The sequence below is a fragment of the Hemiscyllium ocellatum genome, chromosome 16 (assembly GCF_020745735.1).
Source record: "Hemiscyllium ocellatum isolate sHemOce1 chromosome 16, sHemOce1.pat.X.cur, whole genome shotgun sequence".
In the NCBI taxonomy this organism is placed as follows: Eukaryota; Metazoa; Chordata; class Chondrichthyes; order Orectolobiformes; family Hemiscylliidae; genus Hemiscyllium; species Hemiscyllium ocellatum.
The window spans coordinates 78,752,542-78,812,028 of record NC_083416.1 but is presented as its reverse complement, the minus strand read 5'-3'; the positions used below and the strand labels follow the sequence as shown (position 1 = coordinate 78,812,028).

Below are 59,487 nucleotides of genomic sequence, written 5' to 3'. Positions count from 1 at the left end.
TAACAGCAATCCAGGTTTGTTCAATACATCACATCAACTGCATGACACTTTGAACTTGTCCTATAAATTCTATGTCTAATGATCCTGCCCCACTAACTAGCTGTCGAAGGAGCAGTGCTCTGAAAGCTAGTGCTTCCGAATAAACCTGTTGGACTATAACCTCCCACAGTCCAAAAATGTGCAGGTCAGGTGAATTGGCCATGCTAAATTGCCCGCAGTGTTAGGTGAAGGGGTAAATGTAGGGGGGTGGGTTGCTCTTTGGAGGGTCAGTGTAAGCATTCTAAAAAAAACCTGGGGTGGTGTGATTTTTAATTTTGCCCGCCCATATCTCTTGGCCCCGCCTACATATCTTGGCCACGCCCTCGTCACGCCCGCATGGCAGACACTCGCCGCTCGCAGGGAGCCAGTCCCGCCTCTTTATCTCACGTGATCCATCCCAGCCATGGCATTGGTTAGGAATCCCGCGTGTGGGCAACATTTATCGTCATATGGGATGTTGCAAAGTGCAACTCAATGTGGAAGTGGATCAGGAAGAATATGTGTTTATACAATGTTTAACACTTCCCATGTTAATTTATCTTGCATGTCATGGTCTTTTTTTGCCTTTAAATTGAGTTTATAAAAATGAATTAAAAATTAGTGATGTTTTATTGCATCCAATTGCAATATTGTAACACAGTCCCTGTTAACTCTCTGGGACATGGGTCCCAGATTCAGTTGAAGCTGTAATCTCCCTCTTCGACACACACACACACACACATACAATACATCTTGTTGCATTCACAGGAATGTTGCCGGTGCTTTGTTCTATTGTGAGCATTCAGGAGTGAGTGACGGCATAATGCGAATGATTCGCTCTGAGTTTGTGCTCTGAGTCCAGCTTTACCACCAGGCGAATAGTGGGCGACAGAAATGACTTCAAGAAACCATCGGAGTCAGAATGGAATGGCATCTTCGGCAAGGTAGCCGATAAGGGTATTGTATACAGACGCACCATAAATTGGGGGAAACCGGCTCTCATCCCATAAATCCCAGAATGTCACAACATTGCTGTAACTGTAATGGGGGCATATCTATCAGTATTTAAAAGGTTACTGCATATATAATTTCTTCAATCGAAATTACCAAGAGCTAAAGTTACACCCATTTTGCAGTGTCCTGTTCTTAAATCATAACCTTGCATGGCTATCACTTACTAATTAATATTGGATTATAACATGTCAAAATGAATTTTGCTGTGTATTCATTTATTTAGACTGACATTTATCCCTCAATCAACATAATGAAAATACATCATATCATTTCATATGGCTGCTCATAAGAGTTCACTAAACTCAAATTAGCTGCTGCATATCCTACATTACATGTCAAACATGTTAGTAGCTGTGCAAGTACTCTGGATAATCCTAAAGTTGTGGAATATGAGGTTTACATATAAGATTAATCATTTGACACTGTAAGGATCACTGCACCTATTACCATCTCTCAAATACTCTTGTCTCTCTAACTTTTACGAACTTCTTTATTCCTGGTATCCCATGATTTGTAACAAAGCTATCAGCCACTTGATTCACTTTCCAATACCGCTCCCTAAATATTCTCTCTATCTCTAAAAATCTTCTTTTATCCCACTGTTCAACCAAGCTTTTCATCAGTTTTATTGATTTCAGTATTGGATTCATTGGTAACTTTGCCTGCAACTTTTTGAAGAACTTTCTTTATATTAATATTTTAAAATTCTCATCTTTGTGTTCATAGTCCATCACAGTACTGGACCTCCCAACTGCTTTAACCTTATTCAGTGCTTTGTAAAGTCTGCAATCCCTCCAATGCTGGCCTCATGCCTCACACGGAGCTCCCTTGGCTTCACTGCTGGTAGTCTTGCCTGCAGCTGTGTAGGCCTTAGGTTCTGCATTTTTTTAAAAAATCAACCTGTTCAGAAATGTTATAGCTCACGTCTGGAGCAGGCAAAACTTGATCTTGGGCCTCCTTGCTCAGAGGTAATTCCATCTGTAATATTCTTATTGATTTTGAATAGGATGATGATGAAAGTGTAAATTATCTCTGAATAGTAGGAGATGACATGTAAATGGCTCTGAATGGCAAGGAAATGAGCCATGTTAATGGCTCTCAATAATAGGAGATGATAATGTAACTTCTTACAATCTATCAGTAAGTCAGAGGCACCCCACCCTAGCCTCGGGACATCCAATTTCCTGCAGGTCAGCAGAGCAAGTTAACTCTTTAATATCACCCTCCTTCGACTGACTGAACTGGTCCTCACCCTGAACAACTTCTCTTTCCAAGCCTCCCACTTCCTCCAAACCAAAGGTGTAGCCATGGGCACCCGCATGGGCCCCAGCCAAGCCTGCCTCTTCCGCAGCTACACTGTCCATCTTCCGCAGTCCATCTTTCCGCACCCCCCACCAACCCAACCTCCACTCCCGGCACCTTCCCCTGCAACCGCAAGAAATGCAAAACTTGCGCCCACACCTCCCCCCTTACTTCTCTCCAAGGCCCCAAGGGATCCTTCCATATCCACCACAAATTCACCTGCACCTCCACACACATCATTTACTGCACCCGATGTGGCCTCCTCTATATTGGGGAGACAGGCCACCAACTTGTGGAACGTTTCAGAGAACACCTCTGGGACACCCGGACCAACCAACCCAACCACCCCATGGCTCAACACTTCAACTCCCCCTCCCACTCCTTGGACTCCTCCATCGCCAGACCATAGCAACACGACGGCTGGAGGAAGAGCGCCTCATCTTCCGCCTAGGAACCCTCTAACCACAAGGGATGAACTCAGATTTCTCCAGTTTCCTCATTTCCTCTCCCCCCCCCCCCCACCTTGTCTCAGTCAAATCCCTCGAACTCAGCACTACCTTCCTAACCTGCAATCTTCTTCCTGACCTCTCCGCCCCTATCCCCACTCCGGCCTATCACCCTCACCTTGACCTCCTTCCATCTATCGCATTTCCAACGCCCCTCCCCCAAGTCCCTCCTCCCTACCTTTTACCTTAGCCTGCTGGACACACTTTCCTCATTCCTGAAGAAGGGCACATGCCCGAAATGTCGATTCTCCTGTTCCTTGGATGCTGCCTGACCTGCTGCACCTTTTCAGCAACACATTTTCAGCTCTGATCTCCAGCATCTGCAGTCATCACTTTCTCTTTAATATCACAAAACTACATTTGAATTGGACATTTCTTTCATGCAAAGAGCAATTCCTGATACCCTGTCAAAGGGAGCTGGATTAAATTGCCCATAAGGAATTGAATTCTGGTTTGAATGAATGCAAAACCTATGAAATAAGTTGTTTCATATTTTGCATCCACAATTAAATTAAAAGGCTAAAGTTGGTTCACCTTATCGAATTATTGCTTTATTGTAATTACTTTATTTATAAAATGGCACATAGTATTTCCACAATATTAGGATACATATTCATTCCCCAATCCACCAAGAATTCTTTATACATCAGTAAAATAGCAGCAAAATCCATTAGCATTGTTCTGGATGAAATGGAAGAAATAACCTCAAGTTGTTATATTCTAATCTTTTAAAGCTCTTCAGTGATTCCACCTCTTCCTACAATACATGGAGTCAGGTGTTTAATTCAGGAAGTTATCAGCTGTATAGATTTATGGCAAAGATATGTCAAACATTTGTGTCATATATCTTTGCAATTTTTAAATGTTTTACTATTAGGGAAAATGAAAGCCTTGCCTCTGAAGAGGGATCTTGTCCGACTGTATCAGACTCAGAGGAGAATAAAGTCTTGCTAGAACAGAAGGCAAAGGTATGATTGTTTTACATCTCTGAGTCACAGCACTAATTAACAAAAATCATCTAAATTTTGTTATTTTCTTTTTCAGGATATAAGCAACACGTTTCCAAAGGTAGGAATAGGTTTATGAATTGTACTATTGAATTATCTAATGAAAATATTTTGTGTGAAGTTTAAGTTCTGGATAATCTCGTGTAAATATTAATTGTGAATGGAGTTTGTGCACTGGGAAATATTTTGCGTATCAAGTCCAATGAAAGAAAGATCCTCTCATTTATAAGATGTCTTTCATTATTTCAGGATATCTCAAAGTGCTTTAGAGTCAGAGAAGTCATTAGGAAGTGTAATCTCTCTTGGAGCAAATGTGGCAGCCGCGTGTACAATTTTGGGCCAGCTTCCCTAAACAGAAATGAAATAAATGTGCTGATCATCACTTTTAGATATTGGTGGAGGAGAACTGCTACTCCTACCAGAAGAACATGCATAAGGGAAGGCAGACAAACAGGGTTTTGGCTGAACATCTCTACTGCAAGAGTGCATTGTCGACAGTGCAGCACTTCCTCAGTACTGGAGCAGAATGCTAGCCTAGATAATATGCACATGAGTCTACAATGGCATAGTAACCCATACTTTCTCACTAATAAATTAGAGCGCAATCAAGGCTGACTGAAACATGTTTGTAAGACCAAACTATGGACTATGTCCAAACTTGGATTATTGGAAGGCTGTCTATGACCTTTCGGAGTATCAGAAACTCCACTGGCGCACACACTCTGCCTGACCATGGGGAGGTGCCAATGTGGATTAGTCACTATTAAAGCATTGAGGGAGGAAAGAAAATGGCCTCAGTGAGTGCCTGAGAATTGAGTGATGTTTTGCAGGATTTGAATGACAAGGCTTTTGCAAGGTTCCTGCGGGCTTTCCGATCTGTGGATCAGGCCTTCAATGCGATCCTCCGTTACTTGAAATGGAGGAAGGAGTTTGGCGTTGACTCAATTACTGTTGAGGACTCAGACATCAAGACTGAACTGAGAAGCGGGAAAGCAGTGTTGCTGGAGGAGAAAGACAATGCTGGCAGGCAGGTATCCTCACACTTTATTAACTGGATTCTTTCATTAATAGAAAACAGGGGAGAAAAATAACTCTGAAACAAAGAGCCAGAATCTAAAGAGTTAAACATAGAAAATAGGAGCAGTCGGCCATTGGCCCTTTGAGCTTGCTCCACCATTCAATATGACCATGACTGATCATCCAATTCAGTCCCCTATTCCTGATTTCTCCTCATCCCTTTAGCCCGAGGAGTTACTCAATGTTTGGGCCTCAACCCCTTTCTGTGGCAGAGAATTCCACAGGCTGCCCGTTGTCTGGGTGAGGAAAATCATCCTCATCTTAATCCTAAGTGGCCTACCCCACATTCTTAGACAGTGATCCTTGGTTCTGGACTTCCTAGACATTGGGAACATCCTTCCTGTCTGGTCCCATTTGAATTTTACAGGTTGATACAAGTTTTATAGGTTTCTATGAATCAGATGAGTAAATTTTGCTGTCTTCTCCACTCTTAAGTCATATTTTATATTGAAGTTTTAAAATATATAAATTTAGAGGAAGCAATAAATTGAAAGAAAACAACACTAATAAAGCAAAACCACTGAATGATCACGGTCTTTATAATCAATGAGATGTAAAATGTCAGAAGTCACATGATGCCAGGTTATAGAACATAGAACAATACAGCGCAGAACAGGCCCTTCGGCCCTTGATGTTGCGCCGACCTGTGAACTATTCTCAGCTCGTGCCCCTACTATCCCATCATCATCCATGTGCTTATCCAAGGATTGTTTAAATCTCCCTAATGTGGCTGAGTTGACTACATTAGCAGGTAGGGCATTCCACGCCCTTACCACTTTCTGAGTAAAGAACCTGCCTCTGATATCTGTCTTAAATTTATCACCCCTCAATTTGTAGTTATGTCCCCTTGTACAAGCTGACGTCATCATCCTAGGAAAGAGACTTTCACTATCCATCCTATCTGTATTGAGAAAGGATGTACTGGCACCAGAGGGAGTACAGAGGAGGTTCACCAGGTTGATTCCAGTGTTGAGGGTGTTAGCTTATGAGGAGGGACTGAGAAAACTGGGATTATATTCATTGGAATTTAGAAGAATGAGGGTGGATCTTATAGAAACATGTAAAATTATGAAGGGAGTAGACAGGATAGACATAGATTGGATATTTCTAGCCTCAAAATTAGGGTATAGCAGATTTAGGACTGAATTGAGAAGGAACTTCTTCACCAAGAGGGCTGTGAATCTACAGAATTTCCAGCCCAGTAAAGTCATTGGGGCTTCCTCAGTAAATGCTTTTAAAGCTAAGATAGATAACTTTTTGAACAGTAAAGCAATTAAGGGTTACGGTGAGGGGGGCGGGTAAGTGGAGCTGAGGCCATGAAAAGATCAGCCATGATCTTATTGAATGTCGGAGCAGGCTCGATGGGCCAGATGGCCTACTCCTGCTCCTAGTTCTCATGTTCTTATAGTCCCACAGGTTTACTTGACTATAACTTGGTGTCATATGACTTCTGACTTTGCCCACACCAGTCCAACATTGGCACCTCCACATAATGAGTTATAAAACAATTAAATAATAACCAGATAATAAGTTGTCTGTAAGTTTTTTGTTACTCCACAACATTAGTATACTGAAAAAAAGACACATTTTGTTGAAGCCTTTGCATCTTGTACTGTGAGGAAATGTGTAAGAACATAAAAGTAAAGGACAGACAACATGTATAGCATATGAGAGGAGAATGCTGATTGGTTGGTCAGTGGACCCTAATTAGTATTTTCTCTATGGCAACACCTCCGCGCATTTACAAAAGTTTTGACAAAACGGGTCTTTTTCCAGCAATACTGTTACTTTTTTGCAGTAAAAACCGAAAGTACTGCGAATGCTGTCGTTCAGAAATGAAAACTGTTTTGAGGAATGGTCACTTGACCTGAAATGTTAACTCTGATTTCTCTCCACCCATGCTGTTAGACTTGCTGAGCTTTTCCATCAATTTCAGTTTTAATGTTTTTTAACAATGCTGGTTGAGAGATAAATGTTGGCCCAGGACACTGTGGAGGACTTTATTGCTCTTCCTCCAGGAGTGACCAGGGATTCTTTCACATCAGTTTAAAAATGTGATTAGGATCTCAATGTGGAAAAGGGCAGCTCTGAACTCCAACACTCTGCGTTCTGGGAGAATCACACTAGATTGTGGGCTCAAGTCTCTGCAATGATGCTTTGAACCTATGGTTTTCTGACCCAGAGATGAAAGGCTCCCTGTTGACCCTAGACTAATGCCACAATTCCTAACTACGTACTGGCTCTGTAACAGCAGAAATGAATGTTAAAGTGGGTACCACAGTTGTCTGATTTTACTTATGAAGAATAGAGCCGAATCTTTAAAGTACTAGTTGCAGAGATACACCATCTACACACAAGGATGTAATATCCTCATGGCAGGAAACTGTGCAGGGTGTCTTTTAACAAGGGGGGACTTGAACTCAGAACTTCTGGCCAGGAGGTATGGACATTACCTGCTGCACCACAAGGTCCCCAAGAGTGGCAAGTGGATTCCTAGTGTATGTCAATCAACTGAATACGGTTAACCACCCAGTTATCACAGTTAAATTGAGGCAAGTAAAGTCATTGTGTAATTTTATTCCCTCAGGCCCATTTTATTGGTAACAGCCAAACTTCATCATGCGAAGGATCGGAACCTGCAAAGTCTTATGAAGTTCATTGTATATCTTTTGGTAAGTTTAGACTTCATGTCCAAAGAGAATTTTTGGAACATTTTAAATACTCCAGTTTAATAAGAATCCATTATTTTACCCCTCATAATAAGTGTTTATTGCCATCCAGCCTAATTCTTCCTTCCAGCTTTTAGACTGTAGCCCTATAGATTAAGAGCATGTCCGAATGTTATTTTGTTAATGTTAATATTTTAATGTTGCTTCTGTCCCAGTCTTTCACACAGTGAGATTTGGGTGAAACAATTTCTCCTGAATCCCCTTTAATCTTCATACCAATCGCTTTGAATCTATGCATCCCTGGTTATAGATCCTTCCTAGCCACACTATCTAGGTCCTTCATAATCTTAGACACATCAATTAAAACTCCCCTCAGCCTCCTCTGTTCCAAGGAAAACCAATCCAAGCCTATCCAATTTTTCTTGATCACTCAAATTCTAAGCCCAGCCACATTCTCAGAAATCTCAACTGTACCCTATCTAGTGTCACCATATCTTTTCAGTAATGTGATGACCAATAATCTACAGTAATTTATCCTCAGTTTAAGTAGAGTTTTATATAGTTCTGGGATAATTTCCTGCTCTTATACTCTAGGACTCGGCTAGTACAGACTTGTTTTGGCTGAAGGGTCTATGATTCTATGAAGACAGGAAGTACTCCCTTAACCATCTCATTTTCTGTCCTTTGGCCTTTGGAGATCTGTAGAAATGCATTTCAATGATATTCTACACTTTTGTTCTTCTTAGATCCCTACTTCAATGATATTCTACACTTTTGTTCTTCTTAGATCCCTACTATTTACAGTTGATTCCTTGCTTCCTTAGTTACATTTGCTCAAACTCACTGGACTGAAGCCCATTTGCCATTTTCTTGTAGTCTACTGCTGTCTTTTTCAATATCAATATCCCAGCCTATATCATCTGCAAAATACTTTGTCATGCTCCCTACAATTAAGTTAAAATCATTGATTCACACCAGGAACAGTAAGGAATCCAGTACTGACCACTGTGAAACACTCATTAACCATAACCATCTGATTCCTGCCACTGAGCCTATTTTGAATCCAGCTTGCTCTTGGTTTTCATGAGCTTTGTAATTATTGGCCACTCTGCCATGTGAAACCTTGTCAAAAGCCTTGCTAAAATTCATATTGACTGTATTAGATGTGCTGCCCTTAATGACCTTCCACGTCTCTTCCTCAATCAGCTTAATCAAGCAAAACCTTCCCTTAACAAAGCCATGTTGACTGCCCCGATTAATCTTCTGATAGAATTTTTTCCAATGACTTGCCCACCACTGAAGAAGTTTTGACTGGCTTGTCATTTCTCATTTTATTGCTTCCTCCTTTTTCAGACAACTGTGACCATTAGCTATCATCCAGCAGGAGGACTGTAGTAAGAGAGAAGTGGGAAATGACCGTCAGAGTCTCTTTCCTTAAGCAGCCCAGAATTCCATTTCATTTGGACCTGGAGGCGCTGAAGCTGTTAGTATTACTCCCTCACTATGTATATTCCATCCAATATCTTACAGGCGTCCTCCTTAGCTACAATGTCTGATTCATGCTTCCCTTATTGTGAAAACAGCTGCGTCTTCATTCAGAACCATGCTCACATCTCGTACCTCCACACACACATTATGTTTTTGGTTTGTAATAGACCCTACTCTTTCCTTAGTAAACCGCTTGCTCTTCATTATTTATAGCATATTTTGCTTTACCTTGATCTTAGAACATAGAACATTACACCCCAAGTACAGACCCTTCGGCCCTTGATGTTGCACTGACCTGTGAAACCAATCTAAAGTCCATCTAACCTACATTATTCTATTTTCATCTATATGTTTATCCAATGACCATACTTGCCAATATTCCTTGAACTTACTTGCCAATATTTTTTCATGCCCTCTCTTTTCTGTCCTAATTTCCTTCTTGATTTCATCCCTGCACTTTCTTAACTCCTCAAGGTGTCTTGTGATATTGTGCTCAAGTCATTTGATATGAATTTTCTCTAAAGTGCCTACTCCACTCTTGCTTATTCCCTGAAATCTGGCAAAGGAAGGGAAGAAGGGTCATTGGACTTAAAATATTATGTCTGTTTTCTCTCCATGGAAATTGCTGGATCTACTGAGTTTCTCTGGCAATGTCTCTATTTGATCTATCTCCTCTCGTATGCCTTGAACTGGTCTGACGCTGATTTACCTTCAAGTGACCAAATTGTTGCTGTTTCGCATTATAACATTGGTCTTTTATTCTTGGTCTTATCCTTTTCGGTAATGATTCTAAAACTAACTCAATTATGATCTCTGCCATAAAAATGCTCTCCCATCGATATTCTATCTATTTGCTTCAATTCATTCCATAAAACAAAGTACAGAACTGCCACATCTATAATTGAATTTGTTATTTACTGCTTAAAAAGTCTCTCAAATACAATGTAAGATTGTGTCCCCTATACCCTTTACAAAGAGATTATCTGAATTAATAGTAGGGTGTTGATATCCTCTAGTATTATTTTAGATCCTGAAATATTTGTTTTTCTATCTCTTTCTGACTGTTTGAGGGAGTTTGACCATACTGTATATTGTATGAATTTGTGTTCTTCCATTCAACCCATGTGACTTCATTCAATAAAAAAAACTGCAGATGCTGGAAATCTGAAACAAAAATAGAAATTGTGGGAGAAACTCAGGTCTAGCAGTATCTGTGGAGAGAAAAACTGGGTTAACATTTCAACTCCAGTGACCCTCTGATTGTACTGGATAGCTGAGAACAGGTAGTATTTATACTGATGATGGGGTGAGGTGGGAAATTGATACAGCACATGGAAATGGTGAGCAGAGAGAGGGAAATAAAGGATCAGCAAACAAAGAGATAGCTGATGATGAGCAGAGACCGAGAGAGAGAAGTGCTGGGTAAAGTACCTGTGAGAAGTGTAAGTGGTTGAAATGGGTTGGCTGTACTGAGTGCAATCCAGATAAAAATTGGGCCTAGGAATATGGGGCAAAGTAACAAATATGGAGGAGGGTGTTCACGTACTGGAATTGTGAAATTCAATGTTGAGCCCTGAAAGCTGGAAGGTGTCTAGGTGGAAGATGAGATGCTGATCCTGCGCTTGTGTTGAGCTTCGCTGGAACACTGCACCAGGCCTGAGACAATTGTCAGTATGGGAAGATGGTGATTTGTTGGAGTGGTGGGCAACTGGATACTCATGGTCATTTTTACAAATAGAACATAGGTGTCCAGCAAAGTGGTCACCTAGTTTGCCTTCTCTCCCCACTGTAGAGGAGACCACATTGTGAGCTGTGAATACAGAAGACTAGATTGAATGAAGTGTAGGTAAATTCCTGCTTCACCTGAAAGATGCCTCTGAGGTCTTAGGTAAACGGGCAGGTATGGTACATTCTGTGACTTTATGGGAAAGTGCCGTGGGAATGTGGAGAGGTGTTGGGAGGGGAGGAAGTTGGAGTGGGTGAATGGTCCCTAAGTTGTTGTTAAACAAACACAGAGAATGCTGGAGAACCTCAGCAAGTCTGCTGGCATCTGTGGAGAGAGAAACTGCTAATGTTTTCACATTAAGGCTCTCTTCAGAGCCCATCAGTCATTAATCATTCACTTTAGGGCATGAGTTGGGGCAATGGAGGCCAAGCCAACTCTTAGGCCTCACCCTCCCCGAGGTTAAAACAGTAATACTTAGAAATGTATAGGCTGGTCATACTGAAGTTGCATGTATTGGTTCTACTGTAGAACTGTTGTGAGGTACAGAAGATAAGTTGGACTAATATATGTCAGTCACAAGGTTTCCTGGTTTTCCATGTGGCCATCCCACAGTAAGATTGTGGAAAAGCTGAGCAGAGGAGGAGGAAGAGGACAGTGTGAAGGTTATCTGGGGAATTTTATGAACCCACCCACCTACAAATGTAAATTTCAGCGCAGAGATAAGATATGGTTGCCCATTGCCCAACACAATGATTACGACCTATCCTGTTCCTGCAATCTACTTATTTGTCTCTCAGTCCATTGAACATTGCAGTATAAATTGGATCAAGTTGCAAGACAAAGTTGTCTCAGACTCACTGAGATTTCGCTATTACCCACACTGGGGAAGGAGAGCTGGCCAGACCTCAGTCACTCAGCTGGGTCTGCCCTCCTTCTCTGAACTCCAAGTTCAGGGTCCGGCTTTTGCGATGATTGTCCCCAGGTTACACTGCTAATGTCTTCAAAACACTTCCTCTTATATGTTTTCTCTAGCAAGTTTGCCTCCCATCCAGGACACTTGTGACTTTAGGATCATCTAACCAAGGATGGTGTAGACAAGAAGGACCTGTTGTCCTCCCTTCTGACTCTAATTTAGCAGCCTTGATAACTATGAAGGTCAAGTAGCCTTTTCGCAACCCTTATCACCAGATTCCTGTTTAACTAGCAGAGCCTGGTTCTGCCAGTGACTACAGCTCTTGTGAAGTTGTCCACATTCTTCCATCATTCTCATAAATACATAGCTGTTCACCAATCTGCTACAGTGTAGGATGAAGATGCAGCCGTTCAGCTCCATCATACATACACAGATTGGTTTCTTGGATAAATTATTGGAGAACAGGCAGATGGAATTAGTATCTGGGCATTCAAGAAAGGAGTGATATGACTGACTATTAATGCAGAGAGTGATATGGTTGATTATTCATGCAGAGAGTTAATAAAATGGCTGTGTCTTTTAATATGTTCTGTACTCCACAGGAAACAGCAGGCAAACAGTGTGACGATGATATCTGTGATAACTTCTGCATTGTATTTGACATGAAAGACTTTTCAATGAACAGCATGGATTACCAATTTGTTAAGAACTTAATCTGGTTGCTCTCCAATTATTACCCAGAGCGACTAGGCATTTGGCTCATCGTTAACCCACCGGTGCTTTTCAGCGGCTGCTGGGTAATTATACGCAGTTGGTATGTTCAATTCTTCCAAATGAAACCATCTTTGGGCAGCTATTGTGTGGCTGGGAGGGATCGGAGATAAGAAGGTGATGATGGTGGCGGGGAGGGAGGCGGCGGTTGTATCTCACACCTGTGGAAACTAACCTAGCGGGAAATTAATACCCTTTACTAAAATGCCTGTGTTTCCAAAAATATAAGGAGGGTTTGGCCATTCAGTCCCTCATGTCTGCTGCATTGTATGACCATGGCTGCTTTCATCATGGCTTCAATTCCACTTTCCGTGTCTAACCCCTTTAATATATTCAGCAGCCTAGTCTCCACTGGAGACAGACCCAAACACTCTATTTTGCTTTTATTATGATGAAGTTAATATCCCCTTTGTTTCTATGTGTACATAGAACATGCTACAGCATTTCTATTGCACCCTTCACAATGTCAGAATGTTCCCAATCATTTTCCAGGCAATTAACTCCTTTTAAATTGTAGCCACTGCTGACTGACATATGAGGAAAGACTGGGTCGACTGGGCTTGTATTCATAAAATAGAGTCCCTACAGTATGGAAACAGGCCCTTCTGCCCAACAAGTTCACACTAACCCTCCGAAGAGTAACCCACCCAGACCCATTCCCCTATCCTATCACTCTACATTTACTAATGCACCTCACCAACACATCCCTATGGGCAATTTAGCATGGCCAATCCACCTAATCTGCACATTTCACGATTGTGGGAGGAAATCGAAACACCCGGAGGAAATCCATGAAGACACAGTGCGAATGTGCAAACTCCACACAGACAGTCGCCTGAGGCTGGAATCAAATGTGGGTCCCTGGCGCTGTGAGGCAGCAGTGCTAACCACTGAACCACCATGGAATTTAGAAGAATGAGGTTGGGGGGTGGGAAATGGTGATCTCATAGAAACATATAAAATCCTGATGGGACTGGACAGGCTGGATGCGGGAAGAATGTTCCTAATGTTGGGGAAGTCCAGGATTAGGGATTACAGTCTGAGAATAAGGGGTAAGGACTGAGATGAGGAAGAATTTCTTCACCCAGAGAGTTGTGAACCTGTGGAATTCTCTCCCACGGGAAGCTGTTGGGGCCTCTTCGTTAGATATATTCAAGACAGAATCAGTCTTTCTGGACAATGGCGCAATTTGTAGAAGAGCAGTTGAGTTCTCCTACATCAACATACAACTTTTCGAAAGACTGGTGTTTTGTTTCATTTTCTCTCTGTGGGATTGCACTATGCACAGTTGGTTGCTGCAATTACCTGCACAATAACTCTGTCAGCACTGTCACAGAGCTATCTCTTTGACTGTGATGCACCACTCTGGGGATCAGGCGTGATCCATGACTACATTCTTGGATCCTTTATAATGGAGTTACACGTCCGTCATTTGCAAGTATTTTTCTACTATCTATGACTGAGCTCTGGTTGGGCTTGCCCATGGGAATAGCAATTCGGTATGAAGGAAGAAAAACCACTAAAAGTAATGAGCTTGTCATGATCTCTGTACTATAGTTGAAAGAGTTAATGCTTAATCTATCTACACCATTGATGATGTAAGTGACCATATGACATCAAACTCCAGAGAGTGATGATAGAAGAATTGCAGACACAATTTTAAATTACAGAATTCTCCCCAGTGCCCTACCTGGCATTTAGACCTCAGTATTTTCTAATCACCCTGTTCAGAGATGTTATCATATACCTTTGGAGCAGGTGGGACTTGAACCTGGGTTTCCCTGCTCAGGGGTAGGGATACTACCACTGTGCTTCAAGATCCTTCCAAAATTTCTCCTTCAATATCAGTAATAATAATTCAGTCTATCTGATCAACATCACCAAGTAGTGGGTGCTTTCAGTGTACACATTGTCTGTTATGTATCCTATTGTGACCACATTTCAAAGGTGTTCATTTGTCTGGAAGGTGCTTTGGGACATGAAATTTTGATAAAAATGCAACTCTTTCTCAGAAGTGATTTAGTCCATCAGTTGGTAACTCTGTTATCCCTTAACTCAATCATAACTGGCACTCCCAGTATAGTATGAAGGGAGTGCTGCACTATCAGAGGAGTCATCTTTTGGATGTGATCAAGTTTCTTGGAATGGGGATTTCAAGTTAAAACATAGTGACTCTGGAGATGAAAGTGGTCCCCACTGAATCACTGCTGAAGTTTAGTCTTAAGCTGAATTGCAATGTGAGCATTTCTCAACTCCAATCTTCCAGGTTGGACGAAAACACTGCCAAGAAAGTAATCTTCATCACTAAACCAGAACAACTGGCTGAGTACATCCGCCTGGAGGTTTTACCCAGGAATCTGTTTCTGTGATCATGTAAAGACAGAGATTCTATTGTGTATAGGTTAGCAACGCTCAAAATAATGGTGTCAGAGAGTTGCAACCTCACTTACAAAACAAGTTTTTAAAAATTACTGTACATTTTAAAAATAAATTTTTTTTGCCTTTATTCACAGAATGACAATTATTATGGTATAGAAAGAGGCCATTCAGCTCAATATACCTGCACCAGTTCTATTACCTAGTACCAATCACCTGCCTTTTCCCCCATATCATCGTACATCATTACTATATATAAAAAACCCAATGCCCTCTTAAATGCCTCAGTCAAAACAGCCTCCTCCACACTTCCAGGCAGTTTAATTTGGCTCCTGGTGCTGGTAATATCAATTTCCCAGTACATCACAAAGAGCTAACCACATAAACAACCAGGTTAGAAGAGAGTAAATAAGTGCTTATTTTTGTTCTTAAAACTCAGATGTATAGTATCAAAAGATAACAAGTCCCGATTCCTAATCCCCATACAAACTGGAAAAATACAATAACAGGTTAGCAGAGGATTGACTGAAATATACAATTAGATTTCCTTTGCTGCTAAAGGTACAACTGTTTAATTTGAGTTATTCTGGACACAATAGTGCTGAGATGAAATCTTGCTTTAAAAATCTTTTTGCAGTGAGTATGTATCTGGTCAGTTACAACAAACAGGAGGTGATGGCCTAGTGGCATTATCACTAGACTATTAATGTGGAGACCCAGGAACCAGCCTTCAAATCCCACCATACCAGATGTTGGAATTTGAATTCAATAAAAACCTGGAATTAAAAGAGTGAGGATCACCAAGAATCCACTGTTGATTGTTGGGAAAAAAAATACTATCTGATTTGCTAATGTCCTTTAAGGAAGGATATAGCCATCTTTATCTGGTCTGGCCTACATGTGATTCCAGAACCACAACAATATGGTTGACTCTTAACCACCCTCTGAGCAATTGGGGTTGGGCAATGAATGCAGACCCAGCCAGTGACACCCAATTTAAAAAAAAAATGCAACTTTTGAGAGAGGAAGGTGGATAAGGCAGTTATCCTTTTGTCCCTTTATCTGTCTTGTACGATATTTCAGGATGATTCGAGAGAGGGAAAGAGCAGTGATGATTCTGCCAACAGCAGCTTGTGCTATCATTTCTACACTTGGCAATCAAGGTAGTTGCTGGCATTTGACTGACTTTCAAACTGCAACACTATGGCTCCATCAGGGTAATACTATTGACCAATCGGTGTCTCCCCTTCCAACTGACCTGGGCAAATTTGCATTCACTTGCAATGAAGGCGTTAATATTATTTTGTTAACTGTTTCCAACAAACATGAAGTCTATATCAGAAAACAAATATTTTTATTCTTGGAATAACCTAGATATTAACAAACAGGAAGATCTCCAAGGTTGTCTAGATACATCGCTTCATGCCACTGGAATGCTCTGCTCTGCCCTTTCAAAGGGCAGCTAAGGATGGCAACCAGTAAAGTTAATGTTTATCTGGTTTGGCCTACACAGGACTCCAGGCCCACTTCCCTTCTCTGAAAAGGCATCAGTGAACCAGATGAGTTTTAATGATAATGATAATTCCAGATTTTTATTGGATCCAAATTCCACCATCTGTTATGGAGAGATTTGAATCCGAATTTACAGAACGTTACCTGGGTCTCTCACCTCCTCTGAAATCCTGTATTTCTGGTTGGCAGAGCACAACAGCCATCACTGCACAAAGTATCAAATGCAGGTCCAACCAAAGGATACATTTTCAGAATTTTATATCAAACAAGATGAACTGTTGATATTCAAGTGACAATGCCTGGGACAAGTGCTGACCCTCATGGTTGGTGGTGCATGTGAAAACAGACTTGTAAACAAAGTCTTTTAAGTTTCCAAATCTTGGTTTTATTATGAAAGAGGCTTATCAAATAGGATTATTCTTCAATGTGAACACAAAACAAAAAAGATTTATACAGAAGCGATCTTTATACAAAGTCACCCGGTATAATCAATTCAGGAGTACGTACATGTACATTTTTTCACAGTATCAGTCGATGCCAAATATCACTATTGAAAGTCATTCACTTGGGATTTATGTCTCAATGCTTTTCTGTTCAATTTCACAACATACACACGCTTCATTCCTCTAATTAAAGGTTCTACATTCACTATTTATCAAGTAGCTATCGATGCCAATAAAATCCAATCCTTTCAGTATTGGAGAAAGAGGTCCATCCAATTATCACAGGTCATGACAAACCAGCTTTTATTAAAATAGAGAATAGGCATCTATTTTTCACATTTCATAATAAAGTAGGTTACAGACGCCAGTTTCTGCTTTTAAAAAAAACACTAATGTTTTGATCATATCCAAACATCTTCAAGGTTTGCAACAATAATTCAATGGATTAAAACTCAGTATTAAAAATTCCTGGCTGCTAATTTCTCACTGGTTATTTCCCTTGGGCTTTTAAACTTACATATTTTTAAAAGTTATTTTTCTTAAGGATTCTGTATGGCAGTGAAGATTCGGTGATCATTTGGAATGGAACTCCATTCGTCTCGGAAGGTAATTAGCCATAGTCCATGACAGAACGTGAGCATCGCACTCTCTCTGTTTGAAGAGAGGGACAATTGGTTATGAAGCTTGAGGAGCACCTCTCTGCATCAGGCAGGGAGCAGATAAGGAGGCGGGTTCCAAGTCTACCTCAGCCAGAGTGGAAATTGAACCTGTGCTATTGTTATTACTCTATACCATTTGCTTGCAGCTGTGCTGACCGTCCTGTTTCCACACCCACAAAATATAATAGGAATGAATGATTTTTTAAAAAAAAACACTATAATACCAATAGACAGTTTTGGGATTGGGAACAATGGATTTAGGTGTAATCTCAATTTGCATTGTGGTACCTCTCAAATGCTGTTGCTACCCCCTATTTAACTCTTCCATCAGTGAGTTACAGGAGTAATTTTAATCTAACCATACAATCGAGGGTGACATTGTGCTTACACCCTTCTCGATTTTACTTTCTGCTAAAGTCCTCAGGAAGGTTGCAGAACTTGCACCCCTCTCTATCATGTGGGATCCTGTCTGGTGAAAGGTCTCGCTGTAGTGAGGGCACAATTCAAGGATTTTCTCAATTTGCCACCAGCGGGCATAGGGTCCAAGCAACTCTGCTTTGTCCAGCAACAGAAGGAGCAAAATGTACCCCTATAAACACACCATTAAAGGCAGTAATGTGCTACACTTCAAGGATACAGGGCTGCCACTATATTCAGTCTGGTACTTGGTCAAACAGAAATTTACTGAAAAGAAGACTTGTCAAAGCTTTTTGTCTTGCACTCATCAGGACAAATGCAAGAATGCCAAATTTCAAACAAACAATGACACAATCACAGGAGAAAAAAAGATGCTGATTGGCACAGGCATCACCATGAGAAAGCAACGGGGAACTACAGTTGCCTCCAAAAGAAAAACAAGCTCCTGGGTAATTTCAAAAAGACACAAGGACCGTAAAAATATGGTTCTAGTTTCCAGAGAGAGTTCCCAATGTATGAATGTATCTTGCTTCTAGCAAGTCAAAACGAACCATATTATGAATTCAACAGATTGTCTCATTTCAGCAACATCTTCAGTTTAAGTGGACTGTTTGATGTCTCTACTTGGAATTTTCCAAAGTTCTGATATTTCAAGTGGAACCTCACAGGAGGACTTAAATGAAACTTCAATCTAAGTTGAAATTAGAAAAGCCTAGCACCTTTCTCTGACTCCCTATGTTGCTTTAGACTTGGCACAGATCTGGCAATCTTCAATGAACAACATTAGCTCAGGTTGCCAATTGTGCAACAAAGCAGCAGCCTTTAGACAGACATATCTTTTGTTTGAAAGTTACGAGGTCAGGGCTCATTAAAAGAAATAAAATGGAAGACAATCCATTCATAAAGATTCTATTCACTTGGTCCTGTGTTGCAAACTCTCCAGGGACTAAACTCTTCCCACAGAGAGATGGCTGCAGGCCAACCCAGGTTATTAAACCAAACTGTGCTTTGAGAAAAAGATAGTTATTGAACCATCATTGTTGTTAGGGGTATTGAGGAGGGGGGAGTTGCAGAGAAAAGATCATGCTGTCTGATTGTCAACTATCATTCAATTGGATAAGAGGACGGCCTACTCGCTTTCCAATGGCTGCTGGAAGGCAGTGCCCTCAGAGGGTGGATGTGTTGGGCAACCAAGGTGAGCAGGAGTGTGGGTGATGGTGAGGTTGGAGGCGAGAGTTTCTGTGTTGGCACCTCCATGAATATTTCCAGAGTTGGCACCCATGCTTGGTCCATGAGGAAAAAGCCTTGGACGATGTATCCAAAGGACTTAATTTCTCTGCATCCTTCCTCCCCCAACTACAAACGTACATAGGATTATGATTAAAAATTTAGAATAACTTACTCAGTAACAATGTTGCAGGTTAGACATCAGCGTAACCCTTGCAAACATCTGCCAACTCAAATGGGGCCTCTGTATAGACTCCATCCAAAAGGAAAGGTAAAAAAAAACCCAAATTGAGGAGGTGCCCCTTCTAACACTTTCATAAAAATTACCTAAAAATTGTCAAGTAGTGTTATAAGCATAATGGATATATGTCAAAATTTTTTCCTCATTTATAAAAACAACTAATATTGAGTGTACAAAATAACTAATAACAGAAAGTCACAAGGAGCAGGTAACCGTTAAATTTTTAGCTTCTTAGAAGGGGGAGCTTGCAAGTCGATCCTGGAAATATCTTTGTTGGCTGTGAATGGTATCCTCTCAATCACCTTCTTTCCAATAGTTTCAACCTGTTAAATTGAATTTGGGAAACAAAAATTGCATTAAAGGCCTCATTAGTTTGTGGCTCAATGCAGTCCAAACATTCCCTCCAAGTGTTTGGGTCATGTCCGCATTGGTCTCTTGGTCGGCTCAACTGGGAGATGAGAAGGCTTTCCTAATGTTAAGGTTCAGCAAAATAACAATGTGCATTTATAGAACACATCTGACACTAAATAATGTCCTATTCACAAGAGAATTGGATAGCAGGACATTGAAGGAAATATTAACTGACTTGGCCAAAAGCCTTGTCAAAGCATTTGTTTTGAAGCAGTTTAATAAAAGGAGGAGAGAGAAGGGCTGGTTGAGGGAGGGAATTCCAGAATGTTGGATCTGGATAAAAGCAGAATACTGTTTTTGCTTCAAATGGCCCGCACCTGCAACATACTGGAAGGCATTCAACAGGTGAGCCGGAAACAGTCAATGCTTCAGGTCAATGGCTGTCCATCACAAGGGAGTGACATTGAGGGGAGCAGCTTTTAAACAACTGCAGACCTGAAACTACGTGCATGACCACAGGATCTGACCTTTCTGTCTATACATCTCCATATCTCCTCCTACTGCCTTTCAGTATCATCATTTCTATCTTTACTCCCTTGACCTCAAAAACCTTTCCAACAAGTTCGTTCCCGATTAAGGTACTTGCACAAAAGTTATTCATCATTAAAATCTTCCAGTTCTGACGATAGGTCAACAATTCAAAGCATTGAGAGATTAAGGGTCATCATGGGAAGCAGGTCAGGCAATGTACCAGACATATTCTAACCTTAGATCATCCAACTGTCACTTGTGTTGCCGAATGGCCTAAGGTCTCACTGGTGGAAATGGTGAAGTTGGGTTTTGGGCAATATAGAGGGAGCTCTGCTCTGCTTCAAATCTTTATTTACCTGATCTGCGAAGCCTGGATACCATTCTAACATGGCATGACAGAAAATGGAACACATCTCCTTGTCCAACATTCTCTTCATTTCATCAATTTCACACTTTCAGATATCAACGAGCAAGGGATCAAATAGTTTACCAGCAATCAACATCCTCCATGAGACAACGTGACCATTGGCCTTTCATTTACATCTCGTAGAGGGGACAGCCCAGAAATGGTCTGTAATCAATTAGGAATGATCTCAAGCCCTTGAAGAAGAGATTTACTTGAGCTGGTAACGGAATGAGGGAGTTCAGTCATGGGGGAGATTATAGAAAGTGATGCAGAGAAAGTTAAAAGGGAGATTTACAAATGGTGCTTAAAATCGTGAAGATTTTGATTGAAGAGAAATAAAGAGAAGCCATTTCCAATGGAAACAGATTGAAAAAGATTGACAAAAGCATTAGAGATGACCTGGAAAACAATGCTACAATATGTGATGGAAGCAAATTGACTGCAACTATCAAAAAGGAGCTGTAAGTACACTCATACTCAAAAGGAAAAACATGCAGGCAGGGCTACGAGAAAATGTGTTAATTGTATAGTTCTTCTCAAGTGCCAGTGCCAGCACCAATACAAATGGGCCAAACTGCCATGTCTCTGTGCTGTGCCGTATCATTCTATGGTTTATTCTTTTAAAGATAGGAACAAGGGGTCATCCATAACTCCAGCCATTGAACAGGGACTCAGTTAATTAACTTCTCTAAGTAGTTGGGTTTCCTTTTCAATGTTGCCTATCTGTATTTGTTTCTTCATGTTTCAACCTGGAGAAAGATTGCTAAAGGGTTGAATGATGTCTGAGCTGTTTGAAAGCTTTTGATAACTTTTCCCACAATTATCTGGCGTTTCTTGAAAATTAAGGGAGACACAAATGGAAGGTCTCTTACAGTCAGCTTTGTACAACTATGTAAATGAGAACATGTATTAAATTAAGTTAGCATATCAATGTCACACGATTAGACCGGCTCCTAAACACTCAAATGTTTTCACTAGAAGACAAACATTGGTCTTAACACCGTCAAAGTGTTTGTTCATTTTGAGTGAAAGACATTAAACAGTTGAGGCTTTCAAGTGAATACTGATCAGAACATCAGACCATCGCTGGCCTACCCACCTCGACCAGTTATGGACTTGACTAAAGGAACCAATCCCAATGCTGGACCGATTGCTTTTCTGCCATTTATTCCCTTACCTGGAAACCGAGGTGTTGAAGCTTTTCGTGGAGACTGTCCAGAATGCGTCTGCCGTCAAAGATAAATGCGGGTTTCAGCATCGCTTTGTAGATCCTCTCATAGTCCAACTCCTGAAAGGCCACAAATTTAAACTAAGATAGGGACAGGATCTTCAAATAAAATCCTGCTTACACATGTAATATTACAATAAATGCAAGTTTACAAAAAATCCTACTCAAGACTGCAGAATAGATAGAGTTGAGGAACAAACACGTACAAAAATTAAAATTTGAGCATGTCGAGTTACGCTAACAGTACATTTAAGACTGCAGCATCCAGATTACAGACCTTTCCCAACCTCAACATATGATTTTAGGCTGAATGTGTGTCATTATGTGCATTTCCCAATAAAAGAAGTCTTCCTTGTATAAAATGATCTTCAAAATGTTTCAGAGGCATTAAATTCACTCAATGATATACTGTAACAATGTAGGGAATCCAACAGCCAACTTACACACAGCAACTTCCCACAAACAACAACATGACAGCAAGATCATCTACTTTTGTGATGTTGATCAAATGATAGGATACCAAGGACAGCTCTTGATCCTCTTCACCTTAGGGGGTCAATACGACCTCTAGTTAACATCTTATCCAAAACCACCGCGGGAGCGCTGTGCTAGGTTTCAGGTTAGATTTTGTACTCAAGTCTCTTAAGTGGAACTCGAACTCTATAATCTTGATTCAGAGGCAGAACTTGAGGTGGGCTATCAGTACTGAGACTGCAGCCCACCCACTCCCAGAACTAAACAACAGGGACAGAAACAGTGTTCCTGAAGCCCATCCCCATCTCCCTTTATAATCATATCCTTCACCAATACTATTGTGATTCTTGGTAACACTTCTGGCTTCCCATACAGCATGTAATCTTAATATGGACAGATAGTAGGCAGTAGTAATATTACTGGACTACTAATCCCAAACTAATGCTCCGGGGACATAGGTTCAAATCCTACCATGGTTTCTGGACGATAAGCTAATATTGGTGATGGTGACCACGGTAACTATTTGGTTTACTAATGTCCTTTAAGGAAGGAAATCTGCCACCCTTACGTGATCTGGCCCACGTGACTCCAGACAGACAGCAATGCAGTTAATTCTCAACTGTCCTCTGAAATGGAAAGCTACTCTGTTCAAAGCAAACTCAATTCAAGGATAAATGGGGATGTGCAACAGAAACTGGCTTTATTGCAACAACACCCACATCTGTTAAAACATTTAACAAGATGTGAGTTTGTGACTCCAATATCTTTAACCTCCATACTGTCAATGGTACTACAGCACTTGTCAATTTACTTGATTACACTCTCATCACCATTTTCACACCCTTCTGACCAGTGAAACAAGCATCAGTAGATGCTTTTTATTGGGGAAGAGAAGTTGGTTGTTTCAGCAAAAATCTCCAGAGTTGAATATGCCTCCAGTCCTTAATGGTTTTCAGTGCCCAGCTTACTGGCTAATCTTTAGACGGCCAGTCAGTGAGGGATAAAACTGGAGTCTAATCTTTGTAGAGTTATGGAACTTCTATTTAAAGTGATACAACCTATAAATTTTGGGACGTGATGGCCCAGTGGTATTATCGCTGGAGTGTCAATGCAGAGACCCAGGCCATATTCTGGGGAACAGAGTTTGAATCCCAGCATGACAGATGAGGGAATTTGAATTCAATAAAAATCTGGAATGAGAAGTCTAGTGATTACTGGAAATCCATTGGGGAAAAGCCTATCTAGTTCAGTCCAAAGATGTGCAGGTTAGGTGAATTGGCCATGCTAAGTTGACCGTAGTGTTAGGTGAATGTAGGGGGATGGGTCTGGGTGGGTTGCGCTTCGGCGGGTCGGTGTGGACTTGTTGGGCCGAAGGGCCTGTTTCCACACTGTAGGTAATCTAATCTAATCTAATTCACTAATGTAATGACAGGAAGCTGCCATACTTACCTCGTCTGGCCTACATGTGACTCCAACCCATGTGGCTAACTCTTAACTGCCCTGTGGGCATTTAGAGATGGACAGTAAATGCTGACTTAGCCAGCAATGCCTTCACTGGGTGAATGAATCAAAGAAAACATGCACTTCCAAAACAAAATCAACCACTGTTTCAGCCTGCTCATTTATACACAGGATTGAATTGAATTTATTGTCACAGTTGAAAAGCTTTGTCTTCCGAGTAATACAGTGATCAATCATGAGTCAAAACCACAGTCCATACCGAGATGACCGCATTCGTTACACTCTTGCTCAAAAAAAAGGAAAAGGGGGCAGCGACAATGGTAACAGGTACAGGTCGGTCAGTTTAACATCAGACAGTTGGACAGCAGCTAACGTTGATACAGAGGCAAAGATTTCAGTGAGAGTCATATCTGGTTAACTTATTTCAGTTTTGCTGACGAAGTAACAGAGAGAGTTTGTTTGACAGCAGGACAGACAGTTGAAAGTCCATACACACATCACATGTCAGCAATACTGAAGCCAGTGGGATAAATGGGTTGTTTCAGTATGGATACGAAATTAGCCAATGGACAGAAAGCAGAATTAGGAATGGCAGTCTTTTGGAATGGAATGAGGTAGACAATGATGTTTTCCAAAAGTCCAGTACCATGATTACTGTTGGGTTTAATATATCAAAAATACCTAGATTTGTGATACAGTATAAAAATTCAAAATTTGCACATGGTACAAAATATATGAGGTTAGTAGAGGCAGGAAATCTCAATTTTTAAAAAGTACATGGAGAGCACTTGAAATATGATAATATTGAAGGCTATGGGTCAAGTGCTGGAAAGTGGGATTGGTGTAGATAGGTTGGCGCAGCATCGATGGGCCGAAAGGCCTCATCTGGGCTGTATGATTCTTCAAAGAGTGTAAATAGACTGCAGCACTTTAAGGTTGACAGCATCATCTTCTCAAGGGCAATTAGGGACAGGCAATAAATGCTGGACCAGCCAGTGGCACCCACATTCTGGGAGTGAACAAAAATGTTCAGGAAGACAGTGGATTCCAGAAGAGACAGATAGGCAGACAACAGATCAAATTCAAAGAAGAAGAAGGGAGAGCTGATAAATTTCAGTAAGGTGAATGAGAAAAGACAACACCAGATAACTAATATCTTTGAAAGGATGCAAGAACAGAGGCAGCCAAGGGTACCAGTGCAGAAATCATTCAAGAGGACAAAGACTAACAAAGCACAAAAGAAAAACATTTGCAATTATATAGTACCCTTCACGACGACATGTCTCAAAGCGGTTTACAACTGAAGGATGTTGTGAACATTCAGTCATTGCTGCAATGTGGGAAATGGAGCAACCAATTTATGAACAGCAAGCTCCCAAAAACAACAATGTGATAATAGTTAGATAATCTGTTCTTTAATGAGGGATAAATATCGGCCGAGATATCATGGATAACTCTTCTCTTTTTCAAAATAACGGCTCTGTGATACACAACAAAAGGCAAGTCAGACTTTTGTTTTAACATCTCATCTGAATGATGGCATCTCAGACAGTGTAGTGTTCCTCAGTCCTGCACTGCAATGTTCAACTTGATGGTCTGCCTGGATTAACACTTGAAGCCATAACCACTTTAAGCCAGTACACTGCCAAGTCAAGTCATGGCTGACACACACATGGGATCCTGAGCCTTATAAATAGGGTTCCAATCCAGGGGATCAGTTGACTGTGTGGATGGTTTGTGATGCAGAGTGATGCCAACAACAGCATGGGTTCAATTCCCACACTACAATTTCAATGCCAGCAGTACAGGTTCAGGTCTCCACACTGGCAATGGTAATTCATACAGTGCACCTCCTCACACTACCCCAGACATGTGGAATGGTGTCCCTAAGTCCAACTAACCAACTGGCTCACTCCAGTGGGAATAAAAAAGATATTTTTGTGAACTATGGCTAACTATCTTATGTTATACCAACATGTCTTGTATATACAACTCATGTATTTAGTAACATATCAAAACAGACATATCTGTTAGGACAGACATATATCACGACACAGGACAAACTTGATTTCAACAACTCTACAGTTAAATAAGTGGATTTTTATGCTAATGGCTACCAATTCGGGGCAACCCCTTTATCTACAAGGTCAGAAGGAAGAGTCAGAAGGAATAAATAAGAGGAAATACCCACAGCAGCAGTTATTTTTAATACCTTAAACATATCCCATTCTGTGCAGATCACGATAGCGTGGGCATTCTTACAAGCCTCATAAGGGTCTTGAGAGATGGTGACCAAACGTGACACTAATAAAAATAAAAGAGAAATTGCATTAAAAGATAAACCATCTACATTTCACAGCATCCTTCAAAACTGCAGTGCACGTTCAGGCCATTTTATAATCAAATTTGGAATCATAGCTCCTGTGGTAACATTGACAGTGCACAAGCACATTTGTGCGTAGCAAGGTCGCACAAGCAGGTATGTGATAATGACCAGATAACTATTTTTGCGATATTAATGGAGACATCAGTAATCATCAAATGTACTGGCATAAACCACCTTTTAAATTAATGATCATGAGCCCTTTCACATTCACCCAAATAAGGTACCTCAGTTCAACATCTCAGCTAAACGACTGCACGAAGAATACTGCCCACCGAGACACACATATAAAGATAACAAAGTATATGTATCGTTTTATATGTGCAAGTGTGTCAGTGGATAGTATTCTCGGTGCAATATGTATATATAAAAAATATTGCCTTACACAGCCTCAGGACACCCTGAAACATTTTGGTTGCATTTCGTTGTTGCACTAGTATCAGTGCAATTGTTTTTAGAAGTGATGAGAATTAGAATGCCTTTTGCTTCCAGAACTCATTAAAACAAAAAGAAAAGGGTTACCAAACGTGCAGTAAGGTGACGAAAATCAAAAAACTCTCAGAATAATAAGAATACAAGGTCATTCACCCCAGCATGTTGGTGCTGATGTTTTGAAGTATGAATCCATTGAATGAGACATTGGGAAATGTTGACGTATAAAGGGGATCTGGGTGTACTTGCTGACCAGTCACTCGGGCGGTGAGGGAGGAACCCCGGTATCTGTGCTGGCAGTGAGAACAGGCAGCTGACGTCTTGCGGAGAGGGAGCTACGTGAAGGAGTTTGGGGCCCCAGCAATTACTGGTGAACCTTGAACTTTATTCTTTTATTTTTCTTGGTTATATAAAAGGGGCATTTAATGTTAACTATTACAGTCTTTCTTTATTTTTCTACTTATTATATGAAGGTTTGCAATGCTTACCTCCTAACTTTGTTTCTTTTACCACTTTGTACCTGAGGTTTTTTCTACCTAGATACCTTTGTATATAAGATGATACGGTGTGTGGTGACATTAGATATTTTCCACTGTATTCCAATACTCGAGTACATATGACAATAAGCAAGCAGTTAGGAAGGTAAATGGTATGTTGTGCTCATTGCAAGAGGTACGAGTACAGGAGCAAGGATGTCTTACGTGTTGAGACAACAATAAAGGGGGGGCGGGTCAATGGCCTAGCCATCCAGGTAATCCTCTGGGATCTCTGGTTCGAATTCCACCAAGGCAGATGGTGGAATTTGAATTCAATGAAAATCTGGAATTAAAAGTCTAATGATGACCACAAAACCATTGTCAGTTCTTGCCATCCCTGTGTGGTCTGGCTTACATGTAACTCCAGACCCACAGCAACATAGTTGACTCTTAACTGCCCTCTGGGCAATTAATTTTGGGCAACAAATGTTCGCCTAGCCAGTGACGCCCTCTTCCCAGGAATGAATTTTTATTAAAATACCTGGAATATTGAGTGCAGCTTTGGTCTCTTTGCAAAGGGAAAGATATACTTACCATAGAGAGAGCACAGCGAAGGTTCACCTAACTGATTCCTGAGATAGAGGGTTTGTTATCGGAGGAGAGATTGGATTGACCGGGCCTCATTTCACTTCGAAATACAAAAGGGAAGCTTTTGAAACATACTAAATTCTGGACAGACTGGATTGAGGGATGACATTGTGCTTGGCTGGAGCTTCCAAAACAAGGGGTCATGGTTTCAGGATATGGGGTAGACCATTTCGGATCAAGAGGAGGAGCAATATTTCCTGTGGTGACGGTGAACTTGTGGAAATCTCTACTGCAGTAGGCCGTCAAGATTAACTTACTGAATCTACTAAATACAGAAATAGATGTATTTCTAAAAGCTAAACATGTAAAAGGGGGACAGGGATAGGAATTTGACGTTGAGATCAAGGATTGATGATCGTATTGAATGACGGAGCAGACACAATGGGCCAAATGGTTCTTAAGGTGTAACTTTCTCAGTTCTATTGCTCCACTGATACAGTGTAGTCCTTGCTAAGGATTATTCAATCAGAGCATATTTCCAACTCTCTATGACTCAAATATAGCGTCACTAGGAGCTGGTGACGTCACACCAGCTCCTAACTCAGAAGCCTCTAAAAGTGTACAAGTGAAGTTTAAGATGTTCATGGACCAGTTACAGGTTAAGAATGCATACATTAAATAGGTTAACGCTGTGTCAACATTGGTCACACATCTTCATTAATTTAGTTTCAGTCAGAAAGAAAGGTGAGCCATCGACTTGCAGTCATCTGTGGTGACTCCACTGGTGAGTAAAGAGAGAGAGCACTGCTCGTGCATAAACAGCAGAAACTTTATAAACCACTTGGACTGAGGAGTTTCACAAAAGGAATAGTCAAAAATAAATGAATGTCAAACCAAAGAAGGAGTTCATTGTGTGAGGTGGGTTCCACCTAGTGGTGGCATTGGGCACTAACAATCATAAAGTCAGACAGAAAGAGACTCTTCAGCACCACCAAATACACAAAATCTCCACTGTACCCATAGCCTTGAAAGTTATGACAAATGTTGTCCAACTCCCTCAGCTTTACTGCGTGCACTGCAATGAACACTTGAAATGTTGTTGTGAGGCTTTGTATAGGCAGAAACCTAAGGTTTAACAAACAGTGCGATACCAAGACTGTTTGCTTCAGTTAATGGATCTTCCTCATTCAATGCTTAACACAACAAAAATTCTCAAGTTCTCTGTTGTCCCGTATACATACCCCTGTCAGGATCATCATCACAAACACTGGGGTGAGACAGGTCTTGAATAATTTGCTCCTTCTTCACTTTTGGATCAAATATGTGCAGCCTGGCTCCTTCATCCAGGAGATATTTGGATATGTAGATACTGGATGACTCCCTGCAATGGAAATCATTCTTGAAACGTGAGGCCAATTGGTTCAAGGACCCAATAACAGTCTGGTACAATAGACTGTGCACTGTATCAAATTGAACAGTACAGAAGGAGGCCATTTGTGCCAGTGGTTTTGCTAGCTTTCTGAAGCAATGGTCCAAATTAGTCCCATACCCCTTCTCTCCCCACCATGTCTTACAGCATTTTACAGTCTTTATAGTAAAAACATTTACCAAGTTCCCTTTTGAAATTAGATCATTACCAGAAAAGAAAACATTTTCAAAAGCTTCCAGAGTACAGGGAAAAGACAGGAATTGTTTTTTTAAAAACTGTTTGGCTTTTACAAAATGCCAGAATGGATACAACAGGCTGAAGGCCTCCTGCTATGGTAACCATTCTGCTGATGCCATCAGGTTCTGATCAAACCACTTCCTGTAGTCATGAGGAAGTGAATTGAAAATCACAATGCACTGTAAAATAAATTCTCATCGCCCACCTCCTCACATTCACAACTGAAATGAATGATTTTTAACACTGAGTAGCATGGTAGAACAGAGGGACCTAGGGGTTCAAGTACATAATTTTTTGAAGTTTGTATCACATATAGGTAGGGCGGTTAAAAAGGCGTTTGACACACTTTTTAAGCTCTGATCTCCAGCATCTGCAGTCCTCACTTTCTCCTAGTGGATTTTAACCTACTGTCAATCCTCTTGCAAAGATGCCTTCCTTGAAGATGCTCTCCTCCTCCCTCTACAAGGATTTCAGTGAGTCCCTCTCACACTGCAACCCCCCAGGTCATCTCCACTGCCCTGAAGCTCTTCAGCCACGTCCTCACAGCACCGCCTTCTTGACCTGCAATCTTCTTCCTGACCTCTCCGCCCCCACCCCCTCTTCGGCCTATCACCCTCACCTTAACCTCCTTCCACCTATCGTATTCCCAGTGCCCCTCCTCCCTACCTTATATCTTAGCCTGCTTGGCACACCCTCCTCATTCCTGAAGAAGGGCTTATGCTCGAAACATCGATTCTCCTGCTCCTTTGATGTTGCCTGACTTGCTGCACTTTTCCAGCAACACATTTTTAAGCTCTGATCTCCAGCATCTGCAGTCCTCACGTTCTCCTAATAACCCTCTTCGCTGTCCATTACACCTCCAATTTTGGTGTCATCTGCAAACTTACTAACTGTACCTCTTACGCTCGCATCCAAATCATTTATGGAAATGACAAAAAGTAGAGGGCCCAGCACCGAATCTTGTGGCACTCCACTGGTCACAGGCCTCCAGTCTGAAAAATAACCCTCCACCACCACCTTCTGTCTTCTACCTTTGAGCCAGTTCTGTATCCAAATGGCTAGTTCTCCCTGTATTCCATGAGATCTAACCTTGCTAATCAGTTTCTCATGGGGAACCTTGACAAACGTCTTACTGAAGTCCAAAAAGATCACATCTACTGCTCTGCCCTCATCAGTCTTCTTTGTTGCTTCTTCAAAAAACTCAATCAAATGTGAGAGACATGATTTCCCACGCACAAAGCCATGTTGACTATCCCTAATCAGTCCTTGCCTTTCCAAATACATGTGCATCCTGTCCCTCAGGATTCCCTCCAACAACTTGCCCACCACCGAGGTCAGGCTCACCAGTCTATAGTTCCCTGGCTTGTCTTTACCGCCCTTCTTAAACAGTGGCACCACGTTTGCCAACCTCCAGTCTTCCAGCACCTCACCTGTGACTATCGATGATACAAATATCTCAGCAAGAGGCCCAGTAATCATTTCTCTAGCTTCCCACAGAGATATCAGGAACACCTGATCAAGTCCTGGGGATTTATCCACCTTTAACCATTTCATGACATCCAACACTTCCTCCTCTGTAATCTGGACACTTTGCAAGATGTCACCATCTATTTCCCTAAAGTCTATATCTTCCATATCCTTTTCCACACTAAATACTGATGCAAAATTTCCCGACTCAGGCGACTGACTGTGTAGAGTTTGCACCTTCTCCCCGTGTCTGCGTGGGTTTCCTCCGGGTGCTCCGGTTTCCTCCCACAGTCCAAAGATGTGCGGGTCAGGTGAATTGGCCATGCTAAATTGCCCGTAGTGTTAGGTAAAGGGGTAAATGTAGGGGTATGGGTGGGTTGCGCTTCGGCGGGTCGGTGTGGACTTGTTGGGCCGAAGGGCCTGTTTCCACACTGTATGTAATCTAATCAAAATATTCATTTAGTATCTCCCCCATTTTCTGAGGCTCCATATAAAGGCCGCCTTGCTGATCTTTGCGGGGCCTTATTCTCTCCCTAGTTACCCTTTTGTCCTTAATATATTTGTTAAGGGAAGGTCTAGGATAACGTAGAGGGCTAGGAAGATTAACTGACAATGACATCACAGAACAAATGGCAAAGGACTGACCAAAGGTTGTAGTGAACTAACAACAGGGTCCATCTCTGTAGGACTGTGTAATCGCAGTGTAAACTCTGTACAAACACCCCAGCAAATTCACCAACTGTACCTTGTGTCTCCTGTGTCCTTCTTAAAGGCAAACCCCAACAAACCAATCTTTTTATCGGTGACGGTGTTGAAAAGGCAACCGATTACTCGCGCTGCAAACCTTCTCCTTTGGTAATCGTTAATCTCGATCACCTGCCACATAGGATTACAGAGAATTTATAGAAGCCATTCAGCCCAACTGGTCTCTGCTAGATTTCATGCTGCAGACAAGCCTCCACCCAATCCAACTCCTCTCATCCTGTTCACATATCTCCCGTTCGTTTGCGGTTTCCTTGGAAATATATGTATGCTTTTCATCCTGACTAATCCCGGTGGGAGTGAGTTCCACATTCCATTGCATGAGTAAGAAGTTACTCAAGTTCCTTTTTGGGTTTATAGTTGATCCTCTTCCCCAATTTGGTTTTAGATCTTCAGACTGACATTCAGCTATGTTCCCATAATTTTGATTTCCACTTGAGGACATAGAAAGGCAATCAATAGAAACACAAGTAGGCCATTCAACCCTTCAAATCTACTCTACAATTCAATATGGTCACAGCTGATACAATACCTCAACTTCACATTCTCACCTGCTCCGCCCAACCTAATCCATTGATGTCCCAAAATCAGAAGTTCATTGATTTTAGCTGAAAATTCATGATGGGAGTCCACAAAGAGTTACAACTCTCCAAGTCAAAGAAATTCTCCTCGTCTCAGTCCTAAGTGATCGACCCCTTATCCAGAGACCCTTATCTTGCTTCTTTGGAAATCTTCCAACTCAAGTCATGACAATTTCACTGATCCCTCAGCAGATTCTCACCTGTTGCCAATACCTGGCCACTTCTGGCAGATTGAGGGCTTCACAAAGATAAACCAGATTGAGAACATCCTTCTGAAAGCAGCTGCCCCCAAAGCCTGTAATTGAAATAGACAATTCTGAAGGAAATGTTATGGAATAAATTAACACTCATTAGAAAGGGAACTGACAATCAGTGGGGAGTAACGTGGCAGGAGGTCAGGCAGCATCCAAGGAGCAGGAGAATCGACGTTTCGGGCATGAACCCTTCTTCAGCCCTTATGCCTGAAGAAGGGCTCATGCCTGAAACGTCGATTCTCCTGCTCCCTGGATGCTGCCTGACCTGCTGCGCTTTTCCAGCAACACATGTTTCAGCTCTGATCTCCAGCATCTGCAGTCCTCACTTTCTCCTATAGCAGAAGTAGTCATACCTTTTTCCTCCAAGCCCTTTTGATCCAGGAAACTCACGAGCTTGTAAATATTCCAATATTACTTCATTATATTGAGAAGGATGGGAGAGAGAATTACTGGCCTGTCAGGATAATGTGATTTGTGGTGAATGTCATCACAGATATTGAATAAGGACAGGAGTAACCTGAGCTGACCAGAAATGACATGGTTTTGTTAACCAGGGGGCCATAATGTAATAATTGTCAGTAATAAATCAAATTCAGGAGAAATGTTTTCACTCAGAAGGTAGTTAGAACATGGAACTTGCTATCACAGAGTTCTTGTCACAAGTAGAACCAATACATGTAACGGGACACTAGATAAAGTCATGACGTAAAAAGGAATAATTATGGCGCTGATGTGGTGTGATGAAATGTGTGGCAGGAGGCTTAATGCAGCTTAAATAATAGTGTCATAATTGGATAGAAAGATTTCCCAGCTCCGAGAAGCCGATGTAACAGGGTCCTTACCAACACTGGCTTTTAGGAACTTGCTCCCGATTCTCTGGTCAGTGCCGATGGCATGGGCCACCTCTTCCACGTCAGCCCCCGTTGCCTCGCATAAGGCACTGATCGAGTTAATACTGCTGATCCGCTGAGCAAGGAAGGCGTTGGCAGCCTGTACAAAGGTCAAGTCACAGTGAGGAACAGGGTGGAGGTGATGGGGAAAGAAACAAAAAAAATAGAGGTTTCATCAGCCACTATATTCGAGAATCTGGGCATCCCTAGTAAGGCCATCATTGGTTCCACATCCCTAATAGAGTGGCTTGCTGGACCATTTCAGAAGGTAGTGAAGAGTTAACCACATCACTGCAGGCCTGGAGTATGGAGAGGCGATGGCCTAGTGGTATTATCACTCCAGTGACCAAGGTAAGGAGCTGGGGTCTTGGGTGTGAATCCCACTATGGCAGATGGCAGAATTTGAACTCAATTAAAATCTGGAATTAAGAGGTTAATGGTGATCATGAACCCATTGTTGGTGGTCAGAAAAACCCATTTGGTTCACTAATGTCCTTTTGGGGAAGAAAACTGACTCCAGATCCACAGCAGTGCAGTTGACTCAAATGCCCTCTGGGGTAGGCAATAAATGCTGGCCTAGTCAGTGACACTCTCACCCCAGAGTTGACTTAACTCCTGAATAAAGAAAAAATGGATAAGCTAGGACTCTTTTCACTGGATCGTAGGAGGTTGAGGAGTGACCTTATACAGGTTTATAAAATCAGGAGGGGGATAGAGAAGATGAATAGCAAAAGTCTTTTCCCTAGAGTGGAGGAGTTCAAAACTAGAGAAGCTATTTTAAGGTGAGTGGAGAAAGATTTAAAAGGGACCTGGAGGGTGGCTTTTTCACACAGAGGGTGGTTCCTACATGGATTGAACTGCCCTCTGAAGAGCCATCCCATCCATACGCACCTCCCTGCCCTATCCCTGTAACCCTCCATTTTCCATGGCTAACCCACCTAGCCTGCACACCTGTCAGAGAAATTAGCCCAATAAAGCAGAGACCACACAAACCAGATCGGGTGAAATTGACAAGCTGTTTATTACAAGCGATATCACTAGAAGAGAAATTGTCTAGGCTGACACAGAACAGACAGTCAGTGCAGGTAGACCAAGGGTTCTTTACCTCGAGCTGAGGATGAAACCAGGTTTTAGAATGACCTTGTACGATAAGGTTAATTAGAAATGGGGCAAGACACAATGTATCTGGAAACGGAGTAATCTAGTTTCAATGATGCTAATTGGAAAACGCTTAAAGGATGAATGTCCTGATTCTCGATAGGATGCAACATCCTGACAGTATCAATGGGTCAGGAGATTCTTGCCTTCTTCGCAGGATAGGTGGGTACGGTGCTCCCATTGTTCCTGTCCTGGGAGCAGGGTCCTTTGGTGCTTCTCTGTCTGACCTTTCTTTTGTGTGGCTTTGGTATTGCTTTGTTATAAGCCTGCCCTCAGGGCTTTGGGACAGCTGTGTTGACCGGGTATTGTTAGTGTGTTTTGGGAAGTGTATTCCCTTGTCTGTGAGTGCTGTCTGGTTTCACTCGTCAGCCTGCTTGGTCTCATCTGAGGCATTCTGGGTGTTTTTGGTATAGTTTAGCCAAGTTTGCTTTCCTAGGTTTTGTGTGGGCCTATTATGGGTAGGCAGGGTGGCAGATCTTTTCCCACGACATCCCTTGACACTATGGGCAATTTAGCACAGTCAATCCACCTAACCTGCAATCTGTGTACCTATGCAGGTAGTTACATGTAAAAAGATATTTGGACAAGTACGTGAATAGGAAAGGTTTAGAGGGATATAGGCCAAGTGCAGGCAAATGGGAAGAGTTCTGTTTGGGAAACTTGGTCAGTAGGGACAGGTTAGACCAAAGGGTCTGTTTCTGTGCTGTATGACTATGTTTTTATAAGCCCGGCTGGGCAAGGACAGCATATTATCTCATCTACAGTATATGTTAGTGACTGAGATAAGTTTTGACAACAGTTGACGATGGTTTCCTGGTCACCAATGCACAGCCTAGCTTTCAATTCCAAACTTGATCACAGAATTTAAGTTTCACTAGCTGCCATCTAGGCCAGACCAGGTAAGGATGGCAGATTTCCACATTAATAAACCAGGTCAATTTTCACAACAACTGGCAATAATTTCATGGTCACCTTTACTAGATTTTAAATCCAGATTCTGTTCCAAAGTTACCACTACACCACCATCTCTATTATTTTGCATAGCACATCATTCCCAATTTTAAAATTATCCACAGGTTCAAACCTTATTTACCAGCTTTCGTTTATATCCTTTAACACTCTTCTCAACAAAAACCTGTCAAGCAAAATGTCAAAAAATTCCACCCCCAGGTTCCAGCTTTCTGGAGCGGGGTAACAGTTTCACCATGTGTGCTGACTTAACCCCTAATGATTTGACTTTAATTTTAATCTTTTGTAGGATTCCCCTAGTACACAAAATACATGGTCATGGACATAATCCAATGCAAATCAACAAATACGTTATTATCATAGAATCTCTACAATGCCAGGCTATTCAGCCCATCAAGTCCACACCGACCTTCAGAACAGCATACCACACAGATGCAGCCCCCTACCCTACCCTTGTAATCCTATATTTCCCATGGCTAACCCACCTAGCCTGCACATCCCTTGATAATATGGGCAATATGGCATGGTCAATCCATCTAACCTAACACATCCATGGACTGTGAGGAAACCCATGCAGACACCAGGAGGAAGTGCAAACTCCACACAGGTATTCACCTGAGGGTGGAATCAAATCCAGGTCGCTGGCACTGTGAGGCAGCAGTGCTAACCACTGAGCCACTGTGTCACCCCCTTTACTGTGCACTTAAATGAAAAGGACCCGGCAGCAGATCCATGAGTAACTGCTCTTTGGAAAGAAAGATTTACAAGGCTTTCGGATGAATTGGCCAGCTGTGCACAGACATCACGGACTTTGTTCAGTGCTGCCCCTTTCTACAGTCTGATATTAATTTTTGCACCGAAGGCTAACACAAATCTTATCCCTGGAGGACCCCCAATCTAAAACACATCATGGTTTTATTTAATATCCAGAGGTGGTTGTCTGCACAACTGAACATTTCTTTCTGTGACTCAGGGACAGTGAGGACTGCAGATGCTGGAGATCAGAGTCGAGAGTGTAGTGCTGGAAAAGTACAGCAGGTCAGGCTGTGTCCAAGGAGCAGGTGACTTGATGTTTTGGGCATACGCCTCAGGAAGGGCTTCATCAGGAATTCTGATGAAGGGCTTTTGCCTGAAACATCGATTCTCCTGCTCCTCGGATGCTGCCTGACCTGCTGTGCTTTTCCAGCGCCACACTCTTCGATTCTGAACATTTCTTCCCCTCAATCACCTATGATATTTTTTCCCCACCTATTAACCACCTGCTAATTACCACTGTTGTCCAACTGATTCATTTAAATTCAAAGCCCATTAAGAACAATGAAGAGCAACGGTGAGGGAGAGGTAAAGAGAGGGGAAGAATGCAAAAATCAAAATGTAACTGTAAATACTCTCTACCCCCAGTGATGCCTGCCTAAAGGCCTCAAGGGTATTAGTGGATACCACATGCACCCTTTCCAAAGGCACCCAGGCATGAATGTAACTGAAAAAGAGGTTGATGTAGTTTATTAAGATACTACGCACCAGTTTAGAGAGCTCTGATGACCATGTGTTGGTTGTAATGATCTTGTTCTCTGGGACCCAGTGCTCATAGATACTTTTGAGGGCCCGAATGGCCTTTTGCCCTTCAGGTGTCTCATCTCCACCAATCAAAACTCTGTCCGGATTTTTGAGATCTGCAATTGCTGTGCCTTCAGCCAGGAACTCCGGATTAGACAGCACCTGGAGATACCAGGATTCACACACAAATACGCTGAGCCACACTCAACTCTTACAGGTTTGAGCATTGTACAGGCGCTCTTCTACCAAGGACTAACAGTATCAGGTAATCACTCTCTTGATGACAAACCAAAGCTGGGTTTTACATCCAGAAAATTAGAATTCAAGGGAAAAGGTGTCCTGCCTCAGGTAACAAAACCCTGGTTAGGCCACACCTGGGGTGACGGTGAGCAGAGGGTTCTGTGCACCATACCCAAGGAACGATAAAGACAGAAAATACCGGAGAAACTTGGTAGTTTGTGGAAACACCGATATGACTCTCCTTCAGGTTCTGATATTACATTAAACCACAGACCCTGCCTGCCTCCTCTCTCAGTTGGCTATGAAAAATACATAGTGTTAATTTCAACGAGGGTAAGGAATTCTGCTCAGTTGCCTGATTCAATATTTATTCATTAACCAATAGCACTGCGAAAATAAACAGAGGAAAAGCAATTTACTTGATTGTTTAGCACATTATTGTAAAAGCAGGAAATATAGCAGTCAGTGATTGATGGTCACAGGCTGTTTGTAAAAATCATTAGTGATTTTGAAAGGTGATTTTCTTACGTCTGGACATTATAAATCAACCTATCCATAATTAAGACCTGGAGGTTCAGCTGCAGTTGGACATGAACTGAGCCATGACAGAGTGTCCCTGACACTCAGCGTGATACCAGTAACAAGATGCACTGCAGTAACTCACCACGGCCTCCTCCAACAGCATCTTCCAAACCTTTGACCTTCACGAACTGGAAGGTTAAGGGGAACAGATACATGGGAACACCACACCCTGCAAGTTCCCCCTCCAAACCACTCACCAACCTGACTTGGAAATACACCACTGTTCCTTTGCTGTTGCTGGATCAAATCCTGGAACTCCCTCCAGAACAGCATTGTTGGTGCTGCTACCCCGCCGACTGCAGCAATTCAAGGAGGCAGCTCACCAACACTTTCTCGAGAACAATTAGCGATGGGTGATAAACGCTGGGAAGTAAACAACACTAGCATCCCATGAATAAATAAAAGCAAAACGATGGACTCCTACCTGAAGATTTAGATTGGGTTTGGTGTTGGCATTGAATATCCTCCGGATGCTCTCTGCTGCCCTCACTGGCACTGTGCTTTTCTCCACCACTATTTTGACCCCGTTGCCCACCTCTGCTATCCGTCGGGCACAGGCCTCAATGTACTTCAGGTCTGCGGCACGACCCTTTCCGATCCCAAAGGTTTTGGTGGGCGTGTTCACCTATTTACAATCACCAAAGGAAGAGAGGAAGGTAATGGCATGATTCAGGTCTACAGGAGCGCCAGTGGGAGGTGGACTTACTCAGCCACCAGTTAGATCTCAGTCTCAATTCAGAGGTAAGATGTCAAGGCCTTGTAGAGGGTCCAAATGTGATTTATTAGGATCAGATGGGAATCTTTGGTTGTGTGGAGGGGGGGGAACAAAAAACAACTAGGGTTATCCTCCTCATAGCAGTGAAAGTCACAACAAATATTTAATAAAGGTGTTCAAAAGTGTGGAGCATTTTGTAGAGTAAACAGAATTGCAGAGTGACTTACAACACACAAGGCTGCCATTCAACACAACAAGTTAGTGCTGGCTCCTTGCGATGTAATCCAGCAAGTCCCACTCACACACCCAATGCCTTCACCCTCACTGTAGATTTCCTTCAAAGGCTCATTAAATTCCCTTCTGAAACCATTGGGCATCTTCCCTTACACTACCTGATCAGGCAATGGATTCCAGGGCATTCACTGTAGAGAAAAGTTCTTCCTGCTGGAAGGATGTGGAGGCTTTAGAGACGGTATAGAAGAAGGTTACCAGGATGCTGCCTGGATTAGAGGGAATGAGCTATAAGGAGAGGCTGGAAAAACTCAGGTTGTTTTCTCTGGAGTGGCAGAGGCTGAGGCGAGACTCGATAAAAGTCAATAAAATTGTGAGATACATAGATAGAGTTGACGGTCAAAGTTTTTCTCCTCCTGTAGAGTTGAAATGTCTAATACTAGAGGGCATGCATTTAAAAGGTGAGAAGAGGTAAGCTCAAAAGGAGACATGACGGGCAATTTTTTTTTAAACCTAGAGAGTGGTAGGTGTCCAGAACACACTGCCAGGGCTATTGGTGGAGGCAGATATGTAAAGGGCGTTTAAGGGACTTTTAGATAAGCACAGGAATATGCGAGGAATGGAGGGGTATGGAGCAAGGGCAGGCAGAAGGGATTAGTTTAATTTGACGTCATGTTTGGCACAATGTAGGCCAAAGGGCCTGTTCCTGTGCTGTATTATTCAATGTTCTCTGGTGGAGGACAGAGAGCTAAAAGAAGGATATGCTGAAGCAAACAAACAGTGTAGAATGTTACGCTCTTTTTAAAAGAGCTGGGAACTAGGTGTTCTATGAATATATCTCACATTTACTGCTGCTTCTTACACAAGGCCCAAGTCAGAGTATATCAATCTCCCTGTCTCATGGAGGGACGCAGGTGCCACATGCAACAGAGCTCCACTGTGACAGTCTTTCACAAAAGCACTGATTATTTCTACCTTAAGGGAACAAGGAGACTTCCCTTGACAGGATTCCAGAACAAACGTGCAAGCAAGTTTCAGCGTCCTGAGTTATTAAGAAGAGATGGAACAGGAAGGTCTGAAACTCACTCACTCAATCAGGAGATGGAAAGACACCCCAAGAGAAACAGTAAATCTCGGGTTGTTAAGCCTGCTCACCGAAATAAAGATCAGGTCAGCTTCCTTAATCGCACTGTCAATGTCAGTAGAGAAGAAGAGATTCTGCCCACGACAAGACTCCACCACTTCCTGAAGACCTGGCTGTGTGTAAAATTGGAAAAAGATATATATTGGTTCACAACATTAAAAAAAAACATGGGTTATTCTTATATAAACAACCAAAACATTTCATGTCCCCCAGTATATTGGTATATCCATAGCCCCAATGAAATTCAGGTGATGGGTGTTCTGTGTCTGAAAGATGCTAGCATTGGGTCCTCAGACCTTGGACCCATAGATCCAAACATTCAACACAGCTCGGAGCTTCCTGAACTCTCATCTGGATCTGACGGAGACTCACTAATAAAGATCGGCTGCTGAGATTAGTTAATAACATGCACTGCTATCATCATTCATTCACCAGGACAGTGAAAGGCAAACTGGATGAACCTTAGTCTTTGCTCATCCAACAATTCTTCCCGATAACTGAACCACATAAAACAGATGGTACCAATCTGCACTGAACGAATGAATTTTTAACAGCATCAATGGATAGGAGAGGGTTAATGGAAACGGAGAGTGGAAAGTAACTCCACAATTGTTGAATCACTACAATGTGGAAGCTGGCCATTGGCCCATCAAGTCTATACTTACCCGCTGAAAGAAATCCCACCCAGAGCAAACCCCTACCCCTGTAGCCCTGCATTTCCCATGGTTAATCCACCTAACCCATACATCCCTTGACACTTTGGGCAATTTCCCACTGCCAATACACCTAACCTACACATTTTTCGACTGTGGGAGGAAACCAGAGCACCCGGAGGAAAACATGCAGGCACGAGGAGAATGTGCAAACTCCACACAGTCGTCTGAGGGTGGAATTGAACCCCGGTTCTTGGTGCTGGGATGCAGCAGTGCTAACTACTTGAACTCTTGATTATTTCAGCTCAAGTTCCAAACAGAGCCTGAAAATACCAAACCCTCAGCATCCACACATACAGCCCCGCTCACTGGCAGAGTGCAGGACCCGGAGTTGCTGTGATACATTATACAACGACATTTACACACCATCAGTCAGACAAGTTATCAGAAGGGAGTTCAGAAATGGGGAATTTGATCTAAGATCAAGCCCAGATACCTGATCAGCTAACAACGCTGTGGCAGATTGTACATGATACTGATGAGAGGGACAACAATCGTAGGGTCACAGTACGTCAGACAGACCTGTCTCTCAGCATCTACAGTACCCATTTGGCAATCTGGCAGTAGGGTCTCATTTCAGTGAGAGATGACTGCCTTTACAACCTCTGGTTAGTCGTCTTCATTGAGCAAGTCCATTGTTTATTCATCATAACTCCCCGGTTGAACCTGCCAATGAGTACATGCAATGCTTTATTGCAGAGGAAGAAACTAAACATTAACAGTTTATTCAGCCTACAGATCCATGCTGACAATTTTGCTCTTTATCTGTCTCTGTCCACTCTCCCAAACCCTACTTCTTCTCAGCCCATGAATACATCTTCATATTCCTTGCTCTCATTAATTTCCCTAGCTTCCCCTGAAATATATCCTTGCAATTCATCCAGCATTTTTTTCCCTCTGATTTACCAGAGAACATTATCTGTGATTCAGTGGGTAGCACTCTCCCTTCCCAAGTAAGATGACATGTGGACTCAAGTTCCACTCCAGAGGCGTTGGTAACATCATTTTGTTAAGTGCCCTGGTGCCAGTGCTGATCAGTGTAACATCAATGCACATTGGCTTCTCTGGAGAGGTCATCTTATAAATGAGATAAGAAAGAGTCCTCATCTCAAAAGAACAGCTGGAAGTTCTCTCTGTGTCCTGATCCAACGTTTATCACCAAAACAGATTATCCAGTCACTCATCGTAGTTAAGGTTACTTATCGTAGACTGTTAATGTTTGGTTCCTTCCCCTAGAATAAAACATTGCCTGTACTCATTGGCAGGTTCAACTGGGGAGTTATGAATAAATAGTGGATTTGCTCAGTGAAAATTAGTAATTAGAGGTTATAAGGCAGCTGTCTCTCACTGAAATGAGACCCCACTGCCAGATTGCCAAATGGGTGGAGCAGATGCCGAGAGACAGGTCTGTCTGATGTACTGTGACCCTACAATTGATGTCCCTCTCATCAATATCATGTACAATTTGCCACAGTGTTGTGGTATCTTATTGCATACAAATTAACGACTGCATTACTAGAGTGACTACACTTCAAAAGTACCTCAGTCATTGGACTGTTTGGAGATCAGAAATGCAAGCCTGCCTTTTAATAGGGGGTCATGCCCAGGTTGTGTGTTCCAATGTTAGTTTTCAGATCTTGATAAAACCACAAACTTGTTAGCAATTGTAAAACTTTTGTCACAACTTAACTGTGAAGCACAAACTCATAATTGTGTCCCATTGGTCCAACACTAAACACGTTACATACAAATTAAAATCCCAATGAGACAACTAACTTTAAACAAGAAAAGTCAAAAGATTCCCAATTTATACAACTTAAACAACACTCTTTCAAATCAAAATATGCACCCTTGATCACCGTTCAGACGAACAAAAGACACTAATTTGACACAAATACAGTAGATAGGAAACAGCATAGAACATAGTACTTAAACAGAGCAAACAAAATTCCAGAAGTATAGAACACAAGATGAAAAGTTATTCCTCACCAACTTCTTAATTTTTGCCAAGATAAAATACTGTAGTCTGTAAGGGGATGGCTTTTGTTCAGGTTCAGTGGTTCATCCAGTGAGCGTGGGACTTTTTGTGCATGAATAGCTTTCTCAGGTTTTCTGTCTTCTTCTGCACATGAGGGGGGTATGGGGAATGGGAGAGATGCTTTCAGTCTGCAGGCTCTGAATATTTTTCAATCTCTACTGTTCTTCGCACTTATAATCAAAGGGCTATTGCCAGGCAGAAGTTCCGGATTTCACTATACTCTTAACTAGGGTTGTTCATTCTCAAAATCCCCCTCTTACTGCCTCCAAAAAGCAACATTGTACAAGGTTTGAACTCTGTAATACAACACTTACTTTCCTGGTATTCCAGTTCTAGTAGTCCAATCTCTACTTACATGTAGAATAAAAAAAAAGAGAAATGCGGTCTCTTATATACTATATGATGGTAAGGCTACAGCGCAGCATGCTCCAAGTATACAGTCCAATTTCTCAACAGAACACTAACACATGACTACGAAGGTCATAGTGACACCATAGCTTACCTCAGCCTCATCGACATATTCATAAAATGCCTATTTCTACAGACAGGAATTGAAACTAAGATTTATGGAAACAGTGATAAAGTTGAGTGAACGATCTTAAAAATAAAATCACATTAGCTGCCTTGAAGTGGTGTATATAAAACTGCAGGGTCAGTCAAGGCTGGTCTGTTAAGTATAACTCATCCCAGAGATCAGTCCAGGGAATTTTTTTTAAAACTCTCTCTCTCTCGAGAGTTCTCTCGATGGGCTGAATGGCTTTACTTCCACTGCTATGTCTTATGGTCTTAAAACTGTACACAACACTCTCGAGTACTGTGTGCAGTTCTGGTCGCCCTGATATAGGAAGTACATTATTAAACTGGAGAGGATTCAGAAGAGATTTACCAGGATGTTGCCGGGAATGGAGGGCTTGAGAAATAAAAATAAAATAACTGGAAAGGCTGGGACTTTTTTCACTGCAGTGAAGGTTGACGCAGGAGTGACCTTACTGCGGTTTATAAATTCATGAGGGGCATAGGCAAGGTGAATGACAAAGATATTTTCCCCAGGGTGGGGCTGTTCAAAACTAAAGTTGAGAGAGAAAGGAAATGAGGGGCAACTTTTCTTTTTAAACAGAGTGGTTCATGTGTGGAATGAACTGTCCGAGAATGTGGTAGACGCAGGTACAGTTCCAATGTTTAAAAGGCATTTGGATAAGTAAATGAATAGGAAAGGTTTGGAGGGATATGAACCAAACACAGACAGGTGGACTAGTTTTGTTTGGGAACATGATTGGCATGGATTGGTTACACTGAAGGATCTGTTTCCGTGCTGTATGACTTGACGTGGCCTCACCAGCACACTGACTGTAAGTGGTGTTGCCATCTACCATTGTACTTCAGGCGGTAGTGATCACACCTTTGGGAGGACAATCCAAGGAGGATTGGCATGTTGCTGCAGTGCAACTTGTATTTGTTTAGAGAATGTCTTTTCCACAGAAAAAATTCTGAAGGTGTTTTGCAGGAGCTGGATCTGTGGAAAAAAAACAGAACACCAAGTGAAAAGGAAAACAGATTAGTTCAGGTGTCCAAACTTTAGTTATTTAGAGGGCTGTTAACAGAAGAGAGATGGGGGGGGGCGGGGTGTAACTTCAGAGGGCAGGAAATTGCAGAGCTTTTGGGTAATGACTGCTAGAAGCACAATGACAATGTGGGGACAAGGGAGTGGAGGATGGGCATTAGGCCTGACAGAACACAAACAAATTGAAAGTTGATGCAAAATGAAGCTGAGTTTAAGCACAGAGATAGGAACTCACAGGAAGAGTTTAACAGCAGTTCAAAAAAAAGAGCAAGGACTTTAAATCGTTGCTAGCTGTAAAATCCAAGTTGAGGAAGAGGCTATTTATTGAGAAATCAAAGTTCGCAACTCTCAGCTGGAACAACTAAAGTTCACCAAACAGACTAGATAGAACTGGCAGAGTGGTTAACTCAGATAGGATTAGCCTTGCAAATAAACCGTGTGAAAGACTGGATCACGAGTGGAAACTCCGGTCAAAAGATCAATTTTACCAGAAACTAACTGCAAATTAATTCATGAAGCATGTGGTAGACATTAGAAGCAGATTCCATCAAGGATGAACACACCGAAGACTACACTAATAAAACAAGGTACAACATTAAACAATTAAAGTGTATAAAAAGGACAAATTGAGATTTAAAACAAAAAGGATAGAAACTGAAAGAAAGGAAGTAGTCAAACCAACAGATGATGCGATTTAAAAAAAAAATTCACTTGTGGAAAGTGGGCAACACTGGCTGGACCAGCATGTATTGTACTTACCTAGTTGCCCCTTGAGAAGGTGGGGGTGAGTTGCCTTCTTGAACCACTGCAGTCTTTGTCTGTAGGTAAACCCACAATGCCTTTTGGAGGGAATTCCAGGATTTCAGCCCAACGACAATAAAGAATCGACGATGATGATGTATTTCCAAGACACAATGGTGAGGGGTTGGAAGGGGCTTGCAACTGCTGTCTAAACAGCCGTGGTGAATAGCAACCGTTTTCTAGATGGTTGATACTGCTGCTATTGTGCATCAGTGGTGAGTGGAGAGGATGTTCGTAGATGGAGGTGGTGGTGAATTCAACAATGGAATGCCATTGAATGCTAAGAAATTATGGTTACCCAATCTCTTGTTGGAGATGTTGTTGTTTGGCATTTCCATGATGTGCATGTTACTTGCCATGCAGCATCCCAAACCTGGATATTGTCCAAGTTTTGTTGAATTTGGATATGGACTGCTTCCGTTTCTGTGGAGATGCAAATTGTGCTGAACATTGCGCAATAATCAATGAACATCCCCACTTCGGGCCCAATGATAGAGGGAAGGTCATTAATGAAGTAGCTGAAGATGGTTGGCCCGAGGACACTACCCTGAGGAACTCCTGCAGAGATATCCTGAAGCTGAGATGACTGACCTCCAAACATCTTCCTTTGTGCCAACTATGACTCCACCCAGTGGCCAGCTTGCCCCCTGATATCCATTGATTCCAGTTTTGCTCAGGCTCTTTGATGTCACACTTGGTCGGATGTAGCCTGATGTCAAAGGCGATCACTGTCACCTCAGGGGAACCTTATGGATACAGCAAATTTCCACAAATGACCAAAGATTGTGACCAGATAATCAACTTCAGTGATGTTGGCTGAGGAATGCAATTTGACCAGAACACCAGGGAGAAACCCCCACTGTTGTTCTTCAAATTGTGATTTTACGCCAATCTGAGGGACCCAATAACGATGGCATCTCCAGCAGTGTGGCACTTAACCAACAACCACCTGACTCAGAGAGGTAGATGCTACTCTGGGCCAAGTTAAACAATTACACAACTTACAGGATTGGCATCATCTCCCAGTTAAGGAAGAAATGTCCACTTTCAAGATGATGGGAAAGGCACAGATCTCGTGAGCTCTTGGTATTTGCCACAAGAGTAAATCAGAAAAACATCACATCCTGCTGAGTTACATTCAGTCCCCGCAGACCATACACTGGCTTTGCATAATTCTTGCCCATTTGGAAGATACTTAGATGCAGGTGGTGTTGTTGTTGAATTAAATGGCAGGAAAAAATGTTTTACAGAATCTAGAGTTAAATATTTAAACTAGAGGAAAGGAAACACCACGGGTTTATCGGGATTTGAAATTCATGGATTCAGGCATTGACAAAGCAGCAAAAAAGAAAAATGGCTCAAGAAGCAACTTTAATCAAGTGGGAATTGTGATTGAGAATAAATAGGAAGTCATAAAATCATTTTCCATGCATACCAACCAGATATCCTAAATTAATCTAGCCTCATTTGCCAGCATTTGGCCCATACCCCTCTAAACACTTTCTATTCATATACCTGCCCAGATACCTTTTAAATGTTCTATTTGTACCAGCCTCCATCACTGAAGATTATTTTGTTGGGGTTGAATCATAAGTTGGCCTTGCTGGGTATGTTAAAAGAAAATTAGAGATCAAATTCTCAGATTGCAATTCCCTTTCAAATCAAGCCTTCATAGCTTAACCACAAACATTTACAGATAATTTTACTACTGTTATTGTTCTAACCAAAAGGCACCAGATGAAACTACAAACAATTAGACAGAACGCTGCTTAACTCTACTTTCCTGTTCACTCTCTATACCCTAAGACTCTTACTAACAAGGGATTAACATCTACCTTGCTGATATACAATGCCCCTACCTTCACCGCTCTCTGGAAACTGGAATTTCACAGGCCAATGATCAAAGGGGAAAAATAATCCTCTTTATCTCATTGTTGTGAGAGGAAGTTAGTATTTAGGGCCTGTACTCGTTGAGGTTGAAAGAATCAGAAGACCACCATTCAATGAGATCGTGACTAGCATGATAATTTTCAGCACCAGTTTCCTGCATCATTGTAACCCTTGATTCCCTTACTATCTGAGCTTTGAATATACTTAACAATCCAGCCCTCGACAGCTCTCCGCAGCAAATAAATTTCACAGGATTACTACCCTCAGAGAAGAAATTCCTCACCTCTATCTTCAACGTGCAACCCCTTACTTTGACATTATCCCCTCTCATTTAAAAGGCCCCTTCATTGTAAACTGTGGCTTCTAGTTCTTATCTCTCCCAAAAGGGAAAACATCCTTTTAGAATCAATCTTGCATATTTCAATAAAAGCAACTTTCATTATTCTAAATTCTAATGGATACAAGGCTGAATCTATTGAACCTTCCTTTAATCACTGGAATCAGTCATGTGATCCTAGTCTGAACCGTTTCTAATCCAATTTTAATCTTTCTCAAGCAAAGTGACCAAAGTGTACAGTACAAGGCCGTAAGACATAGGAGAGGCAGGCCATTCAGTCCACCATTCAATGAGATCGTGACTAGCATGATAATTTTCAGCACCAGTTTCCTGCATCATTGTAACCCTTGATTCCCTTACTATCTGAGCTTTGAATATACTTAACAATCCAGCCCTCGACAGCTCTCCGCAGCAAATAATTTCACAGGATTACTACCCTCAGAGAAGAAATTCCTCACCTCTAGCTTCAACGTGCAACCCCTTACTTTGACATTATCCCCTCTGGTCCCAGACTCTCTCACAAGGAGAAACAACCTTTTGGTATCTACCCTTCCAGCTTCCCAAGAATCTTGTACATTGCAAGAAGGTCTTCTGATTCTTTCAACCTCAACGAGTACAGGCCCTAAATACTAACTTCCTCTCACAAGAAAATCCATCTACAACCGGGATTAGCTAGTCAATCTTCTCTAGACTGCTTCCAATAATGATAAAACCTTTTCCTGTTTGTAGTTATCCAGTTCTGGTCTGGCCTCACCATTGCCCTATAGAACTGCAGCTAGAAATCACTTCTGAACTCGAATCCTGTAAGTTGGGTTTCAGACAATCTGCCTGCTGCACCCATGCACTTACTTTCAGAAGCTGGTGCACAAGGACACCCCGGTCTCATTGAACATGCCTTTGTCTCAATCTACAGCCATTCAAATAATTACCTGCCACTCTAGTTTTGCTACCAAAGTGGACAACCTCACATTTATCCACATTACACTGCATCTGCCATGCATTGCCCACTCACTCAGCCTGTCCAAAATCAGACTGAAGGATCACTGCATCCTCCTCACAGCCGACCCTCCCACCCAGCTTTGTGTTATCTGCAAATTTTGAAATATTATGAAGTTCCTTTACCAAATCATTAACATAAGTCCTGATACAGATCCCTGCAATATCCCACTGCAATTCAGAAAAACACCCATTTATTCCTATTCATCGTTTCCTATCTGCTAAACAATTTTCTATCCATCTTATGACAGTATTGTGGGTTTAAGAAGTGTATTTTGTCTTTTTTTTGGACAGGTTGAGACAGAGGTGAGGAGTGGTCCTTCCAAGACAATAAAGTAAACAGTTTGTGAAGCCTTGGGTTTTTTTTAAAAGGTTGGAACAATAGAAGCAACCTGAATGGGTGGAGTCAGGCTCCCTCAGATTCAGGGTTTTTTGTTTAGCTTTCGGTAGTTTTTGGGGTTTTGAAGTTGCCTGTGGGAACTCTCTCTCTCTCTCTCTCTCTCTCTCTAGCATTTTCTCCTTGTTACAGCTATAAGTTTGGGTTCTCTTCTTGCTGCCAGAATCGCATGTGAGACAATCTATTTTACTGACTTTGCCTCTGCCAAGGGAGTGTTTATGAGATGGTACTATCTTGGAACAGTTGCTGTTTAGTAGTTAGATAATCTATTATTTTGTTAAGTTTTCCAATGGAGTTGCTATTCCAATGCTTTCTTTCTTTTCTGGAGGTAGGAATAAAGTGTGCTTTGCTTAAAACTGAGTAGTATGACCAATCAAATTACTTTTGGAACACAGTACCTTACATTTGCCTTTAAATAAGATAAGAGTTAGGGTCCAGACAATAGTCAGAAGTCATACAGCATGGAAACAGACCCTTTGGACTAATTAGTCCATGCAGACCATGTTCCCAAACTAAACTAGTCCCACTTGCCTGCATTTGGACCATATTATTCCTATTCATGTACTTTTCCAAAGCTATTTTAAAATGTAACTGTACTTGCATCCACCACTTTCTCTGGCAGTTTAGTCCACACACACAAATCACCCGCTGTGTCAAAAGTTGCCTCTCTTTGATATATTTGCAAGGGGTTTGGACTGGTTCATAACAATCTCAATACATTACCCATGCACTTTAAATTTTACTCATTAATCTCTGAGGTGTGACTTTGTCAAAAGTGCTCAGGAAGTCCAAATAAACCACATCCACCTGCTCCCCCAATCAACTCTACTAGTTACATCCTTGAAGGATTCCAATAGAACGATACCAAATGGTTCCCTTTTGTAAATCCATGCTGACTGTGTCTGCCTCTACCACTATTTTCTTTGCTGTAAAATCCTTGATAATGGACTCTGATATCTTCCCCATGGCTGATGTCAGACTCTGGTCTATAATTCCCTGCTTTCTCTCTGCCTCCCCTTTTAAATGTTGGGGTTACATTAGCTGCCCTCCAATCTGTAGGAACTGGTGCAGAGTCTAAAGAATTGTGGAAGTTGACCACTAACACATCTACTATTTCTAGGGCCATTTCCTGAAACACTCCAGGATATAGATTATCAGGCACTGAGGATTTAACAGCTTTCAATCCCATTAGCTTCTCCAATGCCATTTCTTTACTAATGCAGGTTTGCTTCCGTTCTTTCCCTTCACTAAACCCATCATTTCTGGTGCATTATTCACGTCCTCCTTTATGAAATCAGAAGTGAAGTATGAACTTAGTTTATCAGCAATTTCTCGTTCCCCATTAGAAACTCCCCCATTTCTGACTGTAAGAGACCTACATTGTTGAAAACTAATCTTTTTCTCTTTTTTGGAACTATCAAAAATTTTACTGTTAGTTCCTATGTTCCCTGTAAATGTATACCAACTCTTATTTTCCCCTTCTTAAAACAATCCCTTGTTCCTCCTTTGTTGGCTTCTACACCATTGTCAATTCTCAGGTCTATTGTCTTTTTCTTCCTAATTTGTATGTTTCTGTTGTGGTTCTGTTCGCCGAGCTGGAAATTTTTGTTGCAAACGTTTCGTCCCCTGGCTAGGCGACATCATCAGTGCTCTGGAGCCTCCTGCGAAGCGCTTCTTTGATGTTTCTTCCGGTATTTATAGTGGTCTGTCCTTGCCGCTTCGCAGGAGGCTCCAGAGCACTGATGATGTCGCCTAGCCAGGGGACGAAACGTTTGCAACAAAAACTTCCAGCTCGGCGAACAGAACCACAACAACGAGCACCCGAGCTACAAATCTTCGCACAAACCTTGTATGTTTCTGTTTGTATCTAATACTATCTCTAACTCTCCTTCTAAGTCATGGTTTGGCCATACTTTTCTTTACACTCTTGTATCAGGGAGGAATAAACAGTTTTTAGAGTTCTTTGAATGTTTGCTGTCACTTCTTTCAGCATCATCCACAAACGTAGCGATAGTCCACTCACTTCCATCATCCAAGTCATGGATATACACTGTAAATAATTGTGGTCCCAGTCCTGATTCCTATGGCACACTGCTAGCTATGAGTTGCAATCCTGAAATTCCTCCCTTCATCCCAACTCTATCTTCTATTACTTATTCAATCATCTATCCATGCTAATATATTGCCTCCAACACCATGCGTTCTTAAAAAGTAGTCTTATGCTTGGTAGTCTTTTGGAGATATATGGTATCTACTGCTTCTTCTTTATCTATCCTGCTTGTTACCTCCTCAAACGAACTCAAATAAATTTGACAGGCATTATTTGTCCTTCATTAATCCACATTGACTCTGCTCGATTATGTTATGTAATTCTAAATGCCCTGCTTTTACATTCATTACAATAGACTAACATTTTCCCAGTAACAGATTTAAGCTTACAGGTGTAGAGTGGTCTGTTTTGTGTGTCTCTCATCCTTTTTGAGTAAAGGTGTTACGTGAGCAGTTTTCCAACTGGGTGGCAGTTATATGGGCTGCATGGTGACGCAGTGGTTAGCACTGCTGTCTCACAGCACCAGGGTCCCAGGTTCAATTCCAACCTCGGGCGAGTGTCTGTGGGTGGATTGGCCATGTTAAATCACCCATGTTAGGTGCATTACTCAGAGCAGGGTGGGTTGGTGTGGACTTGTTGGGAATCTAATCTAACTCGAGGGCTTTTCCAGAATCTAAGGATTCCTGGAAAATTTCTACCAGTGTATTCACTAGATCAGGAGCTACTTCATTGAAATCGTGGGATGCACCCCCATCAGGTCCTGGATACTCTTCAATTTAGCCCCTCTCTTCCTCTCTATATTTTTAAATAAGCTCTTACTGTCCATTTTTAGATTACTTGCCAGTTTGCCCATATAATTTATTTTCTCCTTCTTTAACATTTGTTTTAAATTATACAGGAATGGGGCCACAAAAAGTGTTTTGAGATCTAGTGCACTGATTGATGTTTAAAGTTGTTTTCACTCAGGCATATTTGAACTTCGAAAGATTAGCATGTATACAAAGAACAAAGAACCTGACTATACAAAGAACAAAGAATCTGACAACACAGGCACGGGCCCTTCGGCCCTCCAAGTCTGCACCGATCCAGATCCTCTACCTAAACTTGTCGCCTATTTTCTAAAGATCTGTATCCCTCTGCTCCCTGCTCATTCATGTTTCTGTCTAGATACATCTTAGATAAAGCTATCGTTCTTGCCTCTACCACCTCCGCTGGCAACGTGTTCCAGGCACCCACTACCCTCTGTGTAAAGAACTTTTGACATGTCTCCCCTATACCTTTTCCCTCTCACCTTGCACTCGTGATTCCTAGTAATTGAGACCCCACTCTGGGAAAAAGCTTCTTGCTATCCATCCTGTCTATACCTCTAATGATTTTGTAGACCTCAATCAGGTCCCCCCTCAACCTCCATCTTTCTTATGAAAATAATCCTAATCTATTCAACCTCTTCATAGCTAGCACCCTCCATACCAGGCAAAATCCTGGTGAACCTCCTCTACACCCTCTCCAAAGCAACCACATCCTTTTGGTAATATGATGACCAGGACTGTAGGCAGCATTCTAAATGCGGCCGAACCAAAGTCCTGTACAACTGTAACATGACCTGCCAACTCTTGTACCCAATATCCCGTCCAGTGAAGAAAAGCATGCCATTTGCCTTCATGACAGTTCTGTTGACATGCATTGCCATCTTCAAGGAACAATGGACCTGAACACCCAGATCTCTCTATGCATCAATTTTCCCCAGGACTTTTCCATTTACTGCTGAAAATGTGTTGCTGGTTAAAGCACAGCAGGTTAGGCAGCATCCAAGGAACAGGAAATTCGACGTTTCGGGCATAAGCCCTTCATTAGAGGGAGGAAGAGAGCTTCTTCAAGGAAGGCATCCTTGCAAGAGGATTCGCAGTAAGTTAAAATCTTCGGGTAAAAAAATGAGGTCTGCAGATGCTGGAGATATGAAGGGCTTATGCCCGAAACGTCGAATTTCCTGTTCCTTGGATGCTGCCTAACCTGCTGTGCTTTAACCAGCAACACATTTTCAGCTGTGATCTCCAGCATCTGCAGACCTCATTTTTTACCCCTTTTCCATTTACTGTACAGTTTGCTCTTGAATTGGATCTTCCAAAATGCACCACCTCACATTTGCCCCAATTGAACCCCAACTGCCATTTCTCTGTCCAACTCTCCAATCTATCTATATTCTGCTGTATTCTCCGACAGTCCCCTTCACTATTTGCTACCCCACCAATCTTAGTGTCATCTGCAACTGATACCTTCCTCCAAATCATTTATGTATATCACAAACAACAGGGGTCCCAGCACGGATCCCTGTGGGACACCACTGGTCACAGGTCTCCATTTTAAGAAACTCCTTTCCGCTACTACTATGTGTCTCCTGTTGCCCAGCCAGTTCTCTATCCATCTGGCCAGTACACCCTGGACGCCACGTAACTTCACTTTCTCCATCAGCCTACCATGGAAACCTTATCAAATGCCTTACTAAAGTCCATGTATACAACATCCACAGCCCTTCTCCCAAGAATCAACTTTGTCACCTCCTCAAAGAATTCTATGAGGTTTGTAAGACATGACCTTCCCTGTACAAAAACCATGCTGCCCATTACTGATGACCTCATTTTCTTCCAAATGGGAATAGATCCTATCCCTCAGTATCTTCTCCAGCAGCTTCCCTACCACTGACATCAGGCTCACTGTTCTATAAATACCTGGATTATCCCTGCTAACCTTCTTAAACAAGGGGACAACATTAGCAATTCTCCAAACCTCCGGGACCACACTCGTGTTCAAGGCTGCTGCAAAGGTATCTGTTAAAGCCTCAGTTATTTCCTCTCCCACTTCCCTCAGTATCCTGGGGTAGATCCCATCCGGTCCTGGGGACCCGTCTACCTTAATGCCTTTGAGAATACCCAAAATGTCTTCCCTCCTTATGTCAACCTGACCTAGAGTACTCAAAGACCTATGCCTAACCTCAACATTTGTCATGTCCCTCTCGTTGGTGAATACTGATGAAAAGTAATCACTAAGAAACAACCACTTTCTGATTCCACACATAACTTTCCTCCTGTGTTCGTGAGTGGACCAACCCTTTCTCTCGTTACTCTCTTGCTGTTTATATATGAAAAAAAGCTTTGGGATTTCTTTAACCCTGTTTGCTAAAGATGTCTCATGACCCCTTTTAGCCCTCTTAATTCCTTGTTTCAGATTGGTCCTACATTCCCAGTATTCTTCCAAAGCTTCGTCTGTCTTCAGTAGCCGACTTTATGTACACTTGTTTTTTTCCTTCTAGGTGGTCTCACAATATCACCTATCATTCATGGTTTCCTAACCTTGCCATTTTGACTCCTCGTTTTCACAGGAACATACCTTTCCTGAACTCTAATCAACCTCTACAAGTGTCCCAATGATTGTATTATGGGAATGGCATAAGTTAATGGCATGACAATGATGATGGAACACTGACACCAGCCGTGACATGCAAATGAGACTCACTGAAGAGGATGGGATAATTTGTAATTGAGAGCTGCATTGCAGAGATCAGTAAATGTATGATCCTGTGTAACTAAATATTTGTTCAAACTCCCAGTTGTCAGATCATACTCACTCTCAGGTCTAGATGCAGCACACTAAGAGTTAAGACAGAACAGTCCAAAGATGCAGTCTCTCAGCAGCACAAGACAGAACCCCCAAGTCCCAAAACTCTCAGCAGCCTAACCCAGAAGGATCACCTCAGCATTAACAGATCAAATCAGCCATGACCTCTTATATCACTAGTTTTCTACAGATCCTGAATCAATTCCCACCATTCAGAGGACTGGATCCTGAACCGAGATTAAACTCACAAGAGCAAAATGTTAACAATGGGTTTATCTACAGAAGCATTACCGCTCCCACCTCAGTGACAGGAAGGGGGAGGGGTATACCTTAAACAGGAGGAGGGGGTGGAGTCAATGGAATCACCTCAAAGATAGGAAGCTGGTTGGAATTCCAGGCCTTAATCCGCTCGGCATTCAAATCCACCACAGTCACGGTGATCTCCTTGCACATTTGTGCAATGACACTGCACGTCGGGCCTCCAACATATCCTGCTCCGATGCAGCAAATCTTACTGACCTGGACCATTGTCTGAACCTAGTTTGAAAACAGCAAGAGAGAGAAAAAAAAGATGCTGATTCTCAGGAGGTAAACATAAACACAAACTACAGTACAGCATTGCAAATTCTTAGACACCCACCCATTCACACCACCTTCACACTAGGTGTGTTACATCCGAAACGTTGACTTCTCCACCTCCTGATGCTGCCTAGCTTGCTGTGATCTTCCAGCCTCCTGCCTGTCTATTACCAACAATATTGTAGGTCTACCAACAGCACATGGTCTGCAACAGTTCAAGAAAAGCAGCTCACTACCACCTTCCCAAAAGAAACTAGTGACAAGCAATAAATGCTGGCTCAGCCAATGACGTTGATATCCTGTGAATTAATGAATAATTTTAAAAAGTGTCAATAAGGTTTTTCCAGCTTACTGTGCCATGAACACTTCTGGTCTTCATATTATATAAAAGGATTAGATATTCTAGAGAAGATGCAAAAGATGATTTACAGGAAACAGAAGACCTAGACACCGTGGGCAGCACGGTGGGTGGGCGGCACAGTGGTTAGCACTGCTGTCTCACAGCGCCTGAGACCCGGGTTCAATTCCCAACTCAGGCGACTGACTGTGTGGAGTTTGCATGTTCTCCCTGTGTCTGCGTGGGTTTCCTCCGGGTGCTCCGGTTTCCTCCCACAGTCCAAAGATGTGCGGGTCAGGTGAATTGGCCATGCTAAATTGCCCGTAGTGTTAGGTATGGGGTAAATGTAGGGGTATGGGTGGGTTGCGCTTCGGCGGGTCGGTGTGGACTTGTTGGGCTGAAGGGCCTGTTTCCACACTGTAAGTAATCTAATCATTCAGGCTGGTTCTGATAGGATGCAGCAGTATTCATGCTACACAAATGCCACGGCAGAACTATCAGCAAAAGAGAGGACCTAACCATTTCCCCATCACCTTCAATGGTAATATCATCACTGAATCCCCCATTATCAATACCTGGGGATTGACCATTGACCAGAAACTGCGCTGGACCAACTACATAAATACGGTGGCCACAGGAGCAGAGCGGAAGCTAGGAATTCTGCAGTTTTATAAGCACAAATCAGGAATAGTCAGGGGGAAGAAAAATTCACTCTCCATCCAGTGTTTTAAATATTCTCTCCCTCCAACACCAGCACATGCCAGTTGGACTGAATGGCTGTTTGAGTTGTACCCTTGGTGTAACTGAAGATTGTATTCAGCCCAGAAGTGAACATGCAGCTAGTTAGTTATAAAATTCACATTACTGAAATGATGTACAAGACCATAAGATGTAGAAGCTCAAATAGGCTATTTGGTTCAGCAAGTTTGTTCCACCATCCAATGAGATGACGACTGATCGGATACCTATTGATTCCACTCTCCTGCCTTTTCTCCATAATCCTTGATTCCCTTCTGATTAAAAATCTATCTCAGCCTTGAATATACTTAATGACTGGCCTCAATAGCCCTCAGTGATAAACAATTCCAGAAACTCACTACATTCAAGGAAACAAACACCCTCCACGCTTCTCTCTTAACTGGACTTTCCCACAGGGGAAACGACCTTTCCACACTTACAGTCAAGTCCCTTAACAATTTTATGCTCTAATAAGGCTGCCCCTTATTCTTCTATATTCCAGTGTGTACAAGACTAACCTACTCAACTTTGCCTCATAGTAAAATCCCTCCATACCCAGGATCAGCCTAATGTACTATCCCCAAGTTCAGTGTATCTTTGATGAGGAGACCAAAACCTATTCAATTGTGATCTATAGTACCTTGTATATTTTAACATACTAAACAGTCAACTTATCAAATAACAGAATAAATGGCATTAGGGGGTTGAAATTTAGGTCTGGTATAGACTAGGGTTTTTTTGATTTGGGAAAGATTTGCATTTATATAAATCTGTGAATAATCTCAGAGCTCCCCAAAGCACTTTACAGATAATGGGCTGAATGGCCTCTTCAATTCTGAGATAATGAAGTATTTTAAATTTTCTAAATGGTCTAACTTGGAGTCACTCCCAGTTGGGAGTTTGGGAATGGGCAGATACTGACTGAAGCTCTCTCCACTTTGCCCTGAATACAGAGCTATTCTGAATCATAAAGTAGCCACGTTCACAACAGACAGTCCCTATCCAATCAAACTGCATAGATCAGTTTGAGCACTGGGGAAGGTGGGTGGTCAAAATCCTAGGCAGCCACACCCACTGCCAACATGAGAAATAACAGACTTCCATCATTTAAACCAGCTGTAGTATTGGACATGATTGAGTGGGCAGCACTCTCACCCCATGCCTGGGGGGGGTCAAGTTCTGACGTGTCAGTGCAGTGGTGAAGGAGTGCCACACTGTTAGCAGTGCCATCTTTTCCATGAAATATTGAACTAAGGTCCAAGAAGGAGAGTGTGGTTCCCCCTCACTGCCCAGGATGGGAATATTTGCACTCAATACGTAAAGGTTTCCCTTTCTGATTGCTGGATTGGCTGGACGGATATACGAAGACAGACCGGATCAGTCAGAACCACTTCACTGGAATTTTGAAGAATGAGGAGTCTCAGAAACCTACAAAATGCTTCTGGGACTATTCCTGGGTAAGGGAGAGTGAGGACTGCAGATGCTGGAGATCAGAGCTGAAAATGTGTTGCCGGAAAATTCCTGAAGAAGGGCTTATGCCCAAAACGTCGAATCTCCTGCTCCTTGGATGCTGCCTGACCTGCTGCACTTTTCCGGCAACACATTTTCAGCGCTATTCCTGGGTAAACATGGGAAGTATGTTCCTGATATCCAGAGAGTCCAGAATCAAAGGTAACAGTCTAAGGATACAGGATAGACCATTGAGGACTCAGATAGGAAGCACATTGGCTCAGTGGTTCACACTGCTGCCTCACCACTACATTCCTGAACTCTATGGGACAATTTAGCAAGGCCAATCCATCTAACCTGCACATCTTTGGATTGTGGGTGGAAACTAGGGCACCTGAAGGAAACGCACGTAGACACGGGAGTATTTGCAAACTCCACAGTTGCCCGAGGGTGGATTTGAACTCGGATCTCCGGTGCTGTGAGTCAGCAGTGTTAATCACTAAGCCATCACTGTGGAAAGAAAAAAAATTGAGTCCAGTGACGCCTCTTTAGAACAAGAGATTAGATTACTTACAGTGTGGAAACAGACCCTTCGGCCCAACAAGTCCACAGTGACCCACCAAAGCGCACCCGCCCAGACCCCATTCCCCTACACCTAACACTACGGACAATTTAGCATGGCCAATTCACCTAACCTGCACATCTTTGTGACTGTGGGAGGAAACCGGAGCATCCGGAGGAAACCCACGCAGACACAGGGAGAACGTGCAAACTCCACACGGTCACCTGAGGCGGGAATTGAACCCGAGTCTCTGGCGCTGTGAGGCAGCAGTGCTAACCACTACGCCACCGTGCCACCCTAAGGTCACTAAGCACAGATGCTGCCTGACCTGCTGAGTTTCTCTAGCAATTTCTGTTCCTGTTGTTAGACCAAGGTGTGATGGGAACAAAAACACAGTCTCTCAGATTTGAAATTAACAACTAATCTAGCTTCAACTGCCCTTTGTGGGACAGGGTGCCAAACCTCAACCAGCCTTTGTATGTAGAAGTGCTTCTTAATATCTGTCCTAAAGGATTTGAACCTAATTCTCAGACTGTGCCCCCTAGCTTTGGAATCCCAAACCAGTGGAAGTAGTTTATCTACCTTGTCTTTTCCTAGAAAGCAAAACTTGAAGTGTTTTAAAGACGCTGTGGATGATGAAACTGTTTTTGTCCCTCTCACCCAGAAACAGTGAGAGGCGATTTGAAGATGTTAGTAACTCGCCTCTACATTGGAGACACACCAGTTCCTTTATCACTACAGCTCATAGCTCGGGGGAGGAGCGAGGGAAACATCACAGATTGTGGGGGGGGGGAAGGGGTTGTCTGGGAGTTCGCTGGACTGGGGCAGCAGTTGGGAATTAACAAGAAGCAGAGCAGGCTACATACACAGACAGAGACTGAGTCACACAGAGACAGTAATGGAATAACTCCGCAAACCGCAGTGAGACTCCGGGGTGGGACCTCCAGCCATCCTGAAACTCCGCCAGTATTCCTTACACAGCATTGGAGGACAAATTTAAGGCAGATTTAAACGTGTGTACCCCCAGGAACTTTCCCTGTGCAAGCGAGAGCAGGAAAGGCACGGCGTGTGCAACACAGTGATAGAGATGTGCTCTGTCAATATTCCAGGATAGACACTTACCGAAAGGGCAATGATTGATTGGAAATTCACAGTCAGATGAAAGGCGGAGGGACAGACCCAGGAAGTAGCTGACGCCGGGTTAATTACTCGTTAATTTCCGAATGAAAGGGACCAGCAGAATCGCCCTGCTCCCGGTGCCCGGAGCCACGCAAGCGAGTGGAGCTCTCACCAGCGTCAGCTCGCAGGCGCCTGATGTAGAGACGGAGGGGGTGGCTACCACTGACTCCGCCTGCTTTGCCCAGCCGCCAGGTTCCTCCTCAGCTGGGTCCAGACATTCCGTTCGGCCCATCGCGTCCGTGCCCGCTCCTTGCAAGGGCTCTCCCCAAAGCCTTGCCCCTTTCCATTGCAAACCCCCAGGTTCCCTTTCTGCAACTTACACTGGAGTCTGCTCCC

At 42.4% G+C, this 59,487-nt stretch overlaps 2 protein-coding genes across 4 annotated transcripts; one reads left to right on the top strand and one right to left on the bottom strand.

The window, feature by feature from the left end:
• The first annotated feature begins 375 nt into the window (after positions 1 to 375).
• On the top strand, positions 376 to 14,860 carry LOC132823097 (uncharacterized). Its single transcript, XM_060836635.1, has 6 exons — positions 376 to 426; positions 3,885 to 3,908; positions 4,678 to 4,874; positions 7,512 to 7,596; positions 12,323 to 12,534; positions 14,758 to 14,860. Exons 1-6 carry the CDS (start codon positions 376 to 378, stop codon positions 14,858 to 14,860), a joined length of 672 nt encoding a protein of 223 aa, XP_060692618.1.
• Positions 14,861 to 16,783: 1,923 nt separating this feature from the next.
• On the bottom strand, positions 16,784 to 59,253 carry LOC132823297 (UDP-glucose 6-dehydrogenase-like). Of its 3 annotated transcripts, none has more exons than XM_060836955.1 (12): positions 59,095 to 59,253; positions 54,674 to 54,844; positions 39,924 to 40,025; positions 38,247 to 38,447; positions 36,965 to 37,162; positions 33,269 to 33,416; positions 32,373 to 32,467; positions 31,575 to 31,705; positions 28,938 to 29,077; positions 26,030 to 26,121; positions 21,832 to 21,942; positions 16,784 to 19,689 (listed from the first exon to the last, which is right to left on the bottom strand). In XM_060836955.1, the coding sequence occupies exons 2-12, from the start codon at positions 54,833 to 54,835 to the stop codon at positions 19,582 to 19,584; spliced, it is 1,488 nt and encodes a 495-aa protein (XP_060692938.1). In that variant the 5' UTR covers positions 54,836 to 54,844; positions 59,095 to 59,253; the 3' UTR covers positions 16,784 to 19,581. The 3 variants fall into 3 exon arrangements, with proteins under 3 accessions (XP_060692938.1, XP_060692941.1, XP_060692940.1); XM_060836958.1 differs by lacking the exon at positions 59,095 to 59,253 and adding an exon at positions 58,890 to 58,944; XM_060836957.1 differs by lacking the exon at positions 59,095 to 59,253 and adding an exon at positions 58,839 to 58,940.
• Between the last annotated feature and the right edge of the window lie 234 nt (positions 59,254 to 59,487).

Coding starts and splice junctions, on each gene's coding strand:
- LOC132823097 (XM_060836635.1), top strand. CDS start 376: ATGGCAGACACTCGCCGCTCGCAGGGAGCCAGTCCCGCCTCTTTATCT. Junction 3,909..4,677: donor TAAGCAACACGTTTCCAAAG/GTAGGAATAGGT, acceptor GATGTTTTGCAG/GATTTGAATGACAAGGCTTT. Junction 7,597..12,322: donor AGTTCATTGTATATCTTTTG/GTAAGTTTAGAC, acceptor TGTACTCCACAG/GAAACAGCAGGCAAACAGTG.
- LOC132823297 (XM_060836955.1), bottom strand. CDS start 54,835: ATGGTCCAGGTCAGTAAGATTTGCTGCATCGGAGCAGGATATGTTGGA. Junction 40,026..54,673: donor ACCAGCTTCCTATCTTTGAG/GTGATTCCATTG, acceptor TTTTACACACAG/CCAGGTCTTCAGGAAGTGGT. Junction 38,448..39,923: donor CTGACCTGATCTTTATTTCG/GTGAGCAGGCTT, acceptor GATTGTAAATAG/GTGAACACGCCCACCAAAAC.